This window comes from Haemaphysalis longicornis, unplaced genomic scaffold (assembly GCF_048455015.1).
Source record: "Haemaphysalis longicornis isolate Haplotype H1 unplaced genomic scaffold, Haemaphysalis longicornis Haplotype H1 scaffold_4, whole genome shotgun sequence".
Classification (NCBI taxonomy): domain Eukaryota; kingdom Metazoa; phylum Arthropoda; class Arachnida; order Ixodida; family Ixodidae; genus Haemaphysalis; species Haemaphysalis longicornis.
The window spans coordinates 105,125,823-105,197,911 of NW_027526361.1; the positions used below are offsets into that span (position 1 = coordinate 105,125,823).

At 47.8% G+C, this 72,089-nt stretch overlaps 1 protein-coding gene and 1 long non-coding RNA gene across 2 annotated transcripts; one reads left to right on the forward strand and one right to left on the reverse strand.

Moving 5' to 3' along the window:
• Positions 1-699: 699 nt before the first annotated feature.
• On the reverse strand, positions 700-27,586 carry LOC144179234 (uncharacterized). Its single transcript, XM_077707521.1, has 3 exons — positions 27,298-27,586; positions 22,185-22,341; positions 700-6,415 (listed from the first exon to the last, which is right to left on the reverse strand). Exons 1-3 carry the CDS (start codon positions 27,476-27,478, stop codon positions 5,758-5,760), a joined length of 996 nt encoding a protein of 331 aa, XP_077563647.1. The 5' UTR covers positions 27,479-27,586; the 3' UTR covers positions 700-5,757.
• A 19,785-nt stretch (positions 27,587-47,371) lies between these two features.
• On the forward strand, positions 47,372-54,020 carry LOC144180474 (uncharacterized). The gene is made up of 4 exons (XR_013324428.1): positions 47,372-47,468; positions 49,591-49,692; positions 50,353-50,445; positions 53,882-54,020. It is a non-coding gene; the product is annotated as an uncharacterized LOC144180474 (long non-coding RNA).
• Positions 54,021-72,089: the final 18,069 nt, after the last annotated feature.

The window sequence follows — 72,089 nt, forward strand, 5'->3', positions numbered from 1 at the left end:
TGATGGTGCAAGCTGTTCTGTCGTAGTGCGTAGGCTGGATTTTGACTTGCAGGTGTTCGATTGTAACCCTGCAGACGGTATCTTCGCAACCTTCTCTCGACCAGCCACATAAGCCCATTTGTTTATTTCTTTAGGGTTCCTTAGAGTATCAAGGAGAGCATTGAGTAAGGGGGGTAAAAACTTAATTTAAATTTGTAACAGGGCATACATCAACAACCCATTTTTGGAATTTATGGCTCCTCTGAACCACACTCAAATCATTTCTCAGTAATGCCTTCTCTCTCTGTCTCGTCTTGCACGGAGCAGCGTTCCTGGTCGCAACAACCAGTTGTTAGTAGGCTAAAAAAAACTAACCTGTATGGTAATAATCATTTTTTCAGCTGTTTTGATCCTGCCAACACTTATTAACGCTACAAAGCTTAATCATTAGGCTTGGCAAACGAAGAGCATGCACACAGGGAAGATTAATAAAGCAAATCGTGTTAGGTTAGGTGCACTTGTGTGCTTAACAGAAAACACCACACACTGCATATCTCCACTCATTCATTTTCATCAAGCCCACCAACAAAAAGAAAACCGCCATAGACCACCGAGTTACAAGACATTGTATGCTCTTATGCCGTCCCCACGTAAGGTACTGCCATCAAGAATTAAAGTCCGACTGCACTAAAATTTCATCTTGGCCAAATTTATTTTTTTGGTATGAAATTTACATATAGTAGGTCGTCATACTAACTGGGACATGACTGGTAGCCCCGTGAAATCTATCGGTAATCAATTAGAAGCATTTAAAATAGCTTCCTAGCAGACGATTCCACACCTGTCTGCTGATTACCGAAACAGCCGTGTAACGCAAGTGACATTCCTGCTGTCCTGGTTCCCCGGCCAGCCAGGTACTGGAGAACCAATTCTTCCTGGCTGTAATGGCTGCGCTTTTCTTAATTTCAGTTTTTGATATTGTTGATTTGCTGTAGCTTAAAAAAACAAAAAACAACGTAAGCATGAGCACGTGTCATATGTAGGCATTGGCCTGGCATTGCATCACTGCACTGTAGGCATTGCATAAGTTGCATTTGCTTTGTCCAGCCTCTGCCAATCGTATAGCTGGGTATATGACATCATAGGTTCTGTTGCGGGAAATGAGCTAGTGGGTCGCATGACCATTCTCTTTTTTTCCTAATTATGTAACTTACTATTTGAGCGGTTTACGTTCAAGTGTAAGTATGATTCTAACGAGGCAATCCTTCGAATGTCTGCATGGCCCCTTCAAGGAAGGAGCTTTGACTTCTTCAGAATGATCACGAAAGAGAGACAGCCGTTTAAAACACGTCTTCCCCAGAAAAATGCATACAAGTTGGGTGGAGAAAGTACTTTGCCCCGATACGCTACACGAAATTCTCCGAGTCCCAACACCAAAAAGTAACCTTCGGTGGTAGTATTTAAAAGCATTTCTCTCAATTCAGAACTGCAGCCTTGAACACTTTTCGATTGCATGAAGAAATGCAGTCTATGCCCCAATTTATTCAAAGCTCGTTCCTGTAATTGGTGGGCTATCTTCTGGAATTTCACAGTACAAAATGTTTACAAGTCTCCGCAGTGGTCCTTACAGGTAACAGCACTTGTTTCAACTTGCTTTTTTATTCGCATAAATCTTTCACAAAAACTTAACAAGCAGTAAGGAGCACTGCAACGTCTTTTTCTTGTTCATTCAAACAAATGTCACTGAGAGAGGACCAAGTGTACCAAGATCATGGTTGCCAGAGCACAGCCAAGCCTGATTTCATTTTTGTAATTTCAAGCGATTTGCACAAGTTAGCAGACAACTGCGGGAAACACAGTTGCTTCACACCTGGTTGCACAAATCTGTTAATGATAAAAAACAAGCACAGTACTTATGGGCAGAAATGTGCCAAGAAAACTTTATTACGATTACTGCCCATCGCAGAATAACCCAAGACCAATGGTTTTTTAAAACCTTTTTTTTTTTGTTGCTGTAGTTTATGGTTGTGCTACAGAAATTATTTAATGCAGCCGTTTCTGTGCAATTATCCAAAGGGCTGAAAAAAAGGGGGGGAACATAAACAGTGAAATAGTGTACACTCGTTGATGATGTTACACTGTACTACAGAGCGTGCGACAGTCTGAAGCATATTCACAAGTGCGCATTTGTCAGAGACACTCCAGGCGCAGTTACCAAAAAGCTCCATGTCAATCTCAAGAGTGACCATATATACAAGTTTGAATGTTATGAGGAAGTGAGTAAACTATTCTCTCAATTCTTGGTACCCTGTCCTAGCTTTGCGTAAAGAAGGTCTAAGAAAAGCATCGACCTATTAATTTAAAGGTACCCTGCAACACTCTGAGCAGTGCAAATTAACCTGCGCAACATTTAGGTTACACTGCCAGGAATACCTGAGCCAAATATTATACGTGCACGTGAAGCGTTGAGAGCGGAAATCACCGTGAAAGACACGGGGAAACTAATTCTTCAGTTTTTCTCATTTGCACCCCTGGCATGGCCTAAACGACGTCGTCGTGGCCATGGCTGTCCTATTGGCTGTCGCTGGTCAACTTCACAGCTTATTTCTTGCATTTCCTGTGACAATCCGGCATCGTCGGTGCTGTGTACAAACTTCTATGCCTGAACCTGTACACACAGTTTTGGCATTTCTTTTGTGTTTTGGGTGCACGTGGAGTTTGAGTGAATACTACCCTTTCAACAAGACCACTCGACAACAAATGTTTATGGCTTCAAAAACGCCCTACCAGCCTGAGCACACGCTTGTGAGCAGGCAGCCGTGCCTGCTTTTTTGTGGCACCAAACCGGAAATAGACCCCTCCACATTTCGGAGAAAAGGGGAAAACTCCCCGGTATCATATATCGAAGACCGCCAAAGAGAACACCACGAGCCGCCCCCCTCTCTGGGAGAGAGCGTGCAGCTTTCGCCGCGTTGTCCATGGTCGAGTTGAGAGGGAACAATTAGGCACGATTTCTCATCGCGCGTAGTTTCGGTGATAGTGAACGGATTTTCATAATTCTTGTGGGAGGAGATTGCTGGGACAATAGACTTTACCCCAGAATACATTCCGAGTAGTGGATGGTAAGTGCTGCAGGGTACCTTTAAAACCAATATGGGTCAAACGTAAGCACCCCTTCTCAAGAGAGGTGAAAAATAAAGAGAGGTTGCTGCTCAGAACCAAAAAAGAGTGGCTTAATGGAAATGAGTTCAGTGCAAGATGAACAAGAAAAAAGTGAAGAAGGGAGTACAAAGTGTCTCAAGAGTGTCTTATTCCTTTCAGTTTCTGTTTTATGCAGAAAACGTCTATGTACGACTTGCTTTCTTTGGATAAATTAGACAGACACACTGTATGCAAATGAACTTCACTGCATCAGAATGCGGACACACGTCCCAACTTCCGTCAGGCTGACACTGAATTCGTCTTCTGTTGAATGAAAATTCAAATTCTGATAATTTTGCATACCATAAAAAAGGGGGCTCCGGATTAATTTAGACCGCCTGGCAGGCGCGTAGCCAGGAATTTTTTTCGGAAGGGGGGGGAGGGGGGCGCAGTCGACCAAAAGTTGGGACGGCGAAATATGTAGGCAAGGCTTCTTGCGCGTTGTTTTTCAAATGAAGCTTGAAATAACCGACTTTAACATGCGATTTGTGTAGGCTGAACGCTAACAGTAAAGCCCACCTTAAAGAGCTTAGATGATGATGATGATAATGACAACGACCTAAATTGCCGTTCGCCAGTCTATGGATAGGCCACGGGTGATTAGTTCGTCCGTAGAGCAGGCGGTTATGCGGGCACGCGCTCGTGAGCGTGATCATGAGTATACTTGTGAGTGGCACGCGGTCCCCGAAGTTCATCAGGTGGAAGTGGAGGTCAACACTGCGTGTTCACTATCAAGATTCACGTGTTTTAGATTTTTCTTTAGGAAAGAGACTAACTAATAAGTTTTCTTATCAGATATGAAGTACAGTCAAGCACAATTTGAAGGTCATCGCGCCAGCATCGAGCGGCACACGCGTGCCACCGTCCTACGGTTTTGCTTTGGAACCACGAAAATCAAGATTTCGCACCCTTCTCTCCCTTGTTGGCTGTTCCATGCTACAACAATGGCCCGCACGACTGACTTGCCACCCTTTGGGTTTCAAGCTTTACATTCATTGTTATTAAGCACAGACTTGGTTGCCTTTTATCTACGCCGACGATAATGAAACTGGCATGGAAGATTTGCTAAAGCTGGTGTTCTGTCTGCTTCATTTGAAAGAGTAGCTTTCCCGCGATAACCTTCGAATCGCAGTGGAATGTACGTGTGGCAAATTTGTATATTATGGCGGTGAAGCTAGCAAACGTGCGTCTTCGTCCTTAAGTAATCGTCTTTTTCTTTATTTTCGTGCCAGTAACGTGAATAGTCAACTTTCGCTTAGCGGAACACTGCTGTTGAATGTTGAGCTTGTTGCACGTTTCTTAAATTTCATTCTATTTCTATCCGTTAAATCGAACAGACATAGCTTCAGTAAAATTCCGGTTAAGCAAATACAGAATGCTGATTCTAACCAAGAGGGAGGTCAAGGAAACAACAATGTCAAGGCCAAAAAGACAAAGCTCCGCAATAAACAGAATTGTACAGTTTTGTTGATGTGTTCGATTCCCAGACGCGGCGGCCGCTTTCCTGATGGAGGCGAAATGCAAAAACGCCCGTGTGTACGAGATTTCGGCGCACGTTAAACATCCCCAGGTGGTCAAAATTAATCTGGAGCCCTCCACTACGGCGCGCCCCATTGCCTGCGTTGCGTCGGCGCGTTAAACCCTACAATCAATCAATCAGTTTTGTTGATGTGGAGGAAATATAAGATGGGAGGAGCAATGCTTTTCATAGAGCAGAAATTATGGAACTGCAATAGTCAATGAAATGTGGTGTCGGTAGAAAAATGAACATATCAAGGATTGATAGTTGACTGAACAAAATACAGTGACATGCTCTGTCATGTGATTATACTTTGTACCAGTGTAAAGACAAGGAATGACACGCTAAATTCCAGACCACATGTATGCCTATATCATGCTTTTTCCTGCTGTTCCGCCATTTCCCGGCCGTGCTGTTCCGCCAGCGAAACAGCGGGACTTGCCTCGATCGGCTCGCGGCAGGTTCTCGGCGCTGCTCGGTGTAACCGGCGCGAAATGCAGCTGGGCTGTATATGTTGACATGCACAGCATCTGCAGCGGGCACAGTGATCAGACGTTGACGCAGCCCTTGTTTTCAGCTTTATTTGAACAAGAACGTCCTTAAAACTGCGGGTTCCGCGCCTGCAGGCGACTTCAGGCGGCTTTTCAGGCTACTTAAACCACACCCCAGCCTGGCACGAATATTTCGAGGGGGGGGGGGGGGCACAGGCCCGGTGTGCCCCCCCCTGGCTACGCCCCTGCCGCCTGGGGATATTTAACGTGTGCTGGAGCCTCGACACATTGGTGATTAAATCTCATTTTGCATAACAGACACACACACACACAAAAAAAAAAAAAAAAAAAAAAGAAGAAAAAGAAGAAGAGAAAGAAAATGCTGGTTTAGATGGTCGGGATGGATCAAACCTGCATCTGTGGGCTCAACCAGCCCAACAACTGAGCCACTGTTCACCTGCTGAACAAGGTCAGAAAATGTCCACACAGAGCATCACTCACACCACAGCTCTCTTGAAAACTGACAAGCACAGGACAATTAGGCTCTCACAAAGACACTAGTGCAGCCTACAACTCCCCCAGTGGCAAGAGGGTTGCGGGAATTTTTCCCGCCCCGTAGCTGACAGCCACCTGGAGCAGGTGCATCTGTGCGTTGCCCACCAGGTGGTCTGGGGTGGACCGCAGGTGCCTCTTCAGGGACGTCAGGAAGTGGTCCCAGTCGTCGAGCTGAACCACAGCCTTCTCTGACGACGCGACACCACCACCACTGCTGTCTGGGACCGCCGCACGGCCTCCCATGCCTCCACGCGCAGCGGCCAACAGTTTTTGACCCATGCACTCAACTACGGCCGGCATGGTGGCAGGCGCACTGCTTGCCAAGGATTTGACGTCCGAGAGGACTAGCGATCTCGTGTTGGTTGAAGTTGAGGCTGTGGGAGCGTCAGGTTGACCGGACAGCTCGCTGTTGGGTGAGGGACTCAGAGGCCGCAATTCGCAGTTGACGGGCAAGATCTCGGAGAGCGGGGATGCAGGCTCCTCCTCTTCGCACTCGATCGACACCTCCTCCACATCCTCCATGCCATCTTCCTCGATGATCACCTCCGGTTCGTTGTCGTCCTCCGCTCCCTCCTCCACATCGGGCTTGCAGGCAGGCTTGGACTCCTCTGTCCGGCATTGCTTGGTAGCCCGCCGGGTGCCACGTCTTCTGCCAGGCTGCTCACACTTGCTGCGAGAGGAAAACAAGAAAAATGCACGTTTAACAAATGGTAATAGCTAACATCTTCGGAGATACAGAAGTGACTTGAGTCAGTTTGGACAAGGGCAGCGTTCATCTTACCCTTTATTATTAGTGCACCATTCTTCACATACTATTTGTGGGTAAAAGTACTGAAGACAGGAATTTGAGGTTGGATACGATTGAACTACACTAGGGCTACAAATGACACTGTAATTGAGGGCGACGAATTGATTCAGTACACCTAGGTTCTCAGGTGCAGTTGCACAAGTAAAGCGTCAAGTATGATGGAATAAAAAGATGTTCCTAAATTTTGTGTTTTCTTTTATTTCCCCGTAAGAAATAAGGGGTTCAAAACATCTAAAGAGAAAAGCAGCCCGTTATATAGGGTGTTTGGAATTTTCGGGCAAGGTTGTTTGGGCATGAGATACTGGATTCTTTTACTCGAAAATACAAAATAACCAGCCACTTTCCGTTGATTACTGACGCATAAAAACCTTGGCTGCAGCTTTAAAAGGTTGGCTGATTTCTTAAAAATAAGTGGACACTTTCATGCTATACCAAAGCACAGACTTTTCTTCGCTATAATTTGCGTATGGTCTGGCATTGCAGTGTGCGGCTAACATGAAAACAACGAAGGACATCCACTTTTGAATAACTTTTAGAGTCAATGAGACAACTTTCACACTTCAATTACTACCCACAAAATTATTGAGAGAAACGTAAAAAAAGAAAAGGGATGGTATGCTAGGTTTTGCTGATAAATAAAAATAGTGGCCATGAAACAACATTACAAACAATGGCAACACTACAAGCTCACTCATGCTTTCATCTATACTCGGTGACAACTTAAGAACGGCACCGCAAGTTGCCGCTGTGCCTTATCACCGTAGCTGGATGTTTCTCTTCGTGGCGCAACTAGGGCGTTAATGGGAATATTTTGAACATGGTGTGAGCCGTTCCCATGATTTTTTGGACTTAACATGCTTATAAACGACTCCAGTGACGACAAACAAACTGCGTGAGACAAGGCAGACGATATCACGCATTCATAGCAAACCCCTTTCAAAACGCGCGCGCACTGACGTCACGGGTCCGGCGCTTTGGCGGAGTGACACACTACATGAGGTGGTGCCGTTCTTGAGTTGTAACCGAGTATAGACTTTACACAATTCTGAAAAAGGTCTATCGAATTGCTTCTGTTATTACAAATTGTGCTTTGAGAGCAGCAGAGCTTCATGTGTCTTGTTTTTTCACTTAAATTCTAATCAGTGTTGCTGGACCGATGCAGTGGCTTGGATCCACCTTAAACTGCACACTTCCCATGCCTCCCAAGCCAGCTCAGAAGAAGAAGCCAAGGCCAGTGCCAACAACCTAACCCCCCCCCCCCCCCCCCCCTCTCTCTCTCTCTCTCTCTCTCTCTCTCTCTCTCTCTCTCTCTCTCTCTCTCTCTCTCTCTCTCTCTCTCTCTCTCTCTCTCTCTCTCTCTCTCTCTCTCTCTCTCTCTCTCTCTCTCTCTCTCTCTCTCTCCCCCTCTGTCTCTTTGTCACAGCATGCACTGTCCTTGAATTGTTTGCATGGAGACCATATGCTATCTGAAAATTTTAGCATACCCTCCAAACATGGCCTTTCAGGGAACTCCAACGACACACTGAAACTCTTTCATTTCTCCTTGCCCAACACTACACAAGAGAAAACCTCACGTTAGCTGTGTACGCAGACTATTGCTCTATGGATCAGAGTTTGAATGACACGTCAGATGTTTAGCTGCTCCCAGCTGTCTTTTTTTTCTCTATCATTAAAGGCCAACTGCTCTGAAATTTCATCGCGGCCAAATTTATTTTGGAAATGCAGTACGTGCCACCAAGCCAACTGGGACATGAGTGGTAGCCCCGTGAAACGCCCTGTTGATCAATCAGAAGCGCCTGAAATAGCTTTGTATCCCACAACGCTGCACCTGCCGGCGTGACGTTCCGGCTAGCTGGGTGCTCCGTCCTCTGGCCAGCCACGCAGCTGGAGAACCGGTCGAACAACCCCTGCAGTGAGCGCTTCCCCCATTTGCTGCTCCATGCGTGCGTACAGCTTGCGCGCAGGCTTGCTCCCAAGCTGCTGGCCGTCCAGCCTCTTGGTAGCCGGCTGAAACGCCACTTCAGCCTGATCGTAATGGCCGCACTCTTCTCAATTTTGATTTTGAAATCGCCGATTTTCGCTGGCCACTTGCAGCCTGCATGCGCGTATTTCAGCTGTTCTATTTTCAATCCTGTACTTTTTTTAGGCAGACTATACAGAAATGGAGTTTTCGAGAGGCCGAAATTTTCAGTGCAGTTGGCCTTTAAAGCCCAGTCAACTTTGGAAGCTCCCTGTACAACTGTACAACCTTAAGCAGCGAGTGTTCACAGACTGGGATGGTTCTTGTGGCACCCAGACATTTTAGGGGCGAAGCCCCTTACGGGCTGGGGCTGTTGGCATCTCCTGTCGTCGTTGTCGTAATCGCGCCTCGTGTAGTCACGGTACTAAAACATTGGGACACCCGTTTATGCCTCACGCTAGAATGTAACACGTGCTAAAAAAACACCAGGACACTCATTTACGCCTCGCGCTAGAGAGCTTTGTGCTTGAGAGACTTTTACAGCAAAGCTATATACCTCTACTCGCCAACGGTTTCACCTCTGTGGGCAAAAACGCCAAGATGCCAAGAATACAGTCATACACTGCATGCTTCGCCCCTCCCCAGGTTTCACGTTAGTGGAGATGGCCCGGGATTTTTTTTCAGGTGTCATTACAATCAGTTTCGTTTCAAATCACAGCGCCTCTTCTAGCCACGGTTACAAGAACAAAAACAAAAAAAGAGTGGAGGTTGAGGGCTCAGCTGAGAAAATAAGTACATTACGACAAACAAGTGTAGCAGAGACAAACAGGACGATCGCAAAGTAAAGAGTACAGGCAAAGTGATTGGCGATAAGAGCGAGAGCTTCCCACACTGAAACTCTGAATATTCAGTTCAATTCCATCAACTGAATTCAGTTCAATTCCACCAGTTCAGTTCAATTCCACCAGTAAGGAATGACCTAGCCTTTGTCTTACAGTGTGGGGAACATGACTATATACCTCCTAGCCTCAATTTGGCTTCACACGTACCTGGCATCACTTGTGGTCAGGGAACCCACCTCCCACTCTCGGCCGAGGGGGAATTTTTGAGTTAGTGAGCCCACATAGTTTGTGATAGAAGGGTTGCCATTTGGGAAGTGATGCGCAAGGACTTATCTCATGGCCTTCCTCCTTCAAATGAGGGGAAGAGACCAGTATAACCTCATTATCCGCGAGCAAGGCAATACAAGCCTGAACTGGAGTCCTGGATCCTGCCTTGTCCAAGCGAGTTGAACCCCTCGATTCCCGTAAGTAACCCGGGTAAGGACACCAATCCTTATTATCAACCGGCTCGCCTGCATGATGTCCATTGTTGAAATAATTACCACTGAGTCAATACACTTGCTGCTTTATTTGTTCTAAAAGGCTAGGCCCTGTCGTGGTTGGTGCTACATAGATGGCTGGCTAGGATGCCGGGCAAAATGGGTATACACATGCTGATAACATCTCTTGTTGCTGATTCAAGTACTCCAGGAAACACCTACAATTACACAATAGCAAGTGTCACTCGCTGGGTTGCGTCCATCGCAAGAGTGAATGCTCCATCTATGAACAGTAACAGAGGTGGCTGGTCTTTGATGCCCAGCTTTTGCCGGTAGCAGCGAAGACAGCGACTCCGACTGACAACATAACAGCTTTACGACACAGCTAGTCAAAGAGAGCTCAATGCCAAATCGTAACTGAGGCACAACTGAAATAACTCGAGACATGCTCTCTGGCCCAACTGCGCTCAAATTTAACCGCTGCCAAATTTGTTCTAATCGTAGAGTACATATATTACCAAACCAACTGGGACACGACTGGTGGCCTCGTGAAGTGCCTCATGAATCGTTACAAACGTTTAATGTTGCTCCAAAGCAGATGATGCTGCACCTGCCAGCAAATCACGCAAACAGCCGTGAAGTAGAAGTGGCATTCCGGCCAGGGGAACCGGTCGAGCTCTGCCAGGAGTGCTTCTTCTAGGCCTCCTGTGCGAGCAAAGCCGTTGCGTGCAGACTTGCTCCGACTGGCCGGAAGCTCGCTGGTCCCTTGCAGCACCACTTCAGCCTGGCTGTAATGGCTGTGCTCTCTTCAATTTCGGCTTCCAAGTTGCCATATTTTTTGCTGGTATTTTGCATCTTGCAGAGTTTTAAGAGCACAGCTGTTTGAACTCTTGGTTGCGCCATCCAAGGAAATGCTGAGCGCACGTGAGCGTGTGTCTCGGGAGGAGCAAGCATAAAATGCTATGAGAACGAAGAAGCCGGCACCGGCACACTGCACAATGTTAACCCGACGTAGAAGAAGACGACGAACAGAATAATACATGCTCCGAGTGCTCGGAGGCAGCAACACAATTCTCTACGATTCTCCGCCACGCACATGGGGGATGGGGTGACCAAAGAAGGTCCGGACGCCCGAAGAAGAGGCGGCTTATCAGGAAGTGCTCCGTGGTGCCACGCGAGAATGCGATCGGCGGCGACGAGCCAAGGACCCCGAATGGGTGCGTGCCAGCGAACGTTTGAGCAAACAGCGCCGCCGACAAAATGACCCCGGCTACTGAGTCATAGACAACTTTCAGCGTCAGGTCCGTCGATCCCTGGAAGGCACGAACGGCCGCTTTCAACGAGAATTCCTGGACATGGAGTTCGGTCACAGCTGCCGTGCGTCGTCTGCAACCGGCTTTGGTTCAACGCGAACCTGTCTACCACGAGCTCCGTGCGCAACGCTGAGCAAAAGGAGATGGCCTTGCAAGTTTTATGTGAAGCCTTTTCATCTGTTGAGGATCATGAAGAGATGACGGTGCGCCATACGTGCCTGGAATCGCTACTGAAAGGCAATTTGCCCCAGATCAGTACCACAAACGGCTTTGTGTACCCACCCAAGCCGGATTCTCTACTGTGCCTAAACGAGGTTGGAGAGGTCTCTCCCTACATCCCGTTCATGAACATCCGCTGTCTGACCCACTGATCGGGGCAATACAGCATGTGCGGCCAAGTAATCAATGTGCCCATCAACTTGACACGCAGCAGACCATACAGAGACTCCCTCGCAGCGTGCCCGACGACGTGGCCATCGAGGTTCACCCAAAACGGTGCATGCTGGCCAGGCCCGTCTACAAACAGCAAGGTCTACGCTTGGCTCAAGTACTTGGTGGAGACTCCCCTCTACCGCTTATACAAAACGGACATCGACTGTGAGAAGCTCAGCCACATCCCCCCAAAAGCAACGAGCCCATCAGTGAAGACGACGTCAAGAGGAGGGAAGAGTTGAAAGATCCCAACGATCCCCTCCAGCTGGCCTGTGCCCTGAACTCGGCTAGCAGGACAATGGTGTTCGATGATGTGATAGAAATGTGGTTACTCCACGAGCGCCACTATTTAGTTATGGATCCGGGAGAAGGTAGGGCTCCGATTTAGGGCTCCGATTTTTCTGCTGTATGATAACAACGGCGAGGAGTTGTCGTTTCTGCAGATATACCTGGGTCAGCCGCGTAAGATCACGTCTTTCCACCCGACCCCGTTCGCGATGACTAGCAGCAAGATTTGGAAGACCGACTGCCGCGGTGTGGGACCGATGCACGCGCTGCACATCGCCATGAAGGTTACGAGACACAACTTGGTCGAGCGCACTACAATTTTCCGAGCCAACGACACGACTTGTTCGATAACTACAAAGCAGCTCAAGATGGGAGTTCCTGGAGGATGCCGTGAACTGAGGCTTGGCGTTGATGCGGGAGATCCCAAACACCGTTCAGTACTGGCAGGGCCAACAGCTTGACGTCTTTGCCACGATCAGGAAGTTGGGGAAGCCGCACGCTTTTCTGACCCTGTCTACCTCGGAGGTTCAAGACAAAACAGAACAAGACAGAACAAAAGGCTACAAGAACAAAAAGAAGATGTACTAGTGCAGGTCTTCAATGGGGAGGGAGCGCTTGACAAAGACTTTGTGGCGGGGGATGACAAAGTATTCGAGGACTGAAGAGGGCACTGTACATATAAAGCACTTATATACTTTACTTTGATTTCGCCTTCTGCTGACGAGCGCCATATACTATATATACGCACAGGGCAAATGGTTCTGAGTGACTTATATGGCGCTCGTCAAATTTAGCGTAGAGAGACGAATGCAGTTCTGCTGTGACATCAGGCTTGCGCCGTTGTGCAAGCTGGCTTTCAATTTTTCAGGCCACAGACTACACGAAAATACTGTTTTCAAGGAATCAAAATTTCCAGTGCAGTTGGCCTTTAACAAGCAATCTTTGCCAGCTTGCAATGGTGGCATTACTACAGCTGCATTCAGAACACAGGTCACAAAATGGAATGGTGACAGTTGGCGTTTGTGATTCAACACATCCATGATGAATCAACATTCATGAGCAACTTGGCACTGATCAAGGATTTAGTGCATGCCACAGAGTCCAAAACAAGAGAGGAGAGGATGCTGCTTTCTGGGGCGATTAGATATTGTCACATGCACTTGGCCACTGGACCTAGGACACTGGTCCTAGAACAACTTCAATTTTCAAGTAAACTCTGTGAAACCTATCCTGCTACTTTTTTCCCATCGATTTCAAATATGCCATTATTTTTTAAGCTGGTCAATTAGTTCCCAAGATAGAGATAATTAGCCTTGTTTTGGAGCAACAATAGACAAAACAGTGTTTGCCATAAAACTGTAATCTTTATTTTTTCCGATACTATGAGCCCTGGCGAACGCAATTATCGAAGCAGTTTTTTGATGCATCGCCTGCAACTAATTTTACAGCTCATTAAACTTCGGTGTTTGAAATGGGCACTCAAAATGGTTCCCTGCCACTGGTGCCACCAAAGTTTAATGAGCTGTAAAATTAGTTGCAAGTGATGCATAAAAAACTGCTTCAATTATTGCATCTCCGGGGCTCATAGTATTGGGAAAGTTAAACAATAAAGATTACAGTTTTATGACCAACACTGTTTTGTCTATTGTTTGACCAAAAATGGCTAATTATCTCTAATTATCTTGGGATCTAATCGACCAGCTGAAAAAATAATGACATATTTGAAATCCGTGGGAAAAAATGGGGAAAAAGCAGCAAGACAAGTTTCACAAAGTTTACTTCGAAAGACGTTGTTTTAAGACCAGTGTCCCCTCTTCAAATAGCGGGAGAAAGAATAAACTGTGCAAATGCTGCAATCGCAAATCCGCCGGGCTGCACAAACATGGCGTGGCCATGGAGTAGGCATGGCCACTACTGTCTCATCGAACAGGTGCCGCCATCATCTCATTGCTCACCATCGTAGCTGCGAAGCTCCGTGGTGTGCTTTAGTAGCATGCATTGTGAAATTACGTGGTTGCTCACTTCTGCTCATGGTAACGAGTATTTTGCGTCATAAATATATCCCTGCTCTATGGTGCCTGCTTGGAAAAATAAAACCAAGTGTTGATACCTTAGCCAAATATGGCACCAAAATTTACCCCTCCAGGAACTTAACTTGCATTCGTGACTAACTTGTAACCAATGCTTTCGCGAAATCACTCAACTCTCCGAGCAGCTAACTGTCACTGCTGAAATGCACGGAACTAGAAGTTACCATGATTGTGGACTTCATATGCATTGATAGAATTCTGTCTCTTGGGGCAAAACTGAGCATTTATTGACACTCGTGCAGTGAGTCCCAATAAAGTCCATTCAGTTAGCTGATACGTATACAGCGAAATCTCGAAACGTTTTTCACAGGAACCGGTAAATAAAACATATTAGTATGCGAAAATCGTGCTATCCAAAAAGGTGAAAGAAAGGAGGAAGAAAGGGAGACTTCACCAGCAACTAACTTGTATTGGACAAAATCTGTGAAACTAGCCACCGAACGCTTGGAAGTCTTCCATGCCCAAGGAGAGCGCGATGTGTAGCACTGACCCTTCGACAATCACCCCTGCCACTCTAACTTCGTGGAACGCACCCCACGTTTGTTTCATACCGGGCCCGAAAATCTTCAGCTTCTTTCGAAGTTTTGCTTGCTGACCGGCAATGGTGTTGACCGTTGACACTGGCAAGCCTAGCTCGCGTGCCAAGCTTGCATTTCCTTCACATTGGCACAAGCCTGGCGGCGCTACCACGCCCAGCAACGAGGCAGCCAGAGGAAAACAAACAAACAAACAAACAAAAAAAAAAAAAGCTTCAGAACCACAGCAGCCCCACGGAACACAGCAACAAAGCAGAAGGAGAACAAAGAACAGCGCGGGAAACTTGCAGAATGGCAAGAAGTCAGGAAGTCGGGAAGGGTAGCCGCTGCCTGCCAAGAGCATTGCGCCCCTTTCTTGATTATGATAGGTTTCTTTAGATCAAGCAGTGTATCGCCAGACGTATCATTATTATTGGACAGAGCGGCCACGCCTGGCAGCGATGTTGTTCCCACAAAAGTGGTGCTGCCGCGGCCTTGTTAGAATGCGGTTTGAGCTAGTATGCTGAACAACAAACGCAAGATTTCTAGAAATGTCGGGCAAGACCCATGTTTGCGATCGTGTTATACAATTTTTGGCTAAAATGTGATCCTATCAAACGCACAAAAATGCACTATTTGTAAGGAACGTCGGTCAGGAATGAAAAGAAAAACCTATTAGGCTGAGAAACATATTGTGCCGAATCGTATCAACGAGATTCCACTGTACAGATGGAATTATTTAGGCAAAACAGAGCATCGACCCTGTGTGCTTGCCCCATGACGCTGGCTGCTGTTGCATAACACTAATGAATTTACTGCTCAATGAAGGAAATTTCGGTCAATCTTAGTGGTTTTCATGCAGCTGTTCTCGAATGGGATTCCCCAGAGAATTTCAGAGGTTCGCGATGCCCTTCCCCCGAAACTTTCTCTCTCCCTATTCTTCCCTCCTTTTTGACAAACCTTGCTGGCACTGCAAAACTATCGCTTTGCTCAATGGCATATGCAATAAAGCTTGACTTTGGGCTAGTTGGGTGTACATGACACCTTGAAAAATAGCGCGAAAAAACTCGGACGTAGAGAGGTAAACAGACACCTCGTGTCTGTTTACTTCTCTGCGTACGAGTTTTTTCCCGCTGTTTTTCAAGGTGGCATATGCAAGATTTTGTTTCGGAGGGGGCTGCAACCTCGACATAAAAAAAGGCAAAAAAGTTAAAAAAAGAAAACACAACGAAACAAAAATTGAAATAAAAAAATGGCATTTTTTATTTTTAACGGCATCACAAAATGGCTGACTGTGTTGAGAGCATATGCCCAATTTGTGCAAGTTTGTTGGGTTGTCACTTGTGAACGAACAATATTTTTCAGTTGTCTTAATAAGACAATATGTGGTGCCCTTGTTGTCACAGCCCTCCCACTCCCCTCCCTCCCTCCCCCCCTCCCCCTTCGAACGAGGAAATTTCACAAAAGGCCACGTCCCCCTCAGCGCCCCCCCCCCCCCCCCCCCCCCCCCTTTGTACACTAGTGACTTTGCTCTGTGACATGTACTTGACCGCGTAGCACGTGCCTTAATGTCGGCTTTTTGCCCGACATGCCCGCTCTGAGAGGTCGATAGCCACCTGCTATCGACCCCAGCGACCCTTTGTACGCCACTTAGACACACATTTATGCCAGTTTCTTGGTGCAAACATATCAAAACAATGTTTTTTGTGGTTTTTTGTGGCTTCGAGTTTCTTAAAATGTGCTCGATTCAAGGTGGAACAAAGATGTCATCAGTTACAGTTCAGTAAAAAGCCAGCACGTGCCGGCACCCAAAGAGCCCTATCAACGATATCTTAGTCGATATCTTTAAGAAATTCGGGGATACTTTCGAGTGTACGGGGTCCCGCAGCCCACTAAAAGTGTTGCATACATTCTGATTGATTTGATGATAATGATTGGATGTTCATGGTGCAAGGCCTACTAGGGCAAAGAGCGCCAGAACGGTGGTTATGTATGAAGGATGAAGACGTAAACTCTAAAATCGCTCAACAAAAAACAAAAGTAACACCAGTCAAAGACAATGAGGATGGCTGGTGTAAAAGGCCAGGTTGTGATTGAGCGTACCATGAAATTAGGTCTAAAAAACTACGCGTGATAGGAAGTGAGGTGCGAAAACTCGATTTCGCTAAGAAACTCAAATGTGAGTTGTAGAGGAATCATGGGATCATCCCCTAAAAACAATGCTGGGTGTAGTGGAATGCGGTGTCTGTATAGTTGAGGGAAGTGTTTGCGTCTTGTTGTGTGGAGTGCTTTGCGTGTAATTAGAATGTGAATTACGGATAGGCCCTCCCAACACCTGCTACACAAGGGTCTTGGAAATCCAGTGAACAAATGGGAGTGTGTCCCATGTGTGTAGCCCATCCGTAATCTAGCTAGGACAACTTCGATTAATCTGTTGTGTGAGTCAGTAGTGTATCGTCCTAAGTGTGGTTTTATTATGCGTAACTTGTTGTCTGTCTGTGTACTCCAGTCAGCTTGCCATGTTTTGTGAAGGTGCTGTCTCATTATGTGTGGCTTGAGGTCGGTGTAGGGTATTATTGTTATGTCCACTGCGTTTGTAAGTGCAGCAGCGGCGGCCATTTGATCAGCGGTCTCATCCCCGCGATTCCAGCATGGCCTGGAACCAAGCACAGGATTAGTTCAAAATTTTTAGCATATACAGACATTATGGCATTAAAAACTAGATTGGCAATGTGGTTTTTCTAGGTCTGCTTGATCTGATTGAATTGTCGATTCCACTACTCTCATCCCGCAGTTCACTCCCCATCCATCTGTCTACCCCATTTGGTTCTCTAAAGAGCTGTGACAATGTCTCGCACATAAGGCATACCTGCACCACCTCCACAAGGTTTCAGGCTGCCCAACGGTGTACAAAATGTTCAGTGACCACAGAAGACAGGCCAAGCAGCTATTCAAACGGGGCAGGCAAGTCTACATTAACTCTTTCGCTACCGCAGAAAATTGACCAATTTTGGGGGGTCCAAGAAAACATTTTTTTTTCTGCTAAAAAATTATTTAGGCACTAATTGCAGGAGCACAAAATGCAGATTATTTAACGGCCTTTCCAATAACACCAGTTTTTTAAAGGTTTTCATATATCATAGTTGTGAAAAAAAATATCAAAATCAAAAGTTTTGTCAAGTTGTCGAAAAAAATGATAAAAAAGGAGTTGTGTATATCAAACCACCGGTAGTAGAAAAAAATTAGAATATACATTTTGCAGGGAAACATTTCAAAAACACACCCTAAAAAAAATGTCGACTTGCGCGGAACAGTTTTTCAGATATAAAAAAAAATGTTAGCACGCACGGTGCTCGTGTCATGCGGTGAAGCCCAACCTCTAATTCAAACTGTGCAATTTTGGGTGGTTCCTTGGAATAAATCTGGCGGTTTGACGTTATCAGAGGCACCAATTTGCCCCCACATAACGTAAAAACATCTTGTCAATGGCTGACTTTGCATTTACAGCGAGCACAATATTTGGGACAAGCACGCGATGCAGAAAAAAACATGCATGAAGTTGAAAACGGAACGCCGTGGCTGATGTTTGTTGTCGTTCACGGTCAGTTATCTCTCAAAACATAAAGCTGAGCTTTATTATCATCTTCTTACTCGCAATTGTAGCCTTGCTCGCAAAAATGAGGTACGATGAGCTAGAATCGTCCCCTGCGATCTTTGGCCGAGTAGCAGTCGCGCGCTAAAAAAGATCAGCACAACGAGCCTCCTCTATTGCAGCGCCACCTAAAATTTTTCAAATGAAACAGTACAAAAACTTATCAGAGACTCCGTCCGAATAGACAGTTCAACTAAGCAGCAACATTAGACACCCGGATATACCCTCGCATGAAAACGAAACTGGAAGGCGAACAGCCGGCAGTGTAAGGCCGGTTTGAAGCGCTGTCCTCGGCGGAACAGATATCTGGCGACTGGGTGTGACCTTTTGACTTGCATCTGAAGTTCTTATCGCAGAAATCGGGTTAGGGTGGGGGGAAATGAGGAGCGGCGTGCTTTGTTCGAGGATCAGTCGCGGACGCTTCAGGCGCCATGGCAGTTAGCCTTGAAGTTGGGTAACTGCATAGTTGCGCTAAATATGAATTTCGCGATGCAGAAACGAAACTGAAACTGTTGTAAACTGTTTGGGAATGGTCCTGGGGTAAGTAGAACTACCAGAGTACTTAGGACAACTTGCGCAAAGGCAATAAAACTGCCTAAAATCATAAAGTAGCTTTGCAACCAGGCACTGCTTGACATTTTCAGCCGATTTCTGGGATTATTACTGTCAAAGCGTGAACCTGACGATTGAAAATCGTTTGCTAGTTCCCCATTCACGCCCTGATAGCAAAAAACAAGCGCTGGTGCAGAGTAATTACGAGTTGCACGCATTCTTCGTTGGTAGCCTTGAGGCGCGATGACCACGCCCCTTTTCCACAACCAGGTGATTCAAAAGCGTGTCAAAAATCACGTTTCCGTTGCAAAAATGAAAACAAAACTGATTTTGAAAGGCCATTTTCTGATCTAACTCCGAACAGCTTTACTTGTTCGAGAAACGCCTGGAACGCTATGAAAAGGCGCTCCCAAAAGTATCGATCAAATTGATCGATTTTGAGAGGCGCGGTAGCGAAAGAGTTAACAGAGTATAAACGTCTTTGAGACGAGAACCCAGACAGTTCTGGAGGTTTATGCACAGTTATGGTTCATGATCAGCTAACATTTCAGCGATCCACACAGCTGCAGGCAAGGCATGTACTGACTCAACAGAAACTGCCAACCTGTTGGCAAGCCACTTTAGCTCCAGTTTTTCAGCTGTTAACCCTTTGCGGATTGTTGTCGGGACGCAAAATGGCCGTAGCGGTCCATTGTCAGGATATGCCCGACATGGGTACGTACGTGTTCAAGGTTAAATTTTGCGTTCTTTTTTTTTTTTTCACTGCGCAGTGCGCTCATTCTCTGTAAACCCGATGCACCATATCTTGCGGGATAAGTGCACTTTGTTGAAGTTTTCTTCAATTTGCACTAGGCTGCAGGACAATGTGCAGCACAGGCCTCTCGGATTCCAGAGCATTTCGACGTGCGCACTGTTCGCTGAGAAGCATGGCTGGTTTCTCCTCACGGGCGTTCTACGGTGGTGCACTTAGCGAAAGCGTTGATGACTTCAGTGAGGAAGAGAATTACATGCCTCCATCGAGTAGTGATAAGAGTGATTCGACACAAGCGAATGATGAGGACCGCGATGGTGGTGGAGACAGCACTGGGCAAATCATTTCTCTGTGAGCTAAGCATTTTGTCGAAGGACAATGCATGAGTTGCAAAAGATTTTTTTCTGGCGTCTACAGGTTTCCATTGTCAGTAGTCTTATTTTGAGGTGCACACAGCTGCAGAATCATGTGAAGAAAGAGAAAGAGTGGCGAAACCTGCAGTACCACCGTAACCTCATCCAACAGCTGGTGGATGATCTGAGAACTCGAGCCAAAAAGCAGGGCCCGTCTGCACGTATGGAGTGTGAGGAGACGCTATTTCGGACAAGCCATTTTGTCTACAAGCTCCCACCCCGAAGCAGCAAGGATTGTACTGCTTGTAGAGAGAGCCAGGAGGGAAACTAATTTTCTGCAAAACCTGCAGTAATAGCCTGCACTTAGGAAACTGCTTCGAGCAGTTTCACACGCTGCTCAAATATTGGGAAAGGAGTTGCAAGCAGAATGCAAGAGAAAAAACAAATACCCTCCGAGTGTCTATTGCACAGTTTGTGTTTTTATTCGCAGTGGCAGCAACTGCCAGAATGGTTGCGGACCGGAACGGCCTGAAAGTGGATAATAGTTCCGGACTGCAAAGAGGTAATACTGGCAACACTGATTATGCAGATAAGACCTTACAGGCAGACTGCCAGTCGGTAACGCCAGTTACAGAGACGGAGATCCGTGAAGCCCTTAGAAAAATGAAAACCAAAAAAATCATGTGACCATGACGGCATCCTTAGCTTCATTGTTAAGGGCTGCGGACCAATACTGAGCGGACCAATACCCATACTGAGACGTACCTTCAACCTCTGTATAAAATCTGGGGTCTTTCGAACCCTATGGGAACACTCAATTGTTGCACCCATATTTCGGTCTCGCAACCCCTCTCTCGTGGTCAATTATCCCCCTGTATCACTGATTTGCTCTTTGTCGAAAGTTCTGCAGCTTATTCTGTACAACCACCATTACTCTTACTGCTCCCAGAAACTGTGTACTCAACAGCAAGGCTTTATTCCTCAGAGTTTGCCTGTGACGAATTGGTGTGCTTTTCTTAGCAAAGTGGTCCCTGCCACACATTCAAGACACCAAATTGATGTAATGCACTTTGATTTGTCAAAGGCATTCGACACTGTGTCACACTCCTTGCTGTTGCATAAACTGGATCACTATGTATTATGCAAGACGTACTTGATGCTTTTTGAAAGTTATTTGTCCCTCCGTACAAACGTTGTACGTGTGTAGGGTTGTTTCTCTGGTGAATTTTGGTCAACTTTTGGAGTGCCTCAGGGAAGCAACCTGCGCCCCCTGTTGTTCCAGATTTTTATCAATGACTTGGCTGAGCGCATGCAACACTCTAAAATGCCCCTCTTTGCTGATGACATTAAGATCATTCGGCCGATACCTAGACAGGGCCGATACCTAAACACTGTCTCAGCACGGCGTGCACCAAACATGCTCCACATCAACACATCCAAGACAAATGTGGCATCATACCATCGTCGACAGGTGCTAATTCAATTTTTGTATAAGCTGCACGGGGGTTCCATTACTCGAGTGTCAACAGTACGGGACTTGGGTGTGCACATTTATGAACCACTGAGCTTCAAACACCACATTGAAAGAACAGGTAGTGAGTCAATGTAGTCCCTTGGACTCTTAACACGTGTCCCGAAAAAGTTCACGGATCCTACCTGCTATTTGCCCCTCTTTCAGGTTATTGTGCGTTCCCGGCTAAAGTACTGCTCAGTTCAGTTGTATGGTACTGTGTTCCTCAGTACTTGTCACGGTCTCTGGAATGAGTTCAGATGACATTTGCTCAAATCTATTATGATTATTACCTTTTCAAGATAAATTACATGTACGACAGAATACTTGACCCCATTGGATTAAGCAGACTGAGTGACAGAAGAACATTCCTCGATATGTGCTTGCTGACTCAGCCTATTTGCTAACTTCCGTCAATTTTCATGTCCCCACACGATGCCGTTCCTCGCCACTGTTTTGTCCTGCTGTCAATCATAAAAGCCCCATCCAGAGAACGTAACTCCTTTACAACTCACTTGAAGCACCTGATTGAACATCTTCAACCGTTACAGCACTTTTGTCCGAGCTGCTAAAAAGGCATTCAAAGCCTGAGTGTGCTCTTTTGTGTTGTAGAATCGTGTGTGAGTCACCCTTATGATGTTTGTTCCATTGATGTTATTGTTTAAATTTTTTATGCTCTTCTTTCCCTATTGTACAGATCTCCCTTTCCTCTCCTTTCCTTTGTTTCTTCTGTGCACCATGCTGAAGGCATCATGCTGTTTGTGGGCACTTATACAAATAAATAAATAAATAAATAAATAGACTTCCCACACCGTAAAGGTCGCTGTTTCCCAAGGCACCCCCAATTTCTTGCAGGCATTTGATCAAAGCGTTACTGCGTGCTCCCCCGCTTACACACTGTCGTAGTCGCTATGGCGCAGGAACATGAGTCGGGAAAAGTAGCTCCATCGGATCATGGGCATGGCGTCCGTGCCGTTGGTTGCCTCCAGCTCCCGCACCTTCCGCAGGAACGTGTCCCGCAGGTTCTTCCACCGCATCTGCACCGCTGTCTCTGGTCAGGAACAGAAGAGAGAGGAGAATGAACGCGTCTGTTCGCTGAACAGTCTGCCTGGCAGCGGGAGCAGATCAAACAGGCACAGAGTTTCTCCAAAGAATACTGCAAGTAGTGGACTAGCAACCACAGAAATGGGAAAAGGTTGCTGCAAGCGCTAACTTCCAACGCTTATTTTAACGAAGTGCGATTCAGTTGACACAAACCAATTCGCCTGTTATCAATTCTTGCTCGCGTAAGCCCAGTTTTGTCATTTCTTATCTCAATGCACTTTAGAAGAAGAAAAAAAGCCTACAACCTCTAGAGCTAGCTAGTGCAAGCAGACCTTCACATCCATTTTCTTTACTTAACAGATGCATTCTCGGAGCCTTTAATTAACAAGTTACCAACAAGTCCAAGTTCATACTTTTGTCAGGCCTGTTTGGCACAAGCATAATTCCAAGATACCCACGGCGGACACAGCTACACCAAAAAGAATGCACACGCTGCTGCAAAGCACATCACCACACGTTTGGATCCTCAACCTGCAGTAGCTGAATCTCTTATAGATTTGAAATGAAAACATAACACCATTGAGATTTCGTTAACTTTGAAGAGACCCAGCTGCTTTCAATGGCTCAGAAGTCATCCTTTTTCGTTTACATGAATGAAAGGATTTGCATGACGTCAGCTGATGTTTTTAATGGATAAGGGTCCTGCAAACTGACTGACAATTACAGAGTGATAATTCAGTGTTGGCATTCCAGCTTTTGCATTTTTTGGTTTAAAGTATCATTCTAACTATCATAGACTGTCATACAATAGCAGGTGCTGTAATAGTTTCTTTTGCTAAAAACTGTTTTGCTGCCTTCACTGCTGCATGGGTGTGCTCGCCGCAGAGCCCCCTTTACAGACAAGCCTTGTGATCGTGACTCGGACTTGGTCACAGACATGATGAACAGGTTACAACTTATGCTATAGAACAAATATGACCTGAAGAAGAATAAAAAAATGGCCGTGTATCTGCTCCTTTCGTTGCAAATGTCGACGAAAGACGGTAGGCGACTGGTGCCCCTGCCAAGTAAATGCCCCCCTTCTCTTTCCCGCTCACGTCTCATGCTGTTCCTCTCCCATCTCGTTCCTCCCAAGATAATACGCTAGGGGTTTGCTTACATCAATTTAAATTTACCGCGTTCCACTGCTCGAAGTAGGGTGCCTCAATGCCGGTGCTGCCGTACGGCGGAGACCCATGTGAATCGAGGCACCCTACTAGGTTTATAGAACCATGTTGCCCTACTCCACAAGCGTTCCAAGCGGAACGTGGAACCTATCTAGTGGAACCTTTCATTGCTATTGCCGTTCGATTTTTCAAAATGCCGCCAGGTAGCACGGGCAAGAGCAGCAGTTTTTGCAGTTGATGTACTATTTCATTTTCTATCACAGAATCACGCATCCGTGTATTTTTTAATAAAGGAACACTGCAAATATCGCTCATGTATTGATTTTTCACCTTATATTTGCGTAATGTCTTGTTCTTGTTCAGCAATGCTTAGAAGTATGAACATTGACTTAGACGTTAAGACTTGGCTGTGGGTATATAAGACTATTGCGAAGCTTCTGTTTCACTTTGGCCGGGTGGCTGAATCGAGTCACAGACAGACAGACAGACACACAGACAGACAAAAAATTCTGCATTTCAGTAGCCCAAGAAAGACTACCATCTTTAAAAAATGGACTACAAACACTCACCACGGGTACACTGAACAATTCTGCAGCACCCAACGATTAGTGATGATATTTTTCAGGACAGAGGGCTTCGTAGGTTCACCTGCCACCTTTGCACTGAGAGTATTTTTACGACTTAAGGAGTGTCCACGATGTATCCAGACAGAACATCAATGACTGATGTGTACTCTAACATTTTGATGTAGGCCCTGGGAAGTTATTTATCCTTTTTTTTCTCTTTGTGAATATTTTAAAATTTACCATGCATTTCATTTGTTGTGCTTTTGCTGCTCTATCTGTGTCCCATAGATTTTTTTCTTGCATTCAACATTGATGGCATGTGGGTCGTGCGTCTGATTTGGTTATGCTGTATACACAGGGGTTCCTCGTGTATGCTGGTAGTAGAAGTGGTGAAGACACTACGAGGTGGTGATTCGTCCAGAAATCCTTAGAGGGGCCATGCAGACAAAACACAAGTTTGGTAAATTCAAAAGATTGCCTTGTTAGAATCATACTGACCCCACTTTTAACATAAACTTCACTCAAATAAGCTACATAATTAGGAAAAAAGGGAATGGCCATGCGACTCACTAGCTCATTTCCCGCAACAGAACCTATAATGTCATACGCGCCAGCTATGCAATTGGCTTAAGCCGGCATAAGCAAACGCTAATTAGGCAGAGCTTATAAGCTTGCCGAATGAGCTATTTGCACTTCGAGTTAGGGCACATTCTTTTTATAGCAGTAAGAAAAGTGGGATGAACAGTGGAAGTTACCAAAGCACACGTAAACATAAAAGTACCGATGCGTGCTGCTGTTGGTAGTGCACACACTATGCTCGTTTTAGCTGCACAGCACTGCCGCTTTTTGGGGCTGTCTCAGGTGACACTGGCCGACAGGACCATATTTGTCAAGCAAGGACCATGTTTCACCAAACGATTATTTTCTCCCTGAACAAAAGAAGCCAGGTACAAATATGGTCAAAAACAAAGCAAAGGTAGAAAACAGCCCACTGCAGTATGGTGGCGCCATCTAGGTTGACTAATGGTAAACAAGTCTCCGCTTCCCACCAAGTTTAGTGTGAAGACCCGTTCTCATGATGCAGATGTCGTTAAAGCACTAACCACATGGAGCGATTTTTCCAGCGACGCGACGAGCGACGCGACTAGGATCCGCAGTCGCCGAACCGAAGTGGCTCGCCGAGGCAACCACATGACAGCGACGGCTCGAGCGACTGAGGATGGCGATTTCAATGTTGCCGCACTGCGCATAGTAACGCGCTTGGTACGCTGGTTGTTTGCAAACATTTTTTCTTGTTCATTTGTCATAAAAAGCATGACTAAAAAGTATTACGCTTTTCTACCTTGCTTTTTGCACTTCATTGCATCTCTAAAACTGGTTTGGGTTAGCGATAGCGCACGCTTTTCCTTCTGCGCCTCGTCTCTCGGCTCCAACATGAACGCAGTGAAGAATTCGCTTTCTTGACGTCGTTTTTCCCACACAGGTCTCACCCAGTGTGTGCGGGAGCCTTCTTGCTTCTGCTTCAGCGTGTACACAAGCTTTGCCACGCAAAGCTTTCTTTGCCGCAGCACCACAAACGCCGTCTGCGTGGATTTGCAAAATCTTCCCCCCGTTCTCTTCCAAAACCGGAGGTTGCCTGATTACGTAGGGGCTCTCCTATTGGCTAGTCGCTGAGGCCACTTCCGGGAGGCGAGCGACTGTTTCTGGCGACCCAGAACCGAGCGATTCGATGAGCGACTTGGTCCGCGGCGAAAAGTAGTTCGTCGCTAGTCGCGTGTCGCTCCCCAAGTCGCTTGCAAAATCGCTCCATGTGGTTGGGGCTTAAAACACACAATTTGGCAGGAGAATTTAAATTTTAACTTAAATTGCATAATTTCACAGTGAATAAAGCATCATTTGCTTTTGGACAAGTGCTGGAGGCACTATAAAACACGAAATTTTTCAAATAAAACAAACTTATTTTGTCTGCATGGCCCATTTAAGGAGCTGTTCAGGAGCCACACAGGGTGTGCTTGAGGGGGTCATCTAGAAAGAAGGTGGTGATCCGCCATCACACCACTTCAGAGAGACCTGTTTTTAGGCGGAGTCCAGTAACTTGCTGTAATACTAGAGCGTCGTCTCTGACATACTGTACGTGGTCTGCAGAAGATATTGGGTGTACTTGTGTTGTAATGAACTGGTTGCGGCTAGCTGAGTACGCTGAACATACCCAGATGAGATGGAAAAGGTTGGGTATGCTGTCACTGCCACAGTCGGTGAAGAAAATTTTTAGCTACACACTGACATGTACCATACGCATATAAGGAGTTTTAGACGGCGAGTAGGAACGCCCCGTATTGCCAATGGGTGAGCAGAGTAATATACTGTAAGGTCAAAACAGTACAAAGTGACCCCCAGTGCATAAAAGCCTATGTGGTGTCTCTTTCTATTGTTTCTGCAAAATAGGTGCATTCTTAGTAATGAGAAATCTGCTTAAGTTTCGAGGGAAGGATTTATTTTGCTGTTCATGGCAACCCAGACTGTCAACAATTTTTCTCTTTTACTTGCCTGTCCAGAGCAGTTTTAAGCAGTTCCTCGGTAGCCCAAAATTGCTACCGCTATAGAAATTCTACAGATGAATAAAATACAGAGCTGCTCTGGTGCAGTTCTTACCAGTTGGAAATGACAAATAAGAGACCATATGTTTTTCTAGGATGGAAAGCAATGCGACGGAGGTAATTCGTATCTTTAGAGTGTTTAGACCGGTACTGCTGGTACGGTAGCATTTATATCTCGGAATGAAACACGTCACACCCTTGAATTTAAAGACGAATCTAGCTTTTGTTTAGGCGTGTGAAATGTGCATATGGCAGCTATGATGATAACGGTACCAGGACGCAGACACTAAACTAGCGCTACTATTTTCTCTCAATATTACTCTAGCGGACGAGGCCGAGGGCCGATGACGCTAACGCGTTTTGGGAACGTAGCACGTCTCCACACGGTTGTGCGCGCGCACGGAGAGCGCACTCGATATGCGCGGCTACCCGCGTCCGAGTGCGACAGCAACGCCGCTTTGGCGAAACGTTCGCCATATTTCGCGGCCATCTTCCCCGTTCGGACGCCCAAATCGCCGCGCAGGAAGACGGATTCGCAGAGCAAGCTTGTTGCACACGCTCACGCGATTTCTGCGCAGAAACGGACACAGAGCGCATTGGATACTCGCACAACCTACCAGGGCGTGTGCCTCACCTGTGGTCATCAGCGCGTCGGCGACGCTCTTCCAATCGCTGTGTTTGACGAATATATTCCGGTACTTGGGGCTGCGTGTGTCCCACAATGCGGGCCGGTCCTCCACTTCGGCGATGAGCCGCTCGTTGAACTCGCGTCTCGGCCGATCGCGAGGGTAACAGACGCACCGCCACTTCCCCATCACAGCCGCTGGCTTCTTCGCGAGCTCGTCGGTCCGCGTTAGCGGCGCGTCGCCAGAGGAGAATAAACAAAAAAATCGCTCCTCGCTGTCGCTGGAAGTGAGCGCGGTTGCCGGGGCAACGCGAGAAACTGCGATCAATTTTTTTCGCGCGTCGTTGAAAGGACGATGATGATAATGCCAAGCCCTCTGGTTGAATAGGAGTGGTAGGGCGCGTCACCTTGGCTGCCTAGTTAGAAAATACCGCGCACGAGTGATCATTCTGATTGACGCGATTTGTCAGAGAGATTTATGTTGCACATAATGCACTTATGCACCCTCCACTAGAAGTCCTGCCCTCATTTCACTGCCCCTTCAGAAAAGGTACCAACGAAAGGGAACAGGAGGCTCCTGGTGATGGATAGCGAGCGGAACGAGCTTTCCAGAGGTGACGGGCGCGATCTCGAAGTTAAACAGAAACATCATCAGCAGATGAACAGAAGGCCCGACTACGCTTTCGCCTTCACATTCTTAGAAAGTTATAAGCATCCTCAAGTAATACTTTTCGTCTACTACAACCTTCAGTTGACGCAAACGTTGCCTTACCAATTCTGTTATCGGGAAGCTGCATTTTATGCCGTTTTAAGGGCTATTTGTGTTGTTCATCGTTGCAACTACACTTGTTCGGATTTTAATCACTTGTAACGGCTTCTATAAACATCTCTTTCCGACGAACTTCCATGCCTCTTCATTGGTATTTCGAGCTCACTGTAATTCTGATATCCCCCAGCAGTTCTGTACTATAGACAGCCCTATCGGCTTTCTGTATTCTCACCTCATATTGTAACGCAACGAGCAGATTTTCTAGTGCATTTTCTATTGATCATTACTCCACCTGTTTTGCGCAATATTTTTCGACGCTGGCCGCTGCCGTGAATGGTGCGTCGACGAAGCCCGAAATAGAAATTAAAGCTACATCCGACAATACATTCACCCCGAAGTTTCCAGTTACAGCAGTCGTAATCCATAGTAAAAATTATATATATATATATATATATATATAGCGAATGAGAATAGGAAATGAGGGGCTCGTTGAAAAAGACAGAAATAAGAATTGACAGTCGAGAAAACCTCGGAAAGCAAAGGGGAGGATGTAGTAGCTCAAGATAAAGAATTTGGAAAATAAGAAAGTCTGCTTGACTGCCAATTCTTATTTCTGTCATATATATATATATATATATATATATATATATATATATATATATATATATATATATATATATATATATATATATATATATATATATATATATATATATATATATATATATATATATATAGTCCGAGTGGCGCTGGCTACCACCCCCAAGTGCAGGAAACAAAAATACCTTAACATAAATACCCGAGAAAGTGGTGGGGAAACAGCTCCGCCGGTAGCGTAGTGGTTATCGCACCAGACCGGTATTCTGGATTTCACGTTTGGAGGACGGTATTCTGGATTTCACGCCGCAAAGGCACGTTTGGAGGATAAGCGGCACTCATGTGCCAAACCCTCCACCATCTGACAACGGTAGGGTTTCTTTCTCCATGGCGTCGCGGGTTGTCTCCTCTGTGGAAAACAGGAAACGGCAGAACACGTCCTTACAGATTGCAACGCCGCGGCCGTCTTCTGGGACGAGCTGCAGACCGCGTACACCGAGGGACCGAGCGATGGGATCTGTCGTGGTCAGGCCTTCGGCACCTGAGTGCGCCCACAGAGAACAAGGCGCTTCGGGACTGGGTGTTTGTCTTTGGGCTCCACTCGCTGTGGAGGGCTCGAGTGGATGCAGTGGAGTTAGTGGAGTGCGCCAGGAACCCCAGGCCTACCTGGCGGCACTTCACGGCAAAGGCTGAATGGACAGTGAACGTGTTGGGGGCATCAGATTCTGACACGGAGCTCGGCGACTCACTGCAAAAGGGATGCCAAGCACTGCAGCGCTTTAAAGAAAAAGAGATGCATCGCTGGCAACGGCTGTGCACTAGTACGTTGTAGAGACGCTTCTCCCCTCTGAACAGGCGTTGTACATCCTTGCCCAGAGTTTACACCCATATTGGAACATGTTACCTTCACACGATTCTCAGTTCATGTACTCTGATGTTGCAGTGTCTCAGGATGTCATGTTTTCCTGCTTGTTTGTTCTTTGTTGCCACCGCAGCCCCACTGCGTTGCTTACTTTGCGGCTCAAGTGAAGGCACGCCTAAAGGTGGTTGGAGTTCCTGTGGCGACAGTATGTACGCGTACCAGCGTTGGTCACCGCATCGAGCGTGCCAGTGCATTATGTATATATGTATATCCTTGTAAGTAAAAGTTGTTTGGAAAAAAAAAAAAAAAAAAGCCCCGCCGGTGGCGTAGTGGTTATCGCACCAGACCGGTATTCTGGAGGTCGTGGGTTCGGATCCCACCTGGCGGGCATTTTTTCTCCACTTTCTTTCTTTCTTTCCAGATTCCTTATCTGGTTCAATGACCTACCACATCCTCCCCTTTGCTTTCCGAGGTTTTCTTGACTGCCAACTCTTCTTCCTGCATTATATATATATATATATATATATATATATATATATATATATATATATATATATATATATATATATATATATATATATATATATATATATATAAGGTAAGCAGAGACAGAGACACACGAGGTAAACATTGCGCTTGCTCGCGCGTGCGTCCAGAGCGGCAGCGGCGGCAGCGGTACGGAAAGAATGGTGACGTCACTAGAGTGTACTAGAATAGCATAGAGTTCTAGAATAGTACACTCTAACGTCACGTGATACCTTCTGTCATGGCGGCCGCTCGGCGTTTGTTTTGTCGAAACCGAAACTGACACGAATAAACGACGCCGTAAATGAATGTTTACGCTGCGCTCGTCCGAATGTGTCGTTCTGTGATTAGTGGGCTGGTAGGGACGCATAGCAGCGAAAAAAAACGTAACACGAAACGTTACACGAAACCAATCCAACAGGAATTGTAATAAACTAACGCTGTAATTTTCATTTATGTACTTGTGTTTTCCCTGAAATCCTGTAGGGGCTATCATCTGTGTGCTATGCCCGGGACAAGAACGACAGCGTGCTTGGCGTCCAACATAGCCTGACACGGCTCTCCCGACAAGGGCCGACAGTGTCGGACGATGTTGTGCGCTGTCGGACGAAAAAGAAAACAAGCTGTTTTCTTCGCCGCGGGCTGTTACTCGGTGCCTTACTGCGAGTCTTTTGAAACGGACAATGAAGTGATTTGTAAACATTGCGGGATTACTAGCGCCAATTGTAGTGTGGAGTCGCATAAGATATATGTTTCGACCACTCTCGATGCGTTTATGAGAATTTATTGAGTAGAAAAATAATTCGAAAATGTCCTCTCTGCATCCTCCTTTACGATTTCCTATGACTATGACGTCAAAGCAAGAAGGCTTGGCTTGACTACGATACTGCGCTGCTCGCCTACACTCCGACAGAAACAGTCGGCCCAAGAGGCCGGCGGGTCGTCGCAACTCGTTCGCTCATGTGAAATTAAGCCACGGCACGTTTGGCCAGGAAGAATGTGCCTTTAGTTTGTTAGTTTGTAGACTGAATTAAGCTCGAAGTTCAATAGAATTCATGGCGTGGATACAAGGACCACATCATGGCCCCCTGCTCCGCTTCCTTCGGGAATCCGGGGTGTATCTATATATTTAATTTGCCCTTATGCTGAATAGCAAACTTCCGCAATAAAAAAAAAGCGCACATGCGACGCTTCGCTGACTGGTAGGCTAGTAGAAAAATCTAAGGCCAATTGAAGGCGGGAGAGGAGTCAGCGAAGTACGAAGGAATTAAGATCAACCGGAAATTTTATCGTACAACGTAAAACCAGGGTGCAGAAAGCACTTTTTTTTGCGCTCGGTGAACAAGCGGTCAGGAGCACGACCACGCATCTGCATTGCCGTCTCTATAGACATGAGATATTGTGGGAATTTGGAGGACGCTTACTGCACGAGCGCTATACAAGAAATAGACATCTTAGCTGCCTGAAATGCTAGAACTAAATGAAAATGTAAACTGGATATACATTATATACCTTTTATTTGCGGAGCGGGGGTCCCTGGCGTGTGGTCGAGTGGTCTGGGGCACTAAGGTTTTTATTCTGCAAGTCTCAATCGCCGAAAGGGCAAGTTTTCTTTTTCCTTTTTTTGAAGTTGATTTATTTGGTTTTGGGCAATGTTTTCTATATTGAATTCACAATTATTGCGCTGTAACGTTCATTGCTCCACGAGCTAGTTCGCAGAACGGGTGCAGACTGACACATGCGCTGGCGAGTTCTTGTTGGCGTGGTGTTGCCATAACAACCGACTGCTTGCGGGCACATTCCCGAATCGGCCGAGCCTTGGCCTGGTGCGAACATGCATGCCTTTTACGATGCAGGCACGAGCCAGGAAAGCTCCAAAGATGGGGAAAAGCGCATCGCGTTTGAGCGTCTGTGCACGCCTCAGAGTGATTGTTACGATTCCAAGCCGTGCTTGTAGGCACTTTACAGCCAAAAAACGTGGCAGAAACGAGGTATGCCGGTTACTGAGATATCAAGAATTCCCATCCAATAATAATGCCCGATGCTAAACATGTTGTTTCACAGAACCGAAATTGAAACTGGTTTGAATTCTAATCTTGGACATTGTACAATCACGCAGTGTTGACGCCTCTGCTGTTATTGTTCGTGAGGTCGCCGCAAACCAGGCATGGTAGATTTTCTTCTTTCAGGCTTTATAAAATAAATACACCCTTATCTCCAGGATAAACGATGAAAAGTGTGTTTATTTGAGCCAGTCTACGCAGTGCAAGCAAAAACACGGGTTCGACAAATTGACTTCAGTGCCACTTAACATAAAACGAGTCGCTCCCGTGATTTATCGTACTTAATCCGCTTATAGATTCCTGCAGTGACGAAAAAAAGAAGATGATGTTACGCATAAGTGCGATCTCGTTCCAAAACAAGCACGCGCGTTGACATCCTGGTCCGTCGCTTCGGTGGAGCAAAACACTATACATGAGCTATTGCGGTTATTAACGGCAATGCCCATTGAAAAGGTTTTGCCTACAAATGCTTTTTCTTCAGCTCGTTACTATGAAATCACAAGCACGGCGCTAAGGTTTTTTTTTTTTTTTTTTTTTTTTTGCACAAGGAAGAACCCATGCACTATGAAAACTGAAAGTGTAGTTCGTCCGAACACCCAAAACCCAACATTACTAGCAAGGAGCATTGGAATAAATAAAGTTTTGGGAATGTACATTTTCTGTCGACATTCGACTATACGAATAACTGCCCGTTTGTGCTATTGCGTTTCAAGAGATTCGTAGCGGCTGGGCGCAACTGCAAGATACCGCACATTTCATCCTTCTCAAAATAATCGTTCTTGTTTTCCAAATTTCTGTAACGTTTCTATATTCGTATATTCTATATCCGTATATTCCTATATGCCACCTCTACAAACCCACGGAATTTTTGGTCCGAATCCTGGCCCCTCCGCTTTTTTCCCGATGAATCCACACGTGTAGTTTTGCTATAACTACACAAAATTAACGCAGTTTAGGAACAGTCAGTAACTGCGACCATTTCCTCGTTGCGTTGGACTTTCGCGAATAAATTACCGTTTTTAGAATCCGAATGGAGAGTTTCGTAGGGGAGTTGGGAGTAACTACGGTGCACTGTATACATTTTCTGCGTCTGACTAAATCCTCGGTTCCTTTTCAAAATTTCTAGACCGGTCTTATATTCATACATTCTATATACCCATATTCCTATGGCGCCCCTATGAATCCGCGAATCGGCCTGTGCAGAGAGAGAGAGAGAGAACAGTCTTTAATGAAAACTGGCGATGTCAGCCCAGCTAAGATGCCTGGCTTGCTACGCCAGATGAATGCGATGACGATGATAATTATAATGATGAAGAGGAATACATATGATTTTAACTAATTACAAAGTCTGATCAAGACTTGTGTCTTTTAGGTATGCCAATAAGGCTTTCGTTGCACGAGCGACACGTTTGGAAGAGTTCCAAGGACCTAATACGTCCCTCAGTTCTAGTTTTGCGGACAGCGGCCAGCCCAGGGACACTGCGAGAGACACTCTTTGCGTAGTAAAGCGCACACAGTCACATATTAGGTGTTGGAGGTCTTCACGCACACCACACTGTGGGCACAGAGGCGAGGAGGACTGATTGAGAAAACTGCGCTAAACAACGAAGTAAAGAAAGCGACCATCACGCACTGTTCTGTCGGCACGTTACAACAACAACGACTGCAGTTCCGGGTTCCTGCCAGGGTTCTTGGCCAGGTTCTGAGCTGCTTAACCGAGAGTTGTTTCTTTCGTTTTCTGGTTGTTTTCATCCCCCCTTGGTTATCTTTCTCGTCTAATACTTGTGGCTAACGTAGGCGAGGCAGTAATAACGGCGGAGGAATGAATTTCAACTCTCCCGGCCGGGGCTCATCGCCTTGGTCGGCATCTCTTCCAACGCAGGATCTCCCGTTGGAGGATTTCATGAGTGGCAACGCGACGGGCATCCCGGTGGCACTGGTCCCTTCCAACGGTGGCTTCATCCGCCGGAACAACCCGCAGTCCATCCAAAACGATCTGAGGGAGGCCACTGTGCATTTCAAGAAAATCACGGAGGTGAGACCGTTCGGCAGGGGAGGCCTCTTGTGTCGGTCCTCTGATAAAGATTGCATCGTGGATCTGCTTGCCTGCACGATGTTCGCATCAGTCCCGGTAAGCGCCTTCATCCCCCCACATCTTGCCTGCACTAAAGGCTTGATTCGCGGAGTCAGCACTTCCCTGACCCCTCCGGAGGTGCTCGAGCAATTCTCTATGGCTGGTGTCATTTCAGTCTACCGATGCAATCGAGTCGTGAACGCAACCAGGGTTCCCACTGAATCCGTGATTGTCACCTTTGCGGGACGGTCATGCCCTTCGGAAATCAAAGCGTGGCCGCTCCTGTTTCGTGTTGAACCCCTAAAACCTCGACCATTACAGTGCCACAAGTGCTGGCGCTACGGGCACAGTCAGGGCGGCTGCAAATCAGCGACTCGATGCCGTAGATGCGGGGCTGAGCACGTGGACACAGACTGCTCTGGAGATCTAAGATGTTGTCTTTGTGGGGACGCTCACCTGGCAGACTCACTCAGCTGTGCAGCACGTGCACCGGAAGAGCACATTGTTGAAATTATTGAAAAGCGCAGATGCTCGCGCGGGGAAGCTGTAGCGATTGTCAAAGAACGCACAGCTAGCTATGCAGGAGTCACCTCTAAACAGACCCCCCTCACTGAGTCAACTCTGACTGCAATGATGAACGTGGCTGCGGAGAAGGCAGTAGCGAAGCATGTGGAGCCGCTGGTGCTAACTTTGTCTCAGTGTTTGGCCCAAATGCAGATATTGACCGCTAAGCTTTCTGAGTTTATAGAGACTTTCCCTCTTTCCCCTGCTTCTCCCAAAACCCACATTCCGGAGGTGAATTCAGTTATTTCTCCCACTAAAGTCACTTCTCCTTCAGTGCACGGTCGTCAGGAAATGGAATCATCAAGAGCAAGTCCTTCCTTGAACGCGGGAGTGCCTCTTGAGGCCGAGAGTAATCACCCGGGTACATCTTCTGCCCTCGCGCACGTGCCTGAGGTTCCACTTTCCTCCGACGATAGCTGCTCCGACATGGATCTTGCCCCCGCCACTTCCGCACACAAAAGCAAAAGGACACTTTCTCCCGCTGATGCTAAAACAGTCAAGGGACCTAAATCGAAATCTAAAAAAGGCATCACTCGGACCCTAAAGTCAGGAGACATCTTGAAACAGGCAATCGCTTCGGCAGAGCTCGAGTCACCATAGGGCGGATCCGAGTACTGCAGTGGAATTGTCGCTCTGCGTTCTCGGCGTCTCCCGATCTTTCCTACCAAATTTCTAAGCTCTCTCCGGATATCATTCTACTTCAGGAAACTTGGCTCTCTCCCTCAAAATCATTTGCTGTGCGTAACTTCCGCTCATTTCGATTGGATCGCCAAGGTAGGGGCGGAGGTTTGCTTATATTAATTTCGGCCGCATTCTGCCACAGGGCATCTGTTTCTTTCACGTCATTGTCCAGTGAGTGCGAAATCCTTGGAGTCGACCTTTTTCTCCCGAATGCTGCTCCCTTTTCGGTGATTAACGCATACTTTCCATCTGGTGTAACATCTATTAGACCATTGGACGCTGCTTTGGCATCATGCAAACCCCACTGTGTCTTAGCAGGTGACTTTAACTCCCACCACATATCTTGGGGCTCCCGCACAGACGCTTGCGGCCGACGTTTATGGGAGTGGATTGGGGACAATAACCTGTCATGCCCCAACTCTGGAGCGACAACCTGTGTCAGGGGTCAGTCCCGCTCGGCTGTTGACTTGACTCTGTCTACGCCGGGTCTGGTAACGGATTGGGATACGGTCCCCGATGCAACCAACAGTGATCATGTCCCCGTTGAAGTTGTATGCTCTGACCGAACTCCAAACCGCCGAGTACAATCTTTCGTAAACATGACACGGTTTGGAAAAGAATTACGCACTGCTCTTCCTTCACTAACCCACGTTAACGAAGACCGTGTGGCGACGGAGGTCTTAAATTTGATTACCGAAACAGCAGTGCGATCAAAATTCACAGTCTCGTCAGTTAGAGATGGTCCTTGCACTTTTTGGTGGAATGATGAGTGCACACGAGAGTACAGGCGCAGAAATGCCGCGTGGAAAAGGTTGCTTCGCAATCAGTGCCCTGCTAATTGGAGCAATTTCAAATTTATTCGCGCAATTTTTAAACGCACTATTGCTAAGGCTAAAGAACAATATAAGTTAGACCGGTTTTCTCTTCTATCAGACCCGCGGAGAAAAAGCACCCTGTTCAAATTATTACGCAGTTGGAAAGTGGCTCCTCCCGATCAGAATGCTGATTCCGTTATCAATTCCCCGGATGAAACTCAAGATTTTCTGAACCGGATCGCTCTAGGATTGCATACGCGTTTTACATCAGTGGTGCCACCAATCCTCACAGGATGTGGTCAGGATGACTTCGAGGAAGTCACTATGGAAGATCTCGAGAAGGCATTGCGTCTAGCCCCTGACGCGGCTCCAGGACCTGATAACATCACAGTTCGCATGCTGAAGCTTCTCTTCAGTGAATCCCCCGCCTGCCTACTACACGTGGTTAACCACTCTTTACGGCATTCGTGGGTTCCACCTGAGTGGCGGGTGGCTCAGATTGTTCCCCTCCTTAAAAAACAAGGTTTGGGTTCTACAATTGATAATATTAGACCCATCGCTCTCACGTCGAACTTAGTAAAACTGATTGAAAGAATTTTACTCACTCGTATAGAAAATATCCTGGAATCCCACAACATCTTAAGCCCCAAACAGATAGGTTTCAGGCCGGGCTGTTCAATTTGGTCTGCCCACATTGATTTGGAGAGCCGCATTCATATGGCCCGGTCACGAAGAGAAGTGGCCGTCCTGGTCACCCTGGATGTTGCCAAGGCTTACGACAGCGTTGAGTACCAAATTCTTTCCAATTCGCTTAAGCGTCATCCTTTCCCGAAATACATCATCTCATGGATCATCAGTTTTCTGACCAATAGAAATTTTTTTTGTTCACAGCAAGGTCTGTCCTCCCCAGTATTCAGTCAAACCCGCGGTGTTCCTCAGGGCTCTGTTTTGTCTCCAGTGCTTTTTAACGTTCTGATGAGCTCCATTCCAATACACCCTGACGTTCAGCTGTACGTTTACGCTGATGACATCGCTTTCTTTGCGTCAGCCAAAGACATTCACATATTGTACCAATGCCTTCAGACCTATCTATGCGCTCTAGAGGCTTGGCTAGATGGTCTATACTTGAACCTAAATGTGAACAAATGTGCTCTCCTTGTCTTTCCGGTGGGTGGCCCAGTCTCCATTTCTCTTAATTACCGCCAGCAAACCATTCCCCAGGTCAATTCTCTGAAATACCTAGGAATAATATACGAATACACTTTAAATTGGCGTCCGCACATTGAATATATTGCTTCTAAGGGTGCGCGGTCTGTTTCGCTATTGAGAAGCCTTAGCCACAAGAAATTTGGTATGCGCCGTGACACCTTATTAATGATTTACTGAATGTATGTACGACCAATGCTTGAATTTGGATGTGTGCTGTTCTCAGGAAGCGCACATTACAAACTTCGGCCGCTGGTAATGCTAGAACGGCAAGCTCTCAGACTATGTCTGGGTCTCCCACGTTACGTGCCAATAAACGTTTTATACATGGAAGCTCGAATTCCCACACTAGTCTCCCGCCTGCACGCCCTCACTGTTGATGCATTCCTAAGAATAATGGCGTCGCCCATATCCAGACCACAGACTGCCTTTGTAACATGGCCGTCGTTGTTTTTCAGCAGCACATGGCCCAGGTTCAAACGCCCACAAGTGATATTGGCACAATCCCTACTAGACCCGTTACGCGTGGCCCTATTATCTGTTACCGCACCTAATCGTCATGTCTCATCCTTAGATGTAGCTTTCGATGAAATTTTCCCCAGGAATGCTAAATTGCTCCCGTCAAATCTCTTATCCGGCATTTTGCAGAATCACCTTACAGGTTTTCCAGGTCACGTCATTATCGGCACTGACGCCTCCGTCCGTAATGAGAAGGCAGGCGTAGGGATTGTTTCTCCCTGTTTAGATTGGTCTTTTTCACTCCGCCTACCTGATTACACTAGCTCTTTTCATGGAGAATACTTAGCAGTTATCTTAGCCCTTCGAAAGTTAGATTCTACTAAACAATATGTAATAGTAATCACCGACTCTCTCTCAGTTTGCACTGCTCTTTCGTCCCCAAATAGCTCTCCTCTACGTAGAGCCCTCAATTATTTATTGCCTACATCTCTACGAGAGCTGCGATTGGTGTGGGTGCCTGGACACGCTGGCATCTGGATTAACGAATCGGCAGATACGTTGGCGGGACTTGCACTGGACGGCCCAGTGGTGGAAATCATGCCGCACATACAGTTCCTCACCTCGGCACGTTTTCGCAGATTAGGCCTCCTAAAAAGCATGGCTGAAACTGCGTGCGTAGGTTATGAGCTCGAGCACCTCCGGTTCTCCTGGAAGTGCCGGATTAGCCAATCACGCGAATGCGAAGTTAGCCTAACTAACTTTCGCTGTGGCGTACCAAATTTAAATTATTATTTGTACCGCTGTGATCTGGCCCCTTCACCCCTTTGTGTATTTTGCAATGAATTAGAGACTATAGAACATTTTCTCCTCCACTGCCGACGGTTTGCCTCCCTACGAAAAAGATATTTGGAAAACCCTTTTAATCAATTGGCCCACCCACTCACTCTTCCTCTAATATTATCATTCGGGGCGACAGTACTGGGTTTTTGCCGCGGGGATCTTTGCCGCGCTGTACACTCATTCATCTTTGAATCACGCCGTCTGCCGTGCTAGCAGCTAATTCAAGATGGCGGGCTGCTCTTAAAAACATGTCTGCGCCTGTATCCTTTGCCTTCCCGCTCTCTGCCTCCCCTTCGTTGCCGAATCTTCTTTCTTTAATTTTCTTACATAATTTCCACGAATGTCCTTCGGCCAATCCTTTCCTTATTCATTTGTGCTGATTTTGTAGTTGGTGAGCTCTATCTGCTACCGCACCTTATTATCTGGCAGTTTACTTATTATCTGTTTACTCCCGCTCATACTCACCTTTTTCTGTAATTATTCACTTTTCTTCTTTTAATCCAAATTAGTTTTTTCTCTTCTCTCAGTTAGCGCCCATTTCCTGGCCAATCCCCCTGAGTGGGTACGAGCCATTTTTTTTTTGGACCAACAACAACAACAACGTTCGTGTGCCTCACGCGCAGAAAAAAAAAAAAAAGAGGCAGAAGAAGAAGAAAGCACCCTTCTTTTGTTCGGAAATCTATCTGTTCGACGTCGCAATGGACGACACGACCCCGGTGAGCCGCAAGCCAGTTTCGCCGCCATCTTCGCCACCTCGCGCGCTGCCTCCCGGCAAGGAAAGCAAAGCGTCGGTGAGCTTCAGCGCTGACTTTGCCGTAGACGTGTCGCGCCATGTCTATAGACCTTTTTGGTAGCCTCTAGTGACTCCTCTTGACTCCTACACAGCCTCCGCCGCGGGTACACTTGGCCGTCGATTTCGATACGGGAACGACACCCATGGCCTTCGCACTTTTCGATAAATTAAGAAGCCAAGCCGGAAATAGCTTTACGTGCAGTCTGGCGCCTTTCTAAGAATCTAAGCGAAGGTATCTCTCTTCATGATGTAAAGGCACTGCATCCCACTTGCACTTAGAAGCCCGCAGTTCAAACCCTATTTACTGACAACTGAAGATTACTGAGGGTAACTTATGAGTCCGGACCTAACCAAATCCTGTAACTTTCGCCTTTTCGCAGCAAAAAAATTAGCAGTGGCTTAGCTCAGATATGCCAGGATATACGTAGCGGGAGCTAAGGTTCAGCTGGTTATACCTAGGTTAGAGCCCTGCACGGGCCCGGGCCGGCCCGAAAGCCCGGGCCCGAAGTCGATTATTGGCGGGCCCGGGCCGGGTCCGGGCCGGGCTCGGGCTTGAATTCATAGGCACGGCCGTTAATAGGTCCGACGTGAAGTGAAGAAAAGAGCATCAAAATGAATATTCTTAGTTTATTTTTGCGCGCTTCTTGCTGTTAGTTGTATGCATTATTTTAAAAACGTGTTTTGCTAGGTCTGATGTACTGCAATTTTAATGACATTTCTTGTACAGCATCAAGATTTTTTTTTTGTTGTATAACATACCAAAGATACGATTACAAGGAATGCCCAAGAGGGGAAGGAATTAATTCAGACATTCTGGAGCTGTGCACCTATGTCTATGTATGTACACGTGTGTTTTAGATGTCGCACCAATCAAAATGCGGCTGCCGTGGCCGGGAATCAAACTCGCGTGCCAGAGAAACACCACTGCTTAACAACCACTGCAGGTGAAGTACTTCAACGCGCGTACATACTCGTTGGTTCAAATGCGGATCGAAAAATGTCAGCAATACCAACTTGTGGCCGAGACAACCACGTGAAGTTGCCAAGAGTCTGGTCCTCAAATGTGATGATGTCTCTCGTGTAAGAATACGAGCTGCTATTACGGCGACGTGGCATGAACTGCAGACGGTGCAAGCTAAACTATGTGCACTTTTAAACCCTTATTTTTTGCGTTTCAGTTCATGACGTGCTTGTACAGACTAGATGCTCCGTCTGACCACCCGGAATATAATAAACAAACTTTCTTTAGCGTCAAAGGCCGGGCCTGGTTACACACGCGCGGGCCCTCCCTAGGCCAACAAATAAATTACCGGGCCGGGCCGGGCCTGGGCTTGAGATGGCGGGCCCGGGCCGGGCTCGGGCCAGGCTCACTTATGAATGCCCGGGCCCGGACCGGGCTCGGGCTTCACGAAGCGGGCTAGGCCGGGCTCGGGCCTTAAAATCAGGCCCGTGCAGTGCTCTAACCTAGGCTTCCTGGTTGTCTAGGATTAGCTCATTATCATGCTCACTGCTGCTAAAGCCATTTCTAGTCCAGTCCAATCCGGTCCAGCCCGGTCCAGTTCAGCCCAGTCACTGCTCCTCGCGCATGCGCAGCACGGCTCTCTAGAAGCTACGCGAAACGGCTATCAAGCGGCTCCTGCGCAGCGTCAGACTTGACTACTGTGCAGCCGAGGCGCATAGGTAGGCATTCTACGGCGCCAGTGCTTCTGCCGCGGCTATGACGTCACTCGTCTGGAATGCGCTGACCGGCGAGTGTGCAGACCCAATTGTCTACACACCCGTACTCCAATTGGACCGGATTCCCCATACAATCGAATTTAATCCAATCCAATTCAACCCAATTCAATCCAATCCAATCCAATGCTCCTCGCGCTTGCGCAGCACGGCCCTTCAAGGTCCACGCGAAACTGCTGAACCTCGGCCAGTGTAGCTTACGCTACAAAAGTAAATTTTAGAATTGATAAGAGGCTCTCGAGGCAGTTATTCCTGCATTTGCCGCCGTAGAGGAGCAAGGCTCCAACCAGGTTTCATCACTTCGCGCGCATGCGCCGCTTTTCGTGCGCTTACCATGCACCAGGAAGCATCGTGCGACTGGAACACCTGCTCAACGCGCAGATTTGTTGAAAGTTTTCTCTTAGCTCTCCGTCATTTGCGAAGCAGGACAACAGAACGCGAGTTAATCCGTGCCGTTTTTTTTCAGGCCTGTTGTTGGTCGTTACAAGTACGCTTGTTTAGATTTCAGTCACTTGTGACGGCTTCTTAAACATTTCTTCCTTATAAAGTTCCACGCCTCGTATTTCGAGCTCACTGTTAGTGATATCCCGCAGCAGTTCTGTACGATAGACAGCCCTATCGGCTCTCTGCATTCTCACCTCATATATCGTAACACACCGAGCAGAGATTTTCTATTGCATTTTTGACAAAAGATATTTTTCGACGCTGCCGTGAATGTTGTTTGCAGGTGTCTCTGTAAATGCGCTTTAGCGGCGCGTTTCTAAAGCAGCCGCGGGTTGTTACGGCCGGCTTTTGATGGTCGCTCCTAGAGGCATTTTTTAACCTGAGTTGGCGCAGATGACTGCGTGCAGTGTCGTGCACGCCAGCGTATCGCGCTACTGAGGCTGTATTCTAGCAAAAAAAAAAAAAAAAAATTGCTGGCAGCAGTGCAGTCTGTAAGTGTAAAAGAAAAGCTGTATTGTTCTCGAGCCCGTTCCCTGCTGTGATTATCCGTTTGTACCTTTTGGAGACTAATAGATATGTAGTACAAAGACACTCTTTGCCGCTGCCTTGAGATTTACCAAAGTGCCCATATTTATTGGTGCTACAGTAACACCTTTAATGAAGCACAGTCATTCTGAATACGAGCCAGGGGTCTCACAGACCAGGGTTGGGGAAGCGGCGTATGACTGGAGGTGTTTCAATTCGTCGGCTCTGCAACTTTCTCCCAATGCCCTTGCGGCGTATGGGCACAACGCCATTGCTAGCGATACACTGCGATATAAGTCCTTCTGATGCTCTTAAATTTTCTTGCGTGGCACTACTCACGCCTCGCAGCGCACCAGTCACATTTGCCAATGTCATACCTCCTTTCCGGTGCTCGCTGACATGTCACGACTATCAACGACTATGTCCATACCACGACCGGCTATATTTTGTACGACCTGCGCACGCCGCCGCTCCCCAGCGCGCGCAATTTGTTTTTGCTTGTCTTATTTTTTTAGTTCTCCGGAGCGCTACTGCAAGCCACGGCGCTGCGTTTGATCCTCAAGTCGCGGCACAGTCGCATTGACTTGCATAGGAATTGTGCTAGGGAACTGCGCGGGCCCGGGACTGCGGATAGCCCGAGTCCGGCTCTGACCGCATGCCGGGTTCGGACGTTGTGGCAGGCATTTTGTCGGGCTCGGGCCGGGCTCGAGCTTGAACAAAATTTTTTTCTAGTCGTGCCGGCGTAAGCCGGCCCGCGCCGGTCCGCAGTGCCTGAGGCCCGGCACTCGCGTGCCGCAAATTTCAAATTGTTGATAACAAAAAGTTTGCTCATTTACCCTTTAGGTTAAGTGAACACAAAGAAAAGCGAATGAAAGCAAAAGCGAACGGAACTTCAGCGCGGCGGGCTACATTATGCAAGCAAGACAGGCCTGTCTGTCTTGCTAGCATAATGAATCTGTCTGAAGAATAAATGCGACGCATCTCTTGCTCTGAAGCATGTCCCTCCTGCGTCGGCGTCGGCGGCGTCCGCACGCCACCTGCGCATGCGCGACGCTCCTCCGCTCTTTTCTCCGACAGCTGTGCGCAACACTCTCACTCAGTCTCATTATCATAAACAACAGCTGCGTGCGCGCGCTTCGCCCGCTTCGCTCCGCTCCCGTCGCGCAAGTGCGCGCATGCGCGACTCTCCTCCGCTGTCTCCTCTCCTTCAGGCGCTGTGAATATAAAGCGGGTAGCGCGTGCGGCGGTTCAGTCAGCGCTCGCTCTCGTTAGACTTCGCGTCGCAACACGTTTCACCCGATTTAGAGAATCAACCCAACGGAAACACCAATTGAACCCCCCGATGCGTCGCATCACACCAGAGTTCCCTCACGGGAAGATGGGCGTAATTTTCTCCACAAAAGCATATTGAAGGAGAGTTTTTCTGTGAAATGAATTGAATGGATCAACGAAAGGTGGAATATCTGTTCAATAAATGTGTAAATAAAGAAGGTTATCCCCCTTTTCTCAAAATCCTTTAAATGATCCCCGGTGTACGTGCGTCGCAAGAGAAGCGCGCATTCGCCCAGATTATTGAAAATACATACTCTAACTCGGGAAATTTTGGTTGTACGACGCTCAGTACAAGTTTAATAGAAATTTAAATCCACTTGCAGTATGCTTAAGTTTCTAGGTTGAAGACCGCAAATTTTTTTCGTGCTCATGTTTTCGACTAGGGCTGATATTTAAAAACAGACTGGTTGGCTCAGGCTTATTGTATTACATTCTGTCAAGCTCGGGCCAGATCACGGTCATATTTTATAAATTTGTCGGGCTCGGGCCGTGTCTCCCGTGTCACGTCGGGCCTAGAAATTGTAATTGCAACACGTACGCGTGCACTGTTCTATATGAATTTTGCGTGGTCGTGTTATTTCACCTTTTTGACAACACCTTTAACCACTTTTTTTACAATGCTTTTTTTTTAAAACCGCAGCGCGTCATCGCGCTTTGTTGTCGACAATGACGCACTGCTGCGTTCCGTTATGCCAGGGGCCGGCCACCTGCGGCCCTCGCATGCGGCCCAGTTGTCAGAACCGTACGCCCCTCCCCCTGTTCTTAATTCTTATATGAGGGTCGACGCGCCAGTTTTGACCTCAAATGGCCCGGGTGATAGACGGGAGACAGAAACAGGGAATTGATCGCTTCCCCATCTTCACATTTAACCCGATTATTGTCAAGTAGTATGGTCAATTCGCGGAGCTTTTTCTCTTTGGCTGCCACCACCCCCTCCCCAACCCCCCTATCCGATTTGCCGTGCGTCCCTCCACCGTATCGGATTTATGCAACTCGGCCATCCACCTCAAAAGGTCGCGACCCCTGCGTTTTGCATATCGAGCAGCCATTCCGCTAAAGGAATTTTCTTTCACGAGTTCCTGTTGACCAACAAATTATCAACCAAATATTGACCGCTTTCTCGAAGACCGTTTTAATCTTTTTAATGTAAATGTTCCGAGTCGCTGAGCACGAGGTCGCGGGTTCGATTCCCGGCCGCGGCGGCCGCTTTTCTGATGGAGGCGAAAAGCAAAAACGCCCGTGTGTACGATATTTCGACGCACGTTAAAGATCCCCAGGTGGTCAAAATTAATCCGGAGCCCTCCACTACGGCGCGCCTCATCGCCAGCGTTGCGTCGGTGCGTTAAACCCTACAATCAATCAATCAATCAATCAAATGTTCCGAGTCGTTTTTTTACTACTTTCTCAAGAAGACAACATTTTACTGCATAATGCCGTCCACGTTTCGTAATGTAAACTTACGATGTAATTATGCTCACTGATATCTGAAACGTTTTTCCGTAAAGAGACTAGCCGAACGTAAAGTTATAATTCAGCAGAATATTCCTTCATAGCTAGAAATAAAGAAAAAAAAAACGGAGTAGAAGTCTATCATAACCACAGTTACGAGTGAGGCTGTTGTCAGCTAGCTTACCACAGCAAAAATACATTTGCACGAATATATACAAATACAAAATATAGCCGGTCGTACAAAATATAGCCGGTCGTGGTCCATACCGCCCTTAACCTTATGCTGTCGCTCTCCTCAAAAAACATTTGTGGAAGTTGGCTTCGGTTGGCTTCGGGTTGGTTTGAGCTATTAGGTTATCTTCGACAGAAGAATAGCTTAAGGCACTTAAAGAGGCGTTTCAAGTATAGTGACCGAGAATTATTCTTGTTCACTGTAGTTTCAAGTTAACTGAATACTCTCGGCAGCAAGTCGAGACGCATTGCAAGTGATATACGTGTTGCTAAAGTGGCGCGTAACGAGAGTTGCGCCTTTTTTTTTTTTGCGCACATAGTTGTGGGGCCACCGATTACGCAGCTCTGCTACAAACTAGGAGGCTACGGAAAAACTGCACTCTTTTCGCTACATTCTCCTTTCTAAGTAAACTGCTCTCTGCGTCTCTGATACCTTTTCTTCCATCGCCTTGCACTGAGTGCGTCTTTTTTTAAATGTTTTTGGACCTTCGGGCGCCTGTTCTGGCACCAACGAGCTCATCAAAGCTCCACGTGGTGAGTACGTGACTGGCTTTATTGGTATTTCAATCGCATTTGGCAATAAAATCTTGCACCGTGAAACAAGACCACGCCTTACAAAAAGACTCAGAGGACACGCAGGCACCTCTCATGGGTTGTGAATGCAAAAATTGGCTGGCGATTACGATACTCTCTAATGCGATATTTGGGCGCGGCAGCAGTGCGCTGAGGCAGCACTCACTCGTAAGTTCTCTCGACGACAGCGATGATGAGCCTATGCGTCGGCGGCGCGACGTGCGTCTCAGGAAGGGACCATCATTCTACGCACGCGCCCCTCACGTTTTCGCCGGCGTCGCGCAGACGAGCGTCTCATGTGGGCACAACATGCCGTCCCCCTCACCCACTGCACACTTTCGGAGAGCGCTGGCTCGCGCCGCCACGGCGAACTGCCCTCCCCTCCCAATTTCGCGACACTCTCCTCCTTTGCTTTCTTTCATCCTTCGCTCATTCTTTCACTCGTCGGTCTTGCCATCGCTCACTCGGTTACGACGGCAACGCGGATCAGCCCAGAGACGGCCGCCAAAGGGCTGCGCCCTAAAACATGAATGTCCAGTTGAGTGCCGGCGACGCCTGGCTTCCGCCTCGCATTGTCCAACAGTTTCGGCCTCTGGTCGCTTAAGATTCATTGCTTAGCGCTCCGCTTTTGCCGTCACGCTTTCGGATGGTTTCGGTGCGTCTCCTACGCGCTGTGTCCGCCGCCTTGTAATGGAAGAGTTGGCGACGATGGCAAAGTTCAGTTCGCTCGTTCGGTTGTGTTCTTCCGCGCCTTTCTTCTGCAGTGTAATGGCGTGGATGGCCGTGTCTCACTACGGTCCAGTTCAGGCTCGCGCCATGGAGTGCCTCGTCCTTGGAACGGCTTGTGCTTTGGAACGCTTCTCAAGCACCCGTTGTCCCCTTTCTGACACCAAAACTTTACACCGGACGCCTGCTTTTTCGCATAATGGGCCATTTTTCTGATCGTCGTCATGTCCGAGCTCCCACAGAAACGTCCCCGTGTTCTTGTCCACTGCCTTGATGGACAAAAAATTGTACGAATTCACTCGTCTTCGGCGTTGCATTCTGGACCGTACTTGTATTTTATGTTAGTTCGCGTTTCGTGACCATATCACATCGTTGGAAACGTAAAAAAAACAATGTGTTCATCCGTAAATGAAAGTTTCAACTGTTATTGAAAGGGGCTACTTGGCTCCCTGGCTTATTGATGGGAAAGGCCGACAAGGGAACATGATTTCGGCAACAGTCCCATCTAGTGTGCTATGGTTGCATGTTATCTCTCACCTAAAAATTTCAACCACAGCGTAGTATTTAGAGCGGAAAATCTTCATTTGTGAGGGAGATCTGTCTAGCCAAAGTCTGACGTATTTATACGCCACTCAAGGCTACAACGTAAAAAGCACGTTATGTTACAACAGTCGTAGTGCTGGTTATGGCGTCAGTTACAGAACACGCGGCTTGTCATCGACGAAGCCAAAGACCACATGCGTGTGTCCCTACCAAGCTGTTAGGTTGAAAGAGAAATTATATTCGTTGACGTGCATTATTCATCGCTTTCTTTGCGGACAGCTATCGCCGCAACAGGAGGCTCAGCCAATTCACACACCTCCGGCAAAGCGAATCAGGAAGAAGTCTGTCTCAGGCAAGCGCGGGAAAAGGCCATCGGTAAGTGGAAGTATTTTTTACAGGGTTACTCTTGACTACCCGCAGGTGAAATCGTCACTCAGTAGCATACAAGCTACCCTTGCGGCCAAGTTTAGCTGCAGCAGTAGCTTTGAAGCATAAGCGTGTGGAGGATTGCATTTGGGCTTGTAGTAATGACAGGGACTCCAAGATGAGATATGTTGGCCCGTTTCATATTGCCAGAAACTTTGCTCTTGCATCCACTGCCGACCACAGAAACACTACAAGCCACCCTTGAGCCTGGCTTTTTCGCACAGCTGAGGTGTTGCATAGAGGGAACAGTGTTGGGGAGGGCTTCGCGGATAAACAACAAAATGGTGGCGGGCGCCGCCATTTTGTTGTTTATGCGTTTTCTGTCGGTAAACTGTGGTAGTCTCAGCTCGTCCTCCCTTCTCTGCGGCTGCACGCGACTGGCGTCGTTCCGAATGCGAATCAAAGATAACGCGTGTCACAGCCTTTCAGCTGCAGAAGTGTGGCCGAAGATGCCGTGTTGCTGCGTCTTCGGCAGTGTTGTTTGCAAAGTCAAAGTAAACGGTGATGGCGCAGAATCGGTAATCTGATAACACTGATAAACAACAAAATGGCCGCTGCTGCTCACTGGCGTGCCTCGGTGACGGTTCTTTGTATCTTATCTAGTGACACTAACCAAGAGCATGCCGTTACTTCATATAAAAAAGCAGCACTTTTCGATTTTGCGTGTTCTGGTCCGCATTTCACTTGTACATGACTGTATACATAAGCTGGCGCCCGCTTTATTGTTAACACTTTTGACATCTGTATCTTTCTAAAGACGAAGGCTACTTAAACGCCGAAATTTTGTTCTGCCTGGCCGTACCTGTCTGTCGTTGCCTGGATTCGGCCTCCAGGCCAAAAGTTAAAAAAAATTTTCAACGAGACCTTTCGTATTTTCTTGTTAAAATATTGTGTTATCGCGTTATTTTTGTTTGCTGTCGCAATAGTTACGCCGGCGTTTTAATGAAAGAAAACTGCTCGTACCACCAATGAATCGATGCTTTGCCTCAAATAAGACTATTCTCACCGCTGAACAATGCTGACAAGCGTAAAATATGGTACCAGATTGACTAGTTCAGAAATGTTATGCTTATATAAACTCCTTGTTCAAGAATTTTGAACTTTCGGCCGGGCGACTGGATCGAGACACAGACGAAAAGTTTCGTGTTTAAGTAGCCCAAGAGAGACAAATTCTTTAATATCACGTGTTTGCTATTGTCTGTTACTACGGGTTCGTTTCTCCTCTATTTTCAAAGCGTCACAACTTCTTTTGCATGATACTTGAACTTTGTCTTTATTACACATCACGTGTTTACAATAGTATTTCACCACTGGTTTTGTTTCTGGAATATTTTCAAAGCGACAAAACGTATTTGGCATGATAATTGAACTTGGGCATTCATGTTTAAAAATTACCGTCCCCGCTCCAAAAAACGTTTAAAGAATCGCGAAAGCTTTCGCTCACCAAAACTGCGTCAAGAGTGCGTCAAAACCTTTGCTAAAAAAGCTTACAGCCTCGGCTGAAAGTGCGTACAATCGATATTCAAACTTTCAAAGACCCAAATCGCAAAGAAAGAATGAACCCGTGCACGATTTTTCGCGCACTAAGTAAACGCATCCACGAATGATCTAAATTCATATTGATGCGTGGTTTAGGAGATGAAGGTATACTATTGCATTCCTTCCTGGTGGTCGATGCGTTTTATGCGTATTGCCTTGTCTAGAACGGCTCATTTTTCGCGATTTTCAAGCAACCATTTTGACATAATGGCAGCCCGGTTACACGCACTCGCCGTGTGCTTTATCAGAGCTTTTGAAGCGACCAACTGTTCTATGGGGAAGTGCATTAGTTTTTGACTGGATCGGTCCCACTAAGAAAGCTCTCGCTTTAATAATTGCGCTTCCAACTGTGCTCATTTAAAGGAACACATCCGCATAATAGCGCCATCATTATTGCAGTACAGAGAACAGCAAATGAACTGCGTTTGTGACCCCAACCAGCGTCGATATATACGGAATATAACTGTGATATGTAATTCGGAATCTGTTTGATATGCAAGCTACTTCCCACAGACTCCATTTCGCCGTGCAGGACGCCTACCAAGCCAAACGCAGCTCGACAACACTCACCCCGTCGTTGCATTCAAACGCTGCACCTGGGATCAGCAGTTCCCCAACTCGCAGGGAAATACGGGTAAGCCCGGACTGCTTGGATTTACCCGAACCATAGCAACGAATGCCCGCGAAAAGAGGTCGCATGAGAAATCAAGTTCAGGCTAGCTTGTACAAAATTTGTGGCTCCGTCGAGCCCTGCTAATAGAGGTTTCCAGGGTTCACGACATGGACGTGAAAGAAGTTGGGTCCCTGCCTCCGGTTGTACGCGAAATTGCTTGCGCCGTGTCATCGATTCCCGTCTTTACCCACTACATGTCGCAACCCTCAAAAAGCGCGACACTGAAAAAAACGCGACGCAAACTAAAGGATCACAGGACGAGCGCTTTACCAACTATTTTCTTCTTTAGAATACTGATCTATGTTCGCCTTTTTGAATGGGTCAAAGCGTCGCGAAAGTTAAAGGCTCAGTAAATTTACGCTTACGCTTGGGCTTCAGCAAAAAGTGAGCCTAAAACGTTTCCCCTCAAGTGTTCATCCATTTTACGCCGCAGCGTTCCTGTGTCCTATTTTGCGGTATTTTGCGAGGTCCCACCTGTTTGACAGCCAAGATTTGCCTGCCAAACGCAACCGACCAGTGAACTGTACCAAGAAACGCTATGTTGTAACTTCTTGTTCAGATGCCCCACGCGTACCTAGTTGCGCATTTCTGATAAGCATCACTTTTCTTTTTGTTACGCAGCCAACGTCCCAACAGCAGACCGTTTCCCGTGGGGCGCCGCAGCTATCAAGGAGTGTGAAATCTCTCTCCCGTAGGCCCATCAAGAAGTCCAATGTGAGGCCTGATTGCATTCGTTTCTTCTTCTTAAAAAAAAAAAAACGATGTTTCATCGTTTTGGCACTAATGCTACCTAGGTTCCTGAAAATTACCACATTCTATACTAAGTAATAAAAGGAAGCGTTTTGCAAAGTATCTTACTGTTAGGAATGTCGTCGCACTACTAGCGCAGGTGTTATAAGTTTTTGTTGTCAGACATGTAGATAAACCAGAATAACTACTGTGGGAAACAAAATGGCTACTGCCACATATTACCGTGGGTATCTTAATACGACAAATAGCGGTAAAAGTCTGAGATTAAAGAGTTGTAGCGGCGCGTAATCGGCACCGGTACGGCACCCGGTAGCAGACTGGCGCCATTGCGCATTCGAAGCCGATGCGGGACCGGCTGCGAGCATGCGCAGGTACGCCGACCGTGTACTGCGCGGGTCGTAGTGGGACCGCTTCGTCACCCTGCTATTTAGCAACGCGGGTAGCATACGCTACGCCAGCGGCTGTGGGTACCGAGACCCGACTTCGCATATTTAGCGCCCTCCATTCGAGGATGGCCATTGCAAAACAGGTATAGACGTGCCGTAATTTTTACGTGAAGCATTTTTAAGGTAGTCCATCCATTCCTGCAGCGGTCGTGGTCTTGGTGCTGAAACTTCACCAGTTCACTGTCGGAGAAACCGTCTATGTAGCCCACAGTCTAACTGTACACGATTGAACTGGGGGAGGAGGAATGCCCGAATTATTTGTCTAATGCGTTACGCTCAATGGCCAGCCAAACCACACTAGTCATGCTGTCACCCCATAAATCAAAGTCGATTTGGATTGGTCTGTAGGTTGGCGTGACGAGCTTAACGCTGATTGGTCTGCCGCTGATCGGTTTGCCTGACTTCACGTAATTCACTTGAGGGTGAATATTTTAGCGTACGTGTTTAGGGAAGCAATTGGTCTCTTGCCAGTGATGTACCCAGATGGTGGCCCGGGGTATCGGACACCCCCCTAAATTAGGCGACAAATTTTACCCCCTCCCCCCCTTTCCCTCCGTGTACGTCTCCTTGCACACATTCCTAAAGAGCCACCATTTGTCTTTCTTTTTGCATCTTTTTGTAATAGTGTATGTTTTGTAGGCTTTCAACTCGTCCCCCCACGTAATGCATATTCGGCCATTATTTTATTATATTTTCCTTAAAGACCGGTTAAATAGGGGCATTATGTAAGGGGTGGTGTGAGCACAGGAAACAGACTTTGTAGCCACAAGACACCAATTAGCGGGACAAATGAGTCGTTACTTCGGCAGTGAATGAGTGGTGGCTGGTGATGGCGGCGATATGGAGGGGAAGGCCGTTCGAGTGATTAGCAGCGCGTGGAAAGAGGAAGGCAGCGAAGGTGGTGGTCCGGATGCGGTGACCTGATACTTGACCGGTGCAATGAGATATGTACGTCCGTAGGGAGATGTAAGGTGCGGAGTTGAGTGAACAATACAGGAATCTATGAAAAAGAGAAAGGGTGGCGATGCGACGGGTCCAGTATGATTGTGCTTTTAAGGATGAAATGCTGATTTCGTAGGTGGTGCGGTTTTGAACAGCTTCAGATGAGTTGACAAGATATATTTGGTGTGGGTTCCAGATAGGGCACGCGTATTGAAGTTGAGAAAGAATAAGGGATTTGCACGCGAGTTGCTTGATATGTGATGGGGCATGGCAGAGATGACGTTTGAGAAAACGAAGCGTTTGATTGGCGGAGGCGATAATGTTGTTTACGTGAACCTTCCATTAGAGATCATTTGACAAAGTGACATCAAGGTATTTGAATGAAGGAACTAGGTCTATTGTGACATTATACATCTTGTGCGTGAAGGTTAAAGGATCGTGCCAGCTTCATCCCTGTTCCTCAGAGGCGCCGCACAGAAGAATCTTGTCATGAACACAGGGCATGCTCCACGCTGTCTCTGTTATTTGCATCCACCGTTTGTGCCTGTTAATGTAAATTGAAACGTTCTTAGGCTGCTCGTCCTGCACTACGCGAGGAGGCGCGACCCTCAAAGGCTCATTGGCTGCCAGAAAGGAGAGGAAGTTAGGTAGTCGGGAGGTGGAGGACATGCCATTGATTGCTATAAGCGTGATGCCGTATTTTCCGGCATTAGTTCAAACTGTAAGCGCGAGTTCTTACCGCAAAAAGCGAAATACATTAAACCTTGGTACATCCTGTAGTGGCCGGGGGGAAATGACCCGAGGAAAAGAGGGGAATAGCAGCTTAAGTTGGGGAATGCCTGTAAATGTTTGTATTCATTGCGGAGTCTACCAAGTGCCTCTACGATCATGACATCATTGTCCGCCTGTGGAGAGTCTGGGGTCACCAGTAGGCCGCTGGGACCGAACGCGTGTGCAACAAGTGCGCTGCCGTGTACCAGTGAGTCTGCGACGCGTTCCTCTCAGTCGTCTGCAAGTTCCAATCGTGACTCTTGGTCATCTTGCCATGAAGCAGATATGTGCTTTCCATTCCATGCAGAACACCAGGAGAAATTTCCACATGTTTTATGGTTACTATGTTGTTGAAAGACAAATAAAAGTTCCAATAGGATTCCAGATGCCTTTTTTTACCTACCCAATGTCGGCGTTGTTGGGATGAAAGCACGTAAGCAAGATATAACGGTTTGCAGTCATGCGCTTTGATGGATAGAAATCCCAACAGATCTCTGGAAAAGTAAAAAAAAGGAAACATGAAATCGCAGTGTTACAAAATGCCCAGTTCGCTGTAGTCGCCGGGAGTAATCAGGGAATCCTGTAATTACTGGCAGCAGCCAGTTGCCGCCAAGAAAAGTTCCGGAAAGTGCGACACTCTGGCCCAACCCTGGCCATGCTTCTCAGCTTCACATTGTCAGCCAACCGCTACTGCGCTTAGAAGCATAGTTGGCGCACAGTTTGAATTCAGATAAGTCCAATCTAGCACGGAATGGGTTAATGGCGCTACACTGTCGATACCGGAAACGGCCGACACCCGGCTGTTGATTGACTCAACAACGCCTCAACAACAGCGTACACTAGATGACATCGCTGACGTGGTAACTCTTGATATAGATGTTGGTTGGGATCTCCAAACTTTCTTTTGCGACTGACCAGTTAAAAGCGAGTGTTTCGCTTCAAGGTTGCTGGCTGACTAATCACTGTGCATAACTGTAGGCTTCGATCTATGACGCGACGGCATGACTAATATGGTTCGACTGGCTATGGAGCGTAAAAAAATCGACATCTTCGTTATGGTCTCCCGCGAATCCTTTATTCCTGCTCTCTGTTTAGACGTGTATTGATAAGCTGTGGTCTACGGACATTACGCAAATGATTTAGCTCATGGTGAACGGCGAACACCTTAGCGTAAGCATTTGGTGAAGCAACGCTCCTTCACAAGTAAGCGCTGATAGGGGAGTCTGCATGTCATTTTGCAGGAAAACCACTCCCCCGATCTTGATGAGCCTGCACCTCCTCCTCCGAATGTCCTCCCGGCAAGTGCACCTGACCATCCTTCTCCAGGTGCAAGCCACAAGATGCCGGTATAAATATGTTCTTTAAAGGTGTCTCATTTGCACATGAATGTAGCAAGGTGGCAGGGAAGAGCTACTTTTTTTCTGAAAAATTCTGAAAATTTGAGACGTGATAGTGTTATTCATCGTCGAGGAAAAGTTGTTGAACAAAGCTAGTGCCTTCCCCATTCACACTATCTGTGAGCTGAAGGTCCCAAAGCAATATTTCCAAAGTTTTTTTTTTTAATTCACAATGTGCTGTGCAAGCGGCCACCGAATGCTGGCCAGTCTGAACTTGGTTCCCGCGTGTCCACCGCATCCGCCATCTGCGGCTGCTGGAAACAATGACTCATCGGCGTGATATCCGAGGGCAATAAACCTATCTTCCCTGCACAGGAGCGGTGCTAGCGGATGTCATCTATCATTCATTCTCCGTTGTGCTACCATCATCGGTAACGGTACCGGCAGTCCTCCTCCTTTCCACAGTCCCGTAGTCGCTGTGCCAGATTCCAGCCCCTGGTGGTTGGTCACTGTGTCTGTTGCGTCGTCGCTTCCGGCTGGCGGGGATGGCATCCCTCCACGGGCGCTTGGTGAGCGCGTCTGATAGCCACAGGTGCACCGAACGGCTGGCGACCGCGGAAATTCACTCAAAATGAGTAGTAACACTGTCACGTTAAAAAATTTCTTTGGAAATGTCACTCTATCATGATGCTGACTACGAGCGCTCGCAGAGAATAAACGGGGTATGCACCAGCTGCGTTCCAAAACTTTTCCTCGACGACGAAGTAACGTTATCGCGTCTCACATCTCATGTATTCAGACATAAATGTATATTTCAACTGCAACTTTGATATTTGACAGCAGACGGGTCAGAAATGCATCTTCAGCAGCAGCGCCTTCTTCAGAATATTATCCACTTACAAACAACGGAACGTGACAGTGTGGTTATGAATGCCAATTTGGAAGCAATGGAGACAAGATTATCTCCAAAACTAACGAACAGCTAAACGTGTTTTAGTTTTCGTATCTATGCTAAAGGTGTCTATGTCATACGCACAAAAATATCCCCGTGTCGTAGCTGAAGTACATTTGATCGCAGAGTCGCAAAATTCCAATAGCCGTCGTTCCACCCATCACTAATGCCATTCCTCCTCGCCACTTGGAAAGACGAAAAACCGCCAATCCTCTCTGTATCATGTATTATGAGGTTTAACGCACCGATGCTACACAGGCGATGAGGCGCGCCCTAGTAGAAAGCTCTGGAATAATTTTGACCCCTTAGTGATCTTTAACGTGCACCGAAATCTCGAACCCATCGGCGTTTCTATTTCTGCCTCCATCAGAGTAGCGGCTGCCGCGTCCGGGAATCGAACCAGAATCCTTGGGCTCAGCAGCACAACGCCATAGCCAATTAGACTCCGCGGCGGGTTCCCCCATCCCTGATTGGCAATGTTGTCACCCCTCTTGCTCCTCGCTCAGGTGAGCACAGGAGTGATATTTTAAGGCAAACGAGTCACACGTCGCATTGTAAAGTTGACCTCGAATAATTCGTAAAAAAAAACCCACGTGAACCAAGGAAGGCCAGAAGTGGATCAAGCATGCCGCCCATGTATAAGAAATAATTTGTGATTCGCAAAATTAATTCACGACTGAATAATGATTGGTAGTAATGATTGGTAGTAATGACTGCTAAGGCGTGCTTAAGGCGGAATAGCATGAATTAAGGATGAATAAATGAATTAGGATATATTATGGTGAATTAAAAGGATTTTGGATGGAATAATGAAAATGATTGATTAGTGATTGATATATCAATTAGTACGGTGAGAATAAGGTGAATTGAGACAAACCAAATTATTTCGATTAGTACGAATTAAGGTTTAAGATTGATTAAGATTAAGATTCATTAAGGTTGAGTGAGAGTTGAGATTGATTAAGGTAAATTAAGTGAAAGTTATATAGGTTTATTTAGAGAAAGGTAGAATGGGGCAGGGATGAAGATGTATTATGTTGTTTTAATACAAAATTAAGGGGATTATGGTGGTCCGAAGGTGGATTGAGATGGCTTATGGTTGATCAGGTTAGACTAAGGTGAATAAGATGAATTAAGGCGGATTAGAATGAAATAGGGCACATTAAAATAGGTTAAAGACGGTAAAATTTCATGGTTGCTCTGTCGACACGTGGACATGTATATAACAGATACCCGTTCAAATAGTACATTAAGCTGTTTTTTTTTAAAGAACGTAGGATGGATTAGGTGATCCGGGAAATTTTATTTTGTGCTTAGGTTTTTCTTTTTTACAACTACGAGAATGGCACTCGTTAAAAGTTATGGCGAATGTGACACTAATTTCTTGGCTGTAAAGTTTGATGGCTTACGTACTGCTAAGTATCTTTCATGACTACTTTCTGCTGTATTGAAATCCTAGGATTTGTGTACAATACGCATAAAGTGCGTGCCCGAAACGAGACTAGGGTACTTGGGATTTAAAGAGGAGAGGAAAAAGCAACATCGAAACCTACTAAAGGGAAATTCGGACTTGTTCCTTGGGATTCATATTTGCAGAGCCCAGATGAATGAGTAAGGGGACAGAGAGCTGCAGGACAGCACTCGTCCTGTGTACTGCCTGCTTCCTATCTTCTTCTGCGCTGTTCAAGCTTAAAGCCTGCCTCCGGGTGACAGCAAAAATAAGCTCCGTAAAAAGAGCTGCTGATATGGCTGTACTCGAATTATTTAGACGATGATACTTATGTTTAGACGATGATAGACGATGATAATGACAGAATGGCAGACGTTCCCTACCACCCAGACGACACTAGGAAGCCAGCAATCATCACGTTCGTTATTCTGACTGAGCTGCAGCGCTGTGGCTAATTTTGCAATGTAGCTACCAAAACCTAACAGGAGCAGGTTGTTAAGCTGTTGCGTGCGGCTATGACTGATGTAATTAAATCTGTCTTCCAATGATTTAAGCGGTCAAGGTATTGTCCAGTTTAGGCACATTTTAGGCAGGACATGATGTATCGCAATGGCCCAGAAAAGTTTGACCTTCATCAGTAACTACCAGGAAACCCAGTCCACATTTCCAAATTTCACATGTGGCTAAATTATGTTTTGGTGGCACATTTGCTGGTCCACCTGCATAAGAGAGTAATGGAAAGAGGGGTCACTGACCAAGTCAAAACAAAATGATGTTTCTCTATGAAAATCGCAGAGCTCACGCAAAGCCCCTTGTTTTATCGGCTTGCTCAGCGCTCGGTGACACGTGTTTCAATTACTAAATTTCTCAAGAAGTGCATAAAGAAGAAAACGTCGGCAAGAGTTGCGAAGCTGCAGGCGAACGAATAATGTGCAAATACTGCGCGCACGTGCGAACAGAGGACTCCGTGGGTCCCTAGTAGTGATCAAGGCGAATTTCTGGGCAAGCTGATATTCAGTCGTAGAAGTGTAAAGCTAATCAAATTAAACCAAGGAACAAGGAGGACGACAGCGCTTGTCCCTGTTGTCCTCCTTCGTTTTTGGTCTATCTTTCCGGTTGTTTTTTCGTCTACAATAACTAGTAGTAACTTAGCCCCGCCGTCACCACTTTCTTCCGTCAGCTTGTTATAAACGGCCTTCAATTTGGCTCGAAAGTTGGTAGCCAATCAAATGAGGTAATTTTAACCATATTTTTATGCGGTGGTACTTAGAGAAGGCCGAAAAGAGGGGTTGGATGCCTGTAGTTTGACATTGATTGGGGCAGTTGTGAGCACTTGCGTGAATGTGCTGGTGGGTGTGCCGTATGCTTAATACAAGGAACACGTCGTAGTGGAGTATAGCGTGGCACGCATTAGCCAGCGCCGGCGACAAAACAGCGCCGTATCCTTGGCGTTGCAGTTAATTGATGGTTCCCCTATTGTCCTGGCACGCGCAGCTTCTGGCACGTCGCCTGTTTATGACGCAAAAAGCTCGCCGTCATTACACCTAGTGAATGATGGCTACCAACGCCGTGGTGAGAAGACTTGTAAACACTTCATCGCCTCCTCCTTTGTCATTTAGTTACGACGGCTTTGTTTTCGCAATGTTATACCCTGAGTAGCGTACAGGAAACTGTACACACATTCTTGGATAATCAGTAAACCGATGCAGGTACGCCGCTGAGCGGTCGGTTGGGCCAGATCGCTTGTGATATCGCAAGCCAAATTTCTCCAACACAAAACGCGTACGCCGCTCCATTTTCTATCCCGACACATCCGCATTGAAATCACCGACCGCAGGGGTAGGTTCACGTCAACTGGCCCACAGGTTTAGGGAGGACATGAAAACACTTGTTAATTAAGGGCCCTGAATGCTAAATAAATGATGTCCAATTGAACGTGTGAAATGCTTTGCTTATCCCCAGCGTTCTTGAAGGACATAGTCTTCCTGTCGACTGACAGGATTGACTTCGCAATCCGCTTCTGTCTTCGCTTTCGAGTGGCCTTGTTGTCTCCTAAGCTTTGCGTCGCTGCTCCCTCTGGTCGCCATCTATTGTTAGAGTTAGCAACGATGGTTGGTTTTGCTGCCTGTCTGTTCGCTCGCTTGGCTGCGCTCTTCCTCTCTCTTGCGTGCTTTGTGTTGTTCTAGTTCCCTGTACTGCAAAGGTGAAGCGAGTGCTATGGAACGCCTCGCGCTTCAAAGACACGCGGAGCTTAGGGAGTCTTAAGTGTCCCCGCTGTAAATATTTGCAATAAGCATTGCGATTCCCCCGGAGGGGGGTCTGCACTAGCAGTGGGATTATATTTGCGCGATCCCGTTCTCTTTGCTACTTGCGCTCCTTCAAATTACCCCCTCCACCCATGTTGCCCCTCTGTCCTCCTATACCGTACACCAAGATACAGTATCCTAGAAGGTAGAGATGTGTCGTGCGGGGGAAAAACCAACGGAGAGGGCGGGTCCCTTCTGCGATAAAAAAAAAAAACAGAGTTCGTCAATATGTAACAGCTACAAAAGTCCGCTTCATAATCTGGGCTGTGCGCGCCCCGCTGCTGCGTTAAAGCTGATGGGCAGGTGTACTGGCGCGCCCCCAGGGGACAAAAACTGAACTTCAATATACTATTGCCTAAACACAATTTTTTTTGTAAAATAAGCTTGCTTTTATTGGAAGACTATAATTAGGTAGTAGTATTTACTTATGTCTTTATTGTTTTTCTTTTTGACTTACAGCAGCAGCCACAAGCGTTTGAGTACTACTTCAACTTTCTGCCGACAGACGACAGGCTAGTCAACTTGCCCCGTGCCTGCCCCAGAGCAGGGACGGGAAGGGGGCAACCAATGCCCGGATTTTGATACATGGGGCCTGTGCGGAGTTTCGCAACTGGAATATATCCAGTAACTCTGGAAACAATTGTATGGAGCGCAAGCGTTCCCCAGAGAACTCCAGTTGCAGCCAGCCACACCTGCTTCCCTCGATTACTTTTTTAGATGCGACTGCATCTCATTCACCCGCCTTGTCCCTGCATCCGGCGTCGGCGTTGTTGTCGGCGTCCGCCCCTCCCCCATTCTCCTCGCCGCGCCAGCTGCGCTCTCCGCCGCTCACCCCCTCTCCTCTCCGATAGCGAACACTCTTTCGCGAGGGGCATTGCATTGAATTCGAATGGATTGGCTTGGCTTGGATTGGAATGGAATGGAATGGAATGGATTGGATTTGGATTGGATTGGATTAAAGTGGATTGTGTTGGATTGTGTTGCGTCATAGCCGCGGCAGGCGCACTGGCGCCGGCGCGTCCCCTCACCGTTATGCACGCTATAAAACGCGGTGCCTGCGCCACTCCGCTCCATCGTTCCAGTGCCGTTCCTCCGCTGTCCAACGCTGCAATGTGAACCCCCTATGTGTCGCATCTACACAGGGGTTCCCGCGAGGGGAGGTGGGTGTTTTTCTTTTTGCTATGCTGTTTTATGTTTATCGTGTAAAGTGTTGGCAAATGTTTCTTCAAGATTTTTTTCCACCAAGAACAAACTCTCGCACCATTTTTGTTTCGTGTTTCTGGCAGCAAACCTTCCAATTTCTGAGCGTGAGTTTTAAGTGGAAGAATTCGTGCTGCGCATTTCAGATATTCTCAGACTTCATGAGAATGGTTAAATCCTGCCCAGATCCAAAGGTCCACGTCATACCAGACGTTGAGAAAGCAACGAAGGAGCCCAACCAAGGCAAGGTAAGATAGACCTTTAGAGGCCACCCACTTAGTTCCGCGATGCGAGGAACCGAGTGCTGTTACAAATACCAATGTTGCACGAAAATTTTATGGATGAAACCATAGTGGTTGATGCGTGATACAGCAAATACCAGTTTCAAGTGTTTAAGTTATCTGTGTGCGTTAGGCACATATAATATACAGAAAATAGGGGCATACACATCTTGAGATCGCTTTGAGTCAGTATCATTGAGGAGCTCCATATTTTTTATTTTTAGTGTACAAAAGTAGCGCAGAAGGAACAAGAACTAAAAAATAAAAAAAAACTTGAATCATTCAATTTGGTCTCCTGGAGCGTGTACTACGCAGTTTTTAGACAAGTTCAGTAGGAAGATAAAACAGGGATGAGAGCTTCTATTTATTCGATTGAGAGCTGAGCTATAGTTTGTATAAAAAGGAAAGTGCACCTTATATTTTTCAGACAAACATAAGTGTCAACAGCATAATAAACCGGATCTTTCAGGTGCAACTTTTAGTATTCGTCCTCCCCCTTTTTCTTTATAAGACATTTCCGCAAATCGTATAGATCATATTTGTTGTGGTTTCAAAATCCGCGGGTATTTAATTTCGCGCACTTGTCAGCAAAGACTTTGCAAAAGCAGGGGTACCCGCAGGGCTTGTGATACCGTCTGTTTCAACGCGCACTTTTGGCTACGAGCCAATCATGGAATTTATAAATTTTGCTGGCCCTGTACAGCCATCAAGGCTATTTCTGTAGCAAGACTAACGGCTGTTTTACACGGCAACTTCCAATTGATAATTGAACTCGCACTTAGACGTCCGTCCTATGTATTTACAAATGAGCATTCGATAGACAATTGGGTCAAATGCATTGGGAAGGCCTTTGAAACGACCGTGTAGGACACGCATAGCTCATCCGAAAGGCGGAACACTTAGGTGCTCGTTGGCCCCCAAAAATCGCTTTCCCGTGACATCAGTTAGGACGCAACCAGCATGCAGAAATTGAAATCAAGCCCAAAAACCACATAGAACTGCCAGAATGCGTCAAGTCTAAAAGCGACCGCAACATGTTTCTCGCGTACTCGACCCCACTAAGGTAAAAAGTGCAGACGATTTTGGTCCTCTATTGGCCCGGCGTGCCGCAAGTGAAGCTTCCTCTCGGACTCGGGACCGATTCGCGGGTCTGATAGAGGCAAAAAGCGAAAATGCCTGTGTTCGAGATTTTGGCGCATTTTAAAGATCTCCAGGTGGTCAAAACTAATCCGGAGCCCTCCACTACAGCACGCCCCATCCCCCGTGCGGCGTTAGCGCGTTAAACCTCATAATCAATCACTCAAAACTTCCTCTCCTTTTTCCATTCAAACGAGACGGGTGGGGTCGTGGCGAGTAATTTGGCCAGTTGCATTCCCAATGCATTGAAACCGTAGTCAAAACATGAGGGGAGAAAAGGTTGCAGAGATAGAGGGAATCGGAGGGGAAAGGCCGATTCCGGTAGGGGGAGGTAGGAATTACAGAGGGCCGGGAAGAATGAACGGTTGAGACAAAGAGGAGGGCAGCCCAAGGGAGGGGCGTATTAGAGGGGAGTGGGAAAAGGAGGGCAGGGTTGAAGGTGAGATTTTGGGAGTGGGAAAGGAGAACAAAGAGTAGGAGGGGAGATATAAGGAGTGCAGAGAAGGAGGGGAGTGTAGGAGGGGACGATAGAAGGGAGGAAAGTTTAGAACGGGAGGAAAGCGGCCAATTTGAACCGCAGGAAGCGTCTCTGGCAGGGATGGCGGAATTGCTATTTTGTTTCGACGCCATTTGGCCCACGACGAGCAGATACGGGGGCGATTTATCCAGCAACATCCATTTTAATTCCCACCTCACTTTAAAGCGGGGAGCTCTATAACCACCAGTAATCTATAACTTGTAATCAGAATTACATGAATATACGTGATTAGTCTTTAAGAGAAAATTCCTACTGCGAGAGAGCCCAGTGCGTGTGCGCTACTGTTTTTCTTTCCGAGCAGCGTCCATTGCAGCATCTGGACGCCAAGCGTCTCGAAGAGATCCTGTCGGACGCCCAGCCTGCCCAGCAGGGTTCCCCTTGGCCGCAGTCCACGGCGGGAATCCCTGCCCCGGCGCTGCATCGCACGTGGGTGCGTTGGAGGAACTTCCTGGGTGTCGCCCTCGTCGCTGTGATCGCCCTGTCCGTCGTGACCACCGCGGTCTTGCTGCTGCGTCACCATGACGTCCCGCCGTGCGAGACCCACCTGTGCCAATACTACGCCAGGTTGCTAGAATCCACGCTAAGCAAAGTGGTGCATCCCTGTGACGACTTCCACAAATACGTCTGTGAAGGCTGGGAGCGCGAAAACTCGTTGTCTGTGAGGGAATCCATGCTAAATCGGTAGGTTGGCTTTCTTTTGTCGCAGACGTGCATGCCAGAAAAACAAAAGAAACATACCGAGGGACCATTCAGACACATTACGTGTTCTTCATGCGACAGACGTATGTGCTTTTTTAGTATACATAGCTCGTGTTTATGATTAGGCTTTTAATAGCCACCATCATCGTCCCTTTCCCGGTCCCTCGAGTGCGTATGGGCGCATTTCGGGAGGGTATGTTGATGCCTTTGGAAAACTTCGAAGGAATGAACTGCACGCTGCCTCTGTCACTAAATAAAGTATACACGGAATACGTGCTGTCGGTGCCGACTTGGCCCAATGACGTAGGAACGCTTAAACATGGAGACTTATTAAGAATCTCGAGAAAAGAAAAAAAACTGAGGCTGGCCCGGCTAGCAGATTTTGAAAGAATTATGACAGGAGCAACATATAGAAATAGGAAATGAGGGCCTTGAATTATGGAGGAAACTGGGGTGGTAGATATCCTAGTAAGCAAGCTTGAAGTACGAGAAGCGGGCTTGGGCTAGACGTGTAATACGGACAACTCACATCCGGCGGAGTACCAGGGTAGCGGAGGAGCTGCCGAGAGACGAGACTAGAAGTAGAATACCAGCCTCTCAATGGTGGGATGAAAGGGGCACTTTGATCGTAAAGAATAAACTCGGGCAACGCGGGGTAGGTGTTGGTCTTCATCCTGCAGTGGACATAGATCCGCTTATGATGACGGTGATGATGATGAGGGCGTCACGACTGGAAGGCGATTTCTGAATCTACCGTGAGCTTCTGATGGCATTTGTCGTTGTCACTGGTCAATCTACTTTAGGGGTCAGGTTGTTATGCCGATATTGAGCCTTTGCGGTAGGTAGCCTCGACCTTCAGCCTAACGGCATGCCATGCAATTTCAAATTAATTGAACGCGAAGCGCGGGTACCGGTTTAATACATTATACCTGAAACCTTACCGTAATGGTTAATTGGGACATCAGGCTACTGCATACCCACGTTCACAACCACATGACGCCGTGTAGCCATGGGGAGCGTCATGTTGTTGTGAACGTGGGTATGCAGTGTCCTGATGTCCCCATTAGGCTTAACGGTAAGGTTTCAAGATGGGGAAGGCTTCTGGGCCACATCAACAGGACCTCTGAGACTTCACGGCGGCCCAAGGAATGGAAAGAGGCTCAAGTCCGGTTCATCCACATGCCGGGCAAATCCCTCAAGATCGAGAACATGCGACCCATCTCCCTCACGTCGTGCGTGGGGAAGGTAATGGAGCGCATGGTGCTCCGAAGACTCCAAATCTACCTAGAAGAGACCAACCAAATGCCCGAAAAGATGTACGGCTTCCGGCAGCATGTCGCCACGGTGTAACTGCAGGAGCTCGGGATCAAGAGAGCCACTCGGAGTTCGCCGCGCGGGATGCTGGCGGCCCTCGACGTGAAGGGGCATTTGACAACTTGTCCCATATGATTGTCCTCGGTAACCTCAAGAAGACGGGATGTGCCCACCGCACGTTCGGCTACGTCAAGGGTTTGCTGAGCCAGCGCACAGCGGTCATACAGATTGGAGGAGAGAAGTCGGGCCCGATAGAACTGGGAGACTGCGGCCCCCCGCAAGGTTCCGTGCTGTCGCCCCTGCTACCCCACCTGGCCCAGCTCCCGCTGTCAAATCTACTCAAACAGGTCAATGGCGTAAACCACGCATTCTACGCCAACGACATCACGGTGTGGACGAGTCACGCGGTGTCCGAAGCCTAAGTGCAGGAAGTCCTGCAGAGGGCGGCAACGACGGTCTACAAATTCGCCAAGACCTGCGGGTTGTACTGCCTACCCCAGAAGATGGAGGCCGTCATCGAGCAGCCCAGAAGACGCCAGAACGATCCCGAGCTGAACGTGGTGGTGAGCCGGACGTGATCAGCCCCGCGCAGCAGCTGCGCATTCTCGGTATGTTGCTGCAACGAGAGGGCAAGGCGGCAGCGGCCATCTCTAAGATCAAGATGACCTCGGAACAGGTCATCGGAATGATCCGACGCGTTGCGAATCGGAATAGAGGACTTAAAGAATGGCGCCTTCCGCGTTGTCAGGGCGTTCATCGTGTCTCGCATCACCTACTCGGCACCACATCTCCAGCTAACGAAGGCGAACAGGAACACGCTAGACACGATCGTCAGGAAAGCCACGAAGACGGCTATGGGCCGGCCCCCGTACTCGTATAGACAGAAGCTGCTGGAGATGGGGTACATAATATGGTAGACGAGCTCAAAGAGGCTCATCGGTCTAACAAGTGAGTGCGACAGCTAGACGGAGGATGGCCGACCAGTCCTCCGAAAGATCGGCTGGTCCATCGAAACACAGACACCCAACCAAACTATACCTCTGCCGTGGAGGAAAGCAATCAAGACCACGCCCCTGCCGCGCAACATGCGGGCTGGGAGGAACGACGAGAGGCGCGCCGCGTGGTCACAGGCACTCGCCCGGCAGCTGGAAGCAGCCCCTCGGGACCTCTACGCCGCCGCCTCACTTCCCCAGCACAACAGCAAAGAAGTGGCCGCCGTCACGACCATCAACAAGTTGGTGACCAGCGCGTCGGTACGGACGACGTACCCCGCCCAAGCAGAAGACGTGGCCATCGTTATCGCCCTCACGCACGGGGACGTGCCGACGGCCAGACCCGGAACTCGAACGCAAATAACAGACGACCGTTCGCCGCGCACAAGCGGGGTCACTGGCGCACCCAGCTTTATTGCACAAGATGTTCCCGGCACAACACGACCGCATCTGCCCGTTTTGCAAAAAGGCTGAAGGCCATCTGCCGCACATACCGGCAGAGTGCACTCAGCTCAAGAATCCCCTATCTTCCCTACCCCTCCTGCTTCCCCCTACCCGAACGATGGAAGATCTTAATGTCCAGCCCCGACTTATCGATCCAGCAAAAGCTCGCGTCCAGGGGCCAGGAGCTATTTGACTTGTATGGGACTCGTGAATAGGGTTCCACCCCATCTGACGCCTACGCGCGTCACCTGAAAGGGGCTCAATAAAAGTTATTTGTCTCTAGTCATGGGGACGTCAGCCAGACGCATATTCGGGTTCGTACCCATGCGCACCCGTCTTCGCAGGCACAGACACCCACGGGTCTGGGAAGCATTCCACAGTGCGGGACGTTCCATAGCATGGGTTATGACTCTGGGCACACGCGGTGGGTGGCCGTGTATACGCCAATACACCACACGGGAAGGGAGTACAAGAGAGCAGCCGAACGAGTAACAGGCAGCGAAATTCACTATCGCCGCCTATTTTCCCGTCATTACAGTATAGTTGGTAGAACCGAGAAGCAGCGCAATGCGTAGGAGACAGATCGAAGCCTTTCGTAAACGCTGTGGCGGAAACGGATCGCGAAGCAAATTGCGTCAAGCGAAATGATCCCGAGGTCCTTCGAGAACGCGAAGCGGAAGCAAAGAATCTCACGTTATTCGTTGGACGCCGATGCTTTCGTATTTAGTTTCCATAAATTCTCCGGTGTCCTCACAGTTTCTATTGTTGATGCCGCGTCCAGTTTTCCCTACGTCGTTCTGCCCACAGTAGAAGGGCGTTTCGTGTACATCTTCTGTGTTACCCCGAAGGGCTTGACCAGCTCTTGGGTGCTGCCACGCCCTTCGCTATCCTGAGATAAAATGGCATGAGTTCACAGTCCGTACATACTTTATTTTCTTGAGAAGCTTTTTCCCAATTGAACGTTCTTATTCACGACATTCTAGGCAAATCATTGAAAAATATAACGTAGGCTGTTTCGTGACATCGCTTCTTGACCTCGCGGTATAAGAGCCGTTCTTTAAAATGTTTGCAATGCCTTGAAATCGCTTGACTGAAAATACGAATTGTAGCTATGGTGATTTAGTGCTTCTGCCCACAAAGTAGAATCTTACCCTGGTACCAAAACTGTTAAAGAAATCCTGCCTATTTCTTGGATTTTGGCTCGCAGCGTCTGCGGGACATTTGAATATTAGTGACCGTTGGGTGTCTGCTAACGGAAACTCGAATGGCCTAGAATCCTCTGTTGGGCATTAAAGAACTGCAGAATATAAACAAAAGGTTGAGGTTCTAAAAAAGAAAGCGTGGATTGTGTGTTAATGTTTGTGCATTTCCGTGCACTCGCGCTGATCCCATGGCTAGTACGGCCACTTATCTTTGTAAATATTTGGTCTTCCCAGATTCGTCGAAAAGGTCCAGAGGAGTGCAAGACAAAGCGTAGCTCCGGAAACAAATCAGACTGCGGTGCAGAAAGCAGCTGCCTTCTACATGTCTTGTGAGAGCGCCTACAGTGGACAAGCGAACGTATTCGATACAGTTAAGGAAGACCTGGTGAAATACGGCGTGTTTTGGCCCGAAATCCGGAATTCGTCCAACCTGATTCAGATGCTCTTCTCACTGTCAGCTGTCTGGAACTGGGGGACCATCGTTGAGGTGCAGATGATACGCAGCGGGCATTTCACCATCGCCCCCACCCCGTTCTACAACGACACGTTGCAGAGGAGAGATGACATGCTGAAGAACTCGCAGAACTCCGGGAGGGACTTCTACCGAGAGTACTTTGACAAAATGGTTACAGAGTTCCGACGTAAACGCAGCGGCGAAGTGCTTTCTTACGAGCAACTTCTCGCGCTCGAGAAGCTAGTGATACCGAAAATTCTTGGCCCATTTATGGCGGGTAACTTCACCACCATTAGGAACAAGAGCCTAGGTGACATGCTGAATATCACTGAAATAGTCACCAGCAAGGTTATCTGGGAGAATAGCATACAAAAGTGCTTTAATTATACCCCTGGCTCCCCATACGTGTTCACCGTCATAAACGTCGAGTTCTTCAGAGCGTTTTTTGACCTGATTGCAGAAGTGGGAGAGCCCAAAATGGCGTACTACATTGGCTGGGTGATAGCGCAGCCCGCTTCGCTACTGTCCGAATCCAAACTCATACGGTACTACTATATGACCGACGCTAAGGCTCGGGAAGGACAGCTGCGTTTCTGCTCTGGCAACACCCACCGTTACATCGGCCTGCCTTTCTACGCCGCCTACATGCGGGACCAGATGTCGCCCGACAAGATTCAAGACACATCGGTTCTTGTACACCGTCTGCGGAAGTCGCTCGTGCAGGCCGTGGAAAACTCCTCTACGCCATGGAACCAGCTGGCTACGGCTCTTTATACTCCGAACGAAACGGCAGAAGCAGAGGGCTCGGCGTTTCGTCTATTTTCCGACGCCGCCGAAGAGCCTCTGAATGTACGGTACGCCATATTTCCGGATATGGGCACTTCAGTGTTCTCCAACATGGAACGGGCCACCAAAGGGCGACGCCAGACGAGCGAGAGCACGATGATGGAGAGCTTTCGGATCAGGCATGACGCCCGCGTGTACTACCTCAGCGACCAGGGATTCGTATTCCTCCCGATCGCGTTCGAGCTACCGCTCTACCAAAAGGGAGCGCCATACGCCGTGAATTATGGTGCCCTGGGCGGAGAGATTGCGGACGCCTTCGCTGGTGAGCTCCTTCGGGCAGCTAAAGTCTTTACAAAAAGTAGTGGCGCCGAAATGAACCTAAGCGCCTCCTGCCTACCGGAACAAGTCCGTGCAAGAGAGACCAAGGAGGGCGCACTTCAACTTATCCTAAAAGCACTGTCACTGCAGACTCTGTATAGGACGTTCCTTGCCGTCAACGACGCCCCCCTGCGATTGAGGCTGGGGCCTCGGAAGTTGCTTACAGAAGAGCAAGTGTTCTTTGCGGTAGGGTGTTACATGCAGTGCGGATCGCCTATCGCCGAGAGCAGGTGCAACGACCTGCTTAAATTGTTTTGGGGCTTTGGGCGAGCGTTTGGGTGCGCTCGCAAAGCCGCCATGTTCTCCGACAGAGACTGCGATTTTACATAATCATCATAGCTCATCGAAGAGTGACTTATTTCCTACATTGATCACTAGGTCTACGATATTGAACATTGACCCTCAGTTATACTACACAACCAGACAAACACGCATTAATATTTAATTTAATGAGTGTGTATAATATTATTGCCAGAGTTTAAGGAATATTTATTATTATAACTTGGTGGAACGGGACTGGTATCTTTCTTTGTGAGCTCTAGAAGGTCTCACTGGGCGTTGTGTTTGAAAATAAAGCACGTTTTTGCTCGAAAGCCGCGCATAATCATGTGTTTGTAAATGTTGCATTAATATTAAATGCTGTATTAATTGGGATTAAGCTGGTGCTTGCCATTTCTTTGATACTTTTACTGCTCATCCCTTTTAGCATTGTTAGCAGCCAACCTCTGGCAAAGAAAACAATTGAAACGAACACGCCGGTGCATTGGCTGGGCCAAGACGAACCGTTTATTGCGATAGCGCGGGTTAATGTAGCGTTGTGCGAGAGGGGTTAAGAGGGAGGGAAGGAGAAGTGGTGATAACGGTGGCTTCGGCTGGCGTGACGTCACAGATGCATCATTTCGCTCCCCCTACGGTGAGTAACGGTCTGGCGGTTTGCGTTGCCGGCCCGACCGACGCAACACCGGAGTGGAGGTGCTTCCGGCGATCTCGTTGCTTGTTGGCACTCGCCTCGGTGTTCCTCCTGCTAGGGTCCGCCGGCAGTTTCCTGGCACCCGGAGTCACTCGCTTCTCCCTAGTCGTGCTCCAACTACCGTGGCTTCACCTGGTCGCTGTGGCGCCGAATGGTTTCCCCCTCCGGACCGTCGGCATTCACTAGGTGGGCTCCGTCTGTCGATGTAATGCTGGCTGGAGTCCACGGATCGCCTCGCCCGAAGCTCCTCACCCAGACTGGCTCACCGGGCTGCCACACATTGAGGGAAGGACGGTCCACTGGCGAGGGCGGAACGGACACTGCGTTGTCCAGCCTGGAGCGAAGATCGTAGCCCATTAGGAGTTGCGCTGGTGTCCGGCCCCCGGCCTGCGGCGTCCTGCGGTACCTGTGCAGAATCCTCGCCAGGCGGGTTTTCAGTGACCCTTGCACATTCTTTTTCAAAGAATACTTGACAGTACGCACAGCCCGCTCCGCGAGCCCATTGGACTGGGGGTGATACGGTGCTGTTCGCAGGTGTGGTATGTTATTCAGCTTCATAAAATTATGAAATTCCCAACTCGCAAACTGTGGGTCATTATCGGATACCAGCGTCTGGGGCAACCCGAATGTACCGAACAAGGTGCGCAGAGCCTCTATGGTGGCGTGCGTGGTGGAACTCTTCATGGGTATCGCTTCTATCCACTTACTGTGTGTATCCACCAAAATCAGTAGCATGTGACCATCGATCGGCCCCGCAAAATCGATATGCAGCCTCGACCAACGCTCATCCGTCTCCGGCCATGCAACCGGGGGTTTCTTGGGGGGCATAGGGGAAGCTTGGATGCAACTGGGGCAGGAATTTACCATGTGCTCAATGTCATTATCGATCCGGGGGTACCACATCAAGGAGCGCCCTAGCCGCTTCATTGAGCAAATGCCTTGATGAGTATCATGCAGCAGACGTAACATCACTGATCGGGCACTCTTAGTGACGATCACACGATGGCCCCAGTAGAGAAGCCCGTAACTCCCCGTTATCTCCGCCTTCCGGTTGAAGTATGGCATCAAGTGCTGGTCCTCAGGCCCCAAATTTCTTGGCCACCCCTCCTGCACCCATTTTTGCACCTTTGCTAAATCGTCATCGAGCTCCGTGAGAGTGCCCAGTTGCTTCGCGGACATGACACCATCATTGAGGGTTTCCGTGAGCAGGACATACTCACCGTCCCCAGTTTCTTCCTGCGTCTCTGGCTGGGAAGTTGCTGACGTGGGGAACCGGCTGAGGGCGTCTGCGGGAACGTTGTCTTTCCCGGGCTGGTGTTTGATGACGTAATCGTATGCGCTGAGCAGCCATCGCTGGATTCGCGGAGCAGCCATCACGGGTACTGGCTTGTCTGGATGAAAAAGACCCACAAGCGGCTTATGGTCCGTCATCAATGTGAAAGCATTGCCGAGCAAGTATTGTCGGAATTTCGATGCACCAAACACAAGTGCCAAGGCTTCACGCTCTAGCTGCGAGTAATTTTTCTCAGCTGCCGTCAATAACCGAGAACGGAACCCTATGGGCCGAAGTACCCCGCCCCCGACATCGTGTGAAAGCACTGCGTCGATTCCGTCCGGGGAGGCATCGCATTCCAGGACTAGCGGTCTGTGTGGGTCAAAATGCGTCAGAAAATCTGCGGATTTGAGAAGGTCTTTCACATTGCTGAATTACTGTTGTTGAGTGGTACCCCAATCCCACTTAGCTTCCTCCCCAAGTAGTTGATATAAGGGCGCCATGGCGGTCGATGCGTTGTGCAGAAACTTGTGGTAGTACGTGACCATGCCAAGGTACGACCTTAATTCTGCGGGATTCCGGTGACTTCTAGGTGCAAGAGGGAGGAGTTGTTTGACAATAGGACACACGTCAGCACATCAGCAAAACACAAGAGGCAGGCTTTAAATATGTGTAAAGTCAACACTAGCTGCAGGCACATTGTTTGCTATTACGACACAAATCAGCGATAACCATAATGGGGGTTCCCCATCCCTTTTGCGAGGCTAAAAGGGGTGGGTAGCCAACCCACTCACGGATAATAACACTATAGCAGAATGGCGAGTTGGGCTAGGTGGGGAAATAGCATGTCGAAGCCTTTAAAAAGTGTAACGCTTAAAAAAAAACGCGAAACAAACAAAGGGAACACAGGACGAGCGTTCACTGTTCCCTTCGCTTCTGTCGCGTTTTTTCAAGTGTTGCACTTTTTGAAAGTTTCGACATTTAATGGAAGAAGCCCATCGGAGAACACGCAGGATGCATTGGCTCTCGCTTTGACCGACGATTTTTGCGATTTCCCCGCAGTGTTACTGATGTAGTTGGTATCACCTGCTTCACAAAGTTGCGCATGACCGGTTGATACCAGTATAAACCACATAGGACCGTCCGTACGCCGGTACTGCCCGATCGAAGCTTGGACCACATCGCACATCACGCCTAGGCCTACTATGGCCGCGGCGGCTGCAGCCACCACTACAGCTCCCGCACCTGTGCCCTCGGAGAGCCATCAGTTACAACAGTCGCCGCAGTTCAACAACCAGGAGAAAGCCATGGATTTCGACGAGCTTAGCGGTCGAACAATTGCCCAGCCCGGCCCTTGGAAAGAGATGCTCAGCGCCAGACGCCGCACGCCACCGCAAGCCAACGCTCAAACATCCGGTAAGCCCATTACCCCTCTAAGAGCACCGCCTGCCCCCCGTCTCCCAGAAATGGACTACAAAGTAATATTTCGACCACGCGACGGCCTACGAGTAGCCTCATGGAGTGACCGCCAAATCACAGCTGGTATCCAAGCGGCCAGTGCAATACCTGAAGGCGCATTCAATCAGCAGGTAGTGATCCAAGTCCAGGCTGTGCAAAATCTAATAGTAGCCAGTACGCCTAATGCAGAATGCGCAGACGCTCTCAGTGACGTGACGTCAATTCAACTAGGTGCAGTGACCTATACGGTTCCCCCCTACGTGAAACACTTCCCGGGT

Excerpts from the sequence above, each read along its gene's own strand:
- LOC144179234 (XM_077707521.1), bottom strand. The coding sequence starts at position 27,478 with ATGGGGAAGTGGCGGTGCGTCTGTTACCCTCGCGATCGGCCGAGACGC. Across the intron at positions 22,342-27,297 it reads CGACGCGCTGATGACCACAG|AGACAGCGGTGCAGATGCGG; the intron begins GTGAGGCACACG and ends GTTCCTGACCAG. Across the intron at positions 6,416-22,184 it reads CATAGCGACTACGACAGTGT|CAAGTGTGAGCAGCCTGGCA; the intron begins GTAAGCGGGGGA and ends TTCCTCTCGCAG.